This window comes from Sceloporus occidentalis, unplaced genomic scaffold (assembly GCF_023333645.1).
Source record: "Sceloporus occidentalis isolate IW3139 unplaced genomic scaffold, rSceOcc1.0.p SCAF_532, whole genome shotgun sequence".
In the NCBI taxonomy this organism is placed as follows: domain Eukaryota; kingdom Metazoa; phylum Chordata; class Lepidosauria; order Squamata; family Phrynosomatidae; genus Sceloporus; species Sceloporus occidentalis.
In genome coordinates, this window is record NW_028317512.1 from 39,930 (window position 1) to 112,018 (window position 72,089).

Sequence of the window (72,089 nt, forward strand, 5' to 3'; positions counted from 1 at the left end):
GGGTTTTCAGAGAATGGTCCGAAAAAGAATCCAGTGAGTGGCAGATGTTTGAATGAAAATGCCTTGTTGATGTCAGAGGTCACAGGAGAATGGGCAGACTGGTTCGAGATGACAGGCAACAGTAACTCAAATAACCACTCGTTACAACCAAGGTATGGAGAATACCATCCCTGAATGCACAACACATCGAACCTTGAAGCAGATGGGCTACAGCAGCAGAAGGCCACACTGGGTGCCACTCCTGTCAGATAAGAGCAGGAAACTGAGGCTACAATTCACAGAGGTTTAACAAAATTGGACAATAGAAGACTGGAAGAACGTTGCCTGGTCTGATGGGTCTCGATTTCAGGTGCGACATTCACATGGCAGGGTCAGACTTTAGCCCTGGTTTTGAAAACACCATTTTTGGAGGGGTGATAGTTTGTGGCAGAAAAAGGTTTTCTTACTTTTTTCTTACTTTTTTTTCTATTGCATGTGACATGCATTCACTGCAGCCTACTTTTTTTCTCACACAAAAAAATTCACTGCTTCTCAAGATACCTGTGAAAACATGATTAGATATTTTGCGCCTTTGTATCATTTGATGGTGCCCACCAATGGTGCCATAAAGACATTGCAGTGCTTCCATTAAACGTTGATTTAAAAAATCTATATACAATTTTTTTTGGAGAGAGAGAACTCTCTCATCCCTTATTGGTCTGATCTTCCTGCTAGCCAATCACACAAACAAACTGGTACAAAAGGAGAAGAGGACCCTGTGACGGACCTTGTAGAGACGGATGGTCTCTGCTGTCAATAGTTCCAGCGATCTATGGTCCCCTTGGTCTACTCCAGACTTCTAGTAACCAAGTAGTTACACTCCACGATGAAGTGTCCCTTGTCCCCAAATCACAAATTGTTTGTTGTGTGAGGAATGGCCAAATTCAGTAGATGTTTTTCAGATGAAGGCGGCAGAATTTTGTAAGGCACTTGATGTGAGAGTCAAGTGTGACACCTAGGCAGCAAACTTAGTCAGTTGGTTGGATGGTGGAGTTGTCGTAGAGAGATATCAGGAGTTGATGACGGAGGTGATGGCCGAATAACCATAAGCTCAGTCTTTGCTATGTTAAGCTTCAGGTAATACAACGCCATTAATTCCAGAAAGACAGTTGGTGGGGCGGGTTAGAAGAGAGGATGAAAGGTCGAGAGGGTGTCATCTGCATATAGGTGGTATTGGATATTAGTTGTCCAAGAGGTGTAGAGGGCCAAGAACTGAGTTCTGAGGAACACCAACAGATAGCAGTAGTGCAGAGGAACAAGTTCCAGTGAAGGAGATACTAAAGGTATGGTGTGAAGAACCTATGTCTGATCTTCACTGTTATTATTATTATTATATTTATTTGTACCGTTTGAATGTGGCTGCAGCTCCAGCCTTCAAAGAGACGATCCTATAATCTGGCTGGGGCTCTTAATCAGCCAGCACAGCCCTGTCTGCCCAGACGGCACCCGCACTACAGGGGGGATAACACAGGTGGGGGAACCCATTGTATCCCTTAATCCCCTCACCTGATACATCCCCTGTATACCGATGGGATTTGTGATGGGATGTGAGTGATGGGATTTGTCATGGGATGTGGCTGATAGGATTGGGGGTTGGGTTCGGTGCACATTGAATGTAGATTGTATATAAGTTCTGTGTGTTTGTAATAAAGAGAGTTCTGTTTTTAACCTCAAAGCATGAAGTCCTGTCTCATGATTGAGGGAAGTGCTGGTCTGTGACTGCTTTCTTCGGACAGCCGCAGCGTGCCCGCTTACTGGGAGAGGGAAGGAGCTGACGGGCGGATGTGTCCAGTCTGGGGCACAGGACGATCCGTCACATTGGTGGCAAGCGGTGGGATCTACTCCTTCCAGACCAGAGCGGACCAAAGCAACTAGCCGCAGAACAAAGTTATACCCTGGCGAGGAAGAGCCAAACGGATCCACAGATGGAGTGGATTGAACAGTCACCGGGATGCGGGGTGACTTGGAGGGGAGATGAGACCCTCGAATCGGAGACTCCGGTATGGGAGTTTGAGAGACGGACCCGAGCCCGGCTCGTGGGATGGAGAGCGGCCCTAGAAAAGTGGAGCGCCCACCAAGGTACACATCTGCCCACCCTAGAACAACGAATCAGGGACCAGGTGAATGGGAGGCTCTACTTGTTCGGGGGACCTGCGTCTCCAGGTGAGGTTGCAGAGCTAGAGAAGCTGGTCCGACAGGAGATTGGGCTCGAAGAGGAGTACCGAGCCATATACTGGGAAGCCCGAGGCCCACAGCGAAAATCCAGAAAGCCCCATTCTCCGGAAGGGATGGATGTTGGCGGGCCTGGCCTGTTGTGGGAGGCATTCGAGGAAAGGGATGTCTTTGGCAATGGCAACATGGACCGATGGTGGGACATTAGTGACAAGCGCCGGAGAGCCCTGCCGCCCACTGCAACAAGTGAACTCAGCCAAGACCTTGAGAGACTAGTAGACAGAGAATGGTGCCTTGAGGCAGAATACTTGGCGCTGTTCGAGGGGCGCTACGCCCTGCAGTGTGAGCCGACAGATGTCACAGAGCGAGCTCCGGAGGCCGCTCACTGTAATTGGCAAGCCTCCGGACTTGAAGGTTCAGCCACTCTGCCCCTGGTATTGCAGCCAGAGCCCAAAGAGGTGAAAGTGGGCAATCACTTTTGGGAGGAAGTCTTCCGGGCGATTATGGACCGCATGCAGTCGCCGGAATTTGAGGCAGCAGTCTATGGGTTTCCACTAGAGGCGGCAGAAGCGCCAACAACATGGCAGAGGGACGCTGTTCTCTGCCCAGCACCATGCGCCCCTCCTGCTCCGGCTGAAGCGCCGGCAGCGGGGCAGAGTGCCACTGGCCTCTGCCCCCCCCACAGTGAAAGGTCCCTGCCTGCTAGCAGGGACCCACCAGAGCAGTGCGACGCGATCCTCTGCCCAGCACCGCAAAATGCCAGACCGGCAGAAGAGCCGGCCACGGGGCAGAGTGCTGCTGGCCTCTGCTCATCCCCCAGCACAGTGTACCCGCCGGCTAACGAGGACCAACCAGAAGTGCTGGCACCCGGAGAGAGAGTCGCTGACCTCTGTCCTGCACCAGCAATCCTCGCTCTGGCTGAAACGCCAGCAACAGGGCAGAGTGCTGCTGGCCTCTGCCCGCCCCACAGCGAAGGGTCCCAACCTGCTAGCATGGAACCACCAGCGGAAGAGCTGGCCACAAGGCAGAGTGACGCTGTTCTCTGCCCAGCAACGTTCCCTGCACCAGCAGAAGCACTGGCAACTGGGCAGAGCGTCACTGACCTCTGTCCTGCACCAGCAATCCTCGCTCTGGCTGAAACGCCGGCAACAGGGCAGAGTGCTGCTGGCCTCTGCCCGCCCCACAGTGAAGGGTCCCCACCTGCTAGCAGGGAACCACCAGCGGAAGAGCTGGCCACAGGGCAGAGTGACGCTGTTCTCTGCCCAGCACCGTTCCCTGCACCAGCAGAAGCACTGGCAACCGGGCAGAGAGTCGCTGACCTCTGCCCTGCACTGCTTACACCCCCATTATCTGGCACTGGCATGGTCCAGTGGGCAAAACGAGCCCCAGCTCGGAGAGCCAGGTAGGGGTAAGTGAAACTGCTGCTGCTTTGGAGTGGGCTCTTGTTGTTTGGGTGGGGGAATGTGGAGCTGACTCGGGACAAGCCCGTAGTCAGGGTAACCATGGGAGGGTTCCATCAGGTTGGGAGGGAGCCGAGTCTGGGCTGAGTGCCCAGAGGGGAAAGGAAGCCCTGGAGAAAGGTCTCCCATGCCTGCAGAGGAGACTAAAGAGGGCTGCCCACTGGAGAGGCTTCTGGGCTGGCCTCTTACCCTTTGACTACGGGCCAGGCCTAGGAGCCCGGGTGACTGACATGGGGCTGCCAGGGTGCCCCAGAAGCCGCACGCCCGCTCTCCCTACCCCGCAGGACTAGAGACAGTAGAGGCCCGGTCATCCCCAAGCCGATCCGTTAGGGATCTGGCTGTGTCTGCCGGACGTTTGCACAAGAGGGGAGTAATGTGAAGAACCTATGTCTGATCTTCACTGTTATTATTATTATTATATTTATTTGTACCGTTTGAATGTGGCTGCAGCTCCAGCCTTCAAAGAGACGATCCTATAATCTGGCTGGGGCTCTTAATCAGCCAGCACAGCCCTGTCTGCCCAGACGGCACCCGCACTACAGGGGGGATAACACAGGTGGGGGAACCCATTGTATCCCTTAATCCCCTCACCTGATACATCCCCTGTATACCGATGGGATTTGTGATGGGATGTGAGTGATGGGATTTGTCATGGGATGTGGCTGATAGGATTGGGGGTTGGGTTCGGTGCACATTGAATGTAGATTGTATATAAGTTCTGTGTGTTTGTAATAAAGAGAGTTCTGTTTTTAACCTCAAAGCATGAAGTCCTGTCTCATGATTGAGGGAAGTGCTGGTCTGTGACTGCTTTCTTCGGACAGCCGCAGCGTGCCCGCTTACTGGGAGAGGGAAGGAGCTGACGGGCGGATGTGTCCAGTCTGGGGCACAGGACGATCCGTCACATATGGTCAGAGAGGTAGGATTTTAACCAAGAAAGGGCTGTGTCATGGATGCCATAGTAATGAATGGTTTGTAGAAGGAGGTGGTCAACTGTGCCAAGGGCTGCAGAGAAGTCCAAGAGTATAAGTAGTAAGAAGTAGTGTTTTGTTTTAGCGGTGAAGAGGTTCGTTTTAGTAAGTCCAGTCTCGCTGAAATGCTGTGGGTCGAAACCAGATTGTAGAGGGTCAAGCAGAGAATTTGTGGAGAAAAAATTACATAGGTGGCTATTCGTTAATCATTCCAGCAGTTTGGATGCCAATGGCAGGAGGTAGATTAAAGACATGTTAGGGTTGGGGTAAGGATATAGGACAGGGGTGTCCAAGTTTTTTCTGCAGTGGGCCACTTCATTAGAATTGTATACGTTAAAATGAAATAGTTCTATTTATTTTAGGGATACACCGAAATAAAAATTTTGGACCAAAACCGAAAATTCAGGGTTCACTTAGCCAAAACTGAAAATGACCCCCCCACACACCTACTTTTAATAAAAGTAAGTTGCACACCAAAATTGTACAAAAAAAATCTATATTATGATTGTTAACAGCAATCTCAGGCATACCCAGATTCCAGTATGTACTGGTTGGCTGGGCATTTTACCAGTAATTTTTGTCCAATTTTAGTGTGTAACCACACTTTTATTAAAAGTAACACACCACAATTGGACAAAAAAAAAAATCAACAATATGACTTGGCATGATAGGAGTGTGATTGCTAACAGCAAACACACTCTTTTCATACCCAGCAACCAATAAATGCTGGAACCTAGGCATGATGGGACTGTGATTGCTGTTAGCAGATTGCTGTTAGCAATCACACTCCTATCATGCCAAGTCAGCCAGTACATGCTGGTACAGGGTGGCTGTAAGTGCAGACCCCATACTGCTGGCAGCATCAATACACAAGGGGGGCAGCTAGCCAGGTTTCAGCATGTACTGGCTGACTTAGCATTATAGGAGTGTGATTGCTAACAGCAATCACAGTCCCATCATGCCTAGGTTCCAGCATTACACATCCATGCTATCACACACACACTCATTCATTCATATACTCATTCATTCCCACATTCATTCCCTCACAGGCATACTCATTCAAACAACCTCCCCCACCCCCTTACCTACTACAGCTCTCGATGCAGCTCACAGACTTCAGCAGGGGGCGCGGCCTCCCTTGTTCTCCACACAGAGGAGGCAGGACTGGAGCAGAGAATAGACCCTCCCAAAAGTAAGCAGCAGGGCTTGTGATCCTGGATGCCCATCTCACGAGGGCCGCACCTCGAGGTCACGCGGGCCGCATTTGGCCCGCGGGCCGCATGTTGGACGCCCCTGACATAGGAGATGTGAGGAGCATGAGTTTGCAATGTGTAAAGTCTTCAGGTGAGCCAGATCTCCTCCATAGACGCTCAGCAGTATGTGAACGCTTTTGGAGGAGACAGGTCGGTGTGGAATGCCCTAGCTGAGGTGGATGGCTTGAGGGTGGGGCACAGTTGCAGGAGCAACCATGTTTAGGACTAAGGTTATCTTATGGTTGTATTAAGATGTGGCAAAATCAGGACAGGAGGAGGAAGAGATGTTTGAGAGAAATAGCAGATGTGTGTTAGTAAGCTGAAGAGTGTTATGGTCATGGAGGTTCCAGTAGGTTTGTGGTGGTATCTTAGGTAGAGGAAGTGTGGGAGGTATGGCAAGGTTAAATGTTAAACCTAGCGATAGTCTGAGAAATGAGATATCGAACAAAGGTGGGAGAACACTAGGTCAATTTGTTGACTATCACGGTGCAGAGAAGAGGAGTAAAAACAAGTGGAGAGAGGGTGAGTGGGATAAAAGGAGGGTGGCCTGCTGATTGCAATGGAAGATGGTGTTGCAGTTCCTACAGTTTCCCTCTAGTGTAACTTCTATCATCTGTCCACTTATTGAGAGTCCGCTTGGGATGAGGCTACTGCAGCTACGTTTCCAAGCTTGATAAACTTCATCTGTGTATTAGCAGGGAGATCTCCTAGGCATTTAGAGACAGCTGCGCAGGTTTGTAATATTACAGTGACGGAAAAAAAATATTTGATCCCCTGCTGATTTTGTACCTTTTCCCACTGACATACATGATCAGTCTATAATTTTAATGGTAGGTTTATTTGAACAGTGAGCAAATAACAAAAAAAATCCAGAATAACACATTTCAAATAAATTATAAATTGATTTGCATTTTACTTAGTGAAATAAGTATTTGATCCCCTATCAATCAGCAAGATGTCTGGTTCCCAGTTGTCTTTTATGCAGGTAACAAGCTGAGATTAGGAGCACTGTCTTAAAGGGACACAATTGGTAACCTGCAAGTTCCCCCAGCTCAAGAAAGCACATGTACAGGCCCGTCTGAAGTTTTCCAATAAACATCTGAATGATTCAGAGGAGAACTGGGTGAAAGTGTTGTGGTCAGATGAGACCAAAATCGAGCCTTTTGGCATCAACTCAACTTGCCATGTTTGGAGGAGGAGGAATGCTGCCTAAGACCCCAAGAACACCATCCCCACCGTCAAACATGGAGGTGGAAACGTTATGCTTTGGGGGTGTTTTTCTGCTAAGTGGACAGGACAACTTCACTGCATCAAAGGGACGATGGATGGGGCCATGTACCATCAAATCTTGGGTCAGAACCTCCTTCCCTCAGCCATGGCATTTAAAATGGGTCGTGGATGGGTATTCCAGCATGACAATGACCCAAAACACACGGCCAAGGCAACAAAGGAGTGGCTCAAAAAGTAGCAAATTAAGGTTCTGGAGTGACCTAGCCAGTCTCCAGTCCTTAATCCCATAGAAAATCTGTGGAGGGATCTGAAGGTTCGAGTTCCCAAACGTCAACCTTGAAACCTTAATGACTTTGAGAAGATCTGCAAAGAGGAGTGGGACAAAATCCCTCCTGACATGTGTGCAAACCTGGTGGCCAACTACAAGAAACGTCTGGCCTCTGTGATTGCCAACAAGAGTAAAATGCAAGTCAATTTATAATTTATCTGTTGTTATTCAGTCTCTCACTGTTCAAATAAAATATAAAAATTATAGACTGAACATATCTTTGTCAGTGGGTACAAAATCAGCAGGGGGTCCCCAACCCAGTCTTCAAGGCACACTGACAGGGTAGGATTTAATAATTACCACTGTTATTGTATTGTGATTCTTAAAATCTGAACCATTGTACCTTGGGGACATGCATTGGATTACATTTGTCTATGCAAAAGCAACTTAATCATAGACTATATATCCCTACAGACACTGTACCTCTCTGTTCAAAGAGGGCAGTACATTCCGAACAGACACATATCCCCCTCTGAAGTCAATCACAGGTGACACCCGCTTGCCTCCAAAACTTGCATCCTGTATTTTAAACATTTGAGATACACTTACATTCCATTCTGGAACACTTACACAATGGAATTTCATGGGACAAAGGATGGGTACTCCCCTGGTAATATGGAACATGTCATCAGTCTAAATACTGTAGTATCACAGATATTGGTTTAATGTCATTTATAGTGAGATATGTAATCCAGACTGCACTTTTCTTACATATTACTTGGTGTGTTTATTTCCCTAGTTTGCTTCCACTTTTCCAGACTCGGTCAGACAGCTAATACTGCTGGACTCATATGGATTCTTCCCAATTGACTCGGTAAGAACATATTTTGTTTTATTTTAAGTTTTAACCACTAGCTTGGCACCCACATTTCAGGTTAAATGTTATTATATTGATATTTTATGATTTCAACATGCATGGGGTAGGCTATTTTTAATCTAAGAAACGACCAAATTCTATGTTACAGTGCTCCGTGAGTAATATACTTTTTTCAAAAACTTAAAAAACATACCTGTGGCAAAACCTGCAGCACTACAGATGCCCCTCTCCCCTTGTTCAATGATTCTTGACACTGCTTGAAGTGGCGAATGATAGGCAGGAAAGTGCTCATTGAAATAAAAGTTATAAAAATTTTTTTATGTCTTTGTTAATTTTTCTCATTTAGGTTACCCACTGTTTGTCCCCTTTGTGACAATGGCTGTTTTAACATTTCTGTGGTGCTCGTGTTTAGCTGTAATTTTCTTCTCTCTCGTTTAGTAAACAAATTATATATTGTTTTTTTCAGGACAAGAAGGGGCTTTCTTTGGATACCATTATTTATATGTATTCATAAAATATGGTAAAAATGTGAAAAAAGCACTTTTCTAAACATTGAGTTTAGAAATACTCAATGCTTTTGTGCAAGTTATAGGGCAGTAAGGACAAGCTATTTCAAAACCATTTTTTTTCAAAACTGGTCATTCTGCGCCCAGTCAGTTTAATTTACCTCCATCGAACCACATATGTTTAAAAAGTAGACACTCCAGAGTCTTTCAATTGCTAGCTCTTTTCATGCACCAATTCTACTTTCATCAAACTTTGTGGTTGTAATTTTTTGTGTTTTTTCCCCACACATTGTATTTAATGTATGAACTTACAGCCCCTGGTATATGTTACTGTCAAACAGCACCCCTATATGTGTTCAACCACATCTCCTGAGTACAACTATACCACCCATGCATAGGTTTGTTTGGGGGCTGATAGGTCACATTTGGGAGGTGCAAATTGTTATTTTTTTACAAATTTGACATCTGGTCAGTTTGCACCTATGCCCTATTTGGGACATCTTTGAAACCAGTTAATTCAGTTTACCTCATCAAACCATATATATTTTTGAAAACAACTTCTCAGTAGAGGTCATGATTTTGCCCCCTCCATCCTTTTTGATTTATTTTCTACCATATTGGATGGAAATCGTTTCATTAGTCACTTGACCTTAAAAAGACTTTGCATAATTAAAGTATACATTGAAACAATTTGATAATAAAAATTGTGATGTTACTGTCTAATTCTGTAGTAGTTGGGGCAGTCTCTACCCAGAAAGACAATGAGATGATCACTGAATTTAGTGATTTATGTGCTCTATATACTTTGGAAACATTGGCTTCTGAATCATGTCAAATTGAGAGGAATTTATCTCAGATATATAGCCAGTGCAAGTTTCACAATAGGTCCACGTTTTATCCTATACATTCAAGTGACCCTATTTTGAATCTTTTCCAAAAGACTGTAGAAAATGGAACTGTGTAAACTGACTAAGAATAACACTAAAGGCGAGATTACTGGTCTGCTCTCACTGACCTTATAAAAAAACTCGGATAATGGGGATGCAGTAGTAGTCTTGAACTTAATGCAATATCAGCAGGAGGCACTAAGACAACTATCAGACACTAATTCTTATGCTAATTTGACACATAACCCCATACCTCAATACAATGACCTAATATGGAAGTGGCCAAATTATCTAAATGTTACATTGACTAGGAATGTGCACACAGGAGATATATGCACGGATATATATGGGAAGCCCAATTCCAGGAATACTCTTTTGCATGCTAAATCTTCCCACTCGGGTCATCTAGTTAACGGTATACCCAAGGGCCAATTCATACAAGTCAAAAAGAATATGCACGTGATGAACGTACAAGCAAAGGGAAACAGAATTGTTTGTCAGATTTTTAGGGGATATTCCAAACATACAGTTCTATTAGCTAAAAGAGTAGTGGGATACACGGAATTTAAAGCCTGCATTTGGAATATAATGCAATTTGTAACATCATAAAAAAACAAACATTTAATCATGTGTTGATACTGTATTGGAGCCTGTAGTGCTAGTAAGGGTTAATTTTTCAGCATGATGAGCTAAGACATTGCTTTATTTAAAGAGATATGGAGAAGGATAAGAGGCAGGTACCATGGCTTAAAATGGTGGGGAATTATAAATGTGGTCACCGTATATGTACATGTTATTGTAAATATATGGCGGTCAATAAACATTTTACTTCATCAGGCACTGGTATACGGTATGACCTAAAATCTCTTTCTAATTGCAATGCAGAATCTGTCATATATCTGATTACGTGTAAAGTATGTCACAGTATGTAGGTCACATAAGTAGGCCCCTAAAAATTAGAATTAGGGAACATCTTGGCTCCATTAGAGAGATGGATTCAATAACACCAATGGGAAAACACTTTAAACTTCATATGGAAGGTCTAGCTGCCTTTAGTTGTTTAGTTATTTAATGTGTTGGAGATCATTTGCGACTCCTTTACCAACGGGAGACATACTGGATTTTTCACCTCAGTACACAAAATCCAAAACGTTTAAATGCAGACTGGGATGTTGGATACGTTTTTTAGTAACTTATAATAACTTTAGTAACTTATAGTAACTTTATTCTGCTTGTAATAGTGAGTCGTCATATGGAAAAGGTGGTATTGAATATTTCATCTGAATCTGCATTTTACATGTACATATGAAATATCTTATTTCCAGCAGTAAAAACCATTATGATACATCCATTAGGCTTATACCAATATTTGTTTACACACCTATGATTGTGTTCTTTTGTTATTCCTCTTTTTTTCGTTTGGATTTTAAAGTAATGGAAATGAACTATATTGTAAAAACACAGTATAATATATATAAATAAAATAATCTAGACCATATATAGACTTAGAATAAACACTATAAAGTCCACGAGAATGTAGGGATGTATTTCTTTTTATTGATATTCTTATCTTTTACTTACCGTATTTTCCGGCACATAAGACGACTTTTTAACAAAAGTCGGGGGTCATCTTATACGCCGGGTACTGAAACTTACCGAGCCGGAGAATCAAGATTCCCCACAAAGCCACGTATCTCTAGGGGAGGGACTAGCGGAGAAGCCACCTCCCCAGGGCCGGTCTTGAGGGCCGCGCAGAGGTAGGTGCAAGATCGTGATCTCCCCAACTAGCCCTGATTAGCGGGCGCCTGATGAGCAGGGCTGGTTGGGGAGATCATGACCTCTCTCTAACTAGCCCAACATTAGGGAGCTCGAGGTCTGGCATTTCAGACCTCGGCTTCCGTGCTCCCTAATCACTACGCGCCGGCTATTAATGCCGAGCGCGGGGATGACGTCATGTCCTGGCGCTCGGCATCAATTGCCGGCGCGTAGTGATGAGGGAGCAGTAAAGCAGAGGTCTGAAATGACAGACCTCACGCTCCCACAACTGGATGGAAGATAGAAGATGAGAAAGGTAAGAGATGGGGAGAAAGGGGTGAAAGTGCAGTGTATGTGTATATATGTGTATATATGTGTGTGTATGGTCAGTGTATGTGTATGGTCAGGTGTGTGTAGCAGAGCAGTGTAGGTATTTGTGTGTTTGTAAGCTGGTGTGTGTGTATGTATATATATATATATATATGTGTGTAAAGGCAGGGGTGTGTGGTGAGGGCAGTGTATAAATGTGTATGTATGGACAGGCGTATGTTAGTATGTGTAGATATATATATGTGTGTGTAAGGGCAGTGTATGTGTGTATATGTCTGTGTATGGGCAGTGTATGTGTATGGACAGGTGTGTGTAAGGGCAGTGTATGTGTATATGTGTGTTTGTAAGATGGTGTGTATGTGTATATGTGTGTAAAGGAAGAGTTGTGTGAGGGCAGTGTATGTCTATACGTGTGTGTGTGGACAGGCATATGTTAGGGAGTGCTGACCCACCCAATCCAAGCAGGCTTTGTATACAATAACCAGTCAATCACCAGTAAGGTACATCGCTTGCCGTGATTGGCTGGTTGTTGTATACTGGGTAGAGGGGTAGTCTTATACGGCGCGTATAGCCCAAACTCTATATTTTAACTGTAAAAGTTGGGGGTCGTCTTATACGCCCAGTCGTCTTATACGCCGGAAGACACGGTATTTATTTATCACCAAATAGATGGAGGCGTGTAAAGGTGTCCACACTATACGTAACTAACCGTCTACTACCATATTATTTTATTACATTTTTGCAATTAGACTGTTACTCTGTGTATAATAGGGGTCAACATGATATTGTAACAACTGTGTGTGGTGTTTTTAATTTAAATTTTGTATCAATCAATTAAGCCACAGGTGAGCATGTAATTATGAACACTGTATTTAATCATGTAGATCTAATAGAGCACCAGACCTATGAGTAAGTCAATGCTAATAGACAAAACACGTTACTTCATTGCGAGATCATGTAATATTTTGGCAATTCTTGGATTTTTAATTATGGATTAACCCTTTCAGGACCATTTTGTTTTTGCTATGTCTTTATTCAACTGTGAACTCATTTAGTGCAGCCACATGCATTATCTATTGGTTTTTTTCAGCACTGAAAATCATATTGAAATCATAATTTTATATATATATATATATATATATATATATATATATATATATATAAACCCTCATTTAGTATGAAAAATATCTAAAAATGTGGGGGGAATTAGGGGAAAAAAGGGAAAAATGTTCACAGTTTCACTATATATCCAGTACAAATGGAAAAAACCTCCAAAAGGATATTTAGGTATTTGTCCTGTTTTTGGAAACACCTCATACGTCTGGAATTTTATTTTCATTTATTTTGGCACTTACAGGGTTAAATTTGAATGATGGGCATCACTGTTTCTAAACAAGATTTTTTTTAAATGTGGTATGCTGGGAGCACCCCAATAGCAGCCAGAAAAGGAAAAGCTGCTAAACAACCCCAAAGTATTTTACTACGGGCATATTAACACTTTTGATTTAACCATTTTAGCATCAGTCTGTCCTAAACATTGCAATAATTTTTTTTCCCCATTTTTAACAAACCCATTCTATCCAAACACAAATATTTCAGTGCATTTCTTTCCCTAGGTACATAAAATGACTGAAAATACTTTGTATTCAGAAGCACAGACAGCTCAGAAAATATAGTTAGGGGCATAATGGCCTGTCCCATACAGTTTATTCCGCTCCAGCACCTTCCAAAGTTAGTCTAACAAAATAATGAAACATATTTTCACATCCACTTTGCGGTTTGTTTTGCAGTTTTTCTGAGCAGATATGTGAAAGAACAAAAAAAATGTCTTGATTTGTGTTTGGTAACACACCCCCTGAGTACAACAATACCCCACATGCATGGATAAGTAATGTTTCTCAGATGAAACTGGAACATCTGCATTTCAGTTTTCAAACTTGGAATTTTGACAGATCACTTTACTGGGCCCATGACTCATTTAAGACACAGTAAAAGGCCGAAATAACAATTTAACCCCATAAAACTATATATTCCCTGAAAGCACAAAGCCCAAGGGACCTCAAAGTCACCCCCTTACCTTTCAGTTTAGTGAAAATAGGGGTTAGCTGATAGCATAAGGGGTAACACTAGTATTGTGTTGGATGTAGTTACGGTTAGCTGTAAGGTTACAGTACTGTATAGTGTTAGGGATGATGATAATATTATGTCCCTGGCTATTGAAGTGAGATGGATCAATGATAAGTGACCAAAAAGGTCATTAATCATTGGTCACATAGCATTTTATTAGGTTAAATATAACTTATGTTAGATATATATGTTAGGTTAAATATATGTTATATATATATATAGCTATCAATGTATAACTTGTAAGTGACAAGTTTAGGCCGCTGAGATTGATCAGGGAGACCAATCAATAGTCAGTGATCAGGGAGGAGACCCTTTGATTGCTCCTGTAGGAGTGATCAAAGGGCTAGTAAGGGGCTCTATTTTTTGCTGTTGCTTGTCTGCCTGGGCTTCCGGGAAGGAAAGCAGCAGCTCTCCATACAAAATGGTTTTAACCACTAAAATGCCACAATCAGGAATGTTGTGGCAGATCCATACACATCCCAAGCAACAAACAGCCTCCTTCCCTGAATCTGCCTGTGGCATCTGGGAACGAAATCTCTGGTTTAGCAGCGATTGCATGTTGAGCCTGTAGGCTCGGGGTGGGGGGCTCAGCAGCAATGCCCCCCTGCGATCATGGCAATGTGGGAGCATTTTTCTTTTGCATGATGTACCAGGTACGTTACAGAACCAATGACCCACTTGGGCAAGCCGTACGCATCAACGATCACCTACTAAACTTCAATGGTATAGCTGAAATGCCTCGATAGCGCATTCAGCAACACCGAACACCCACCCCAGGATGCGCTGTGACAGCTCCGGAGAGCAGTGACAACGGCCACTGCAAGATTTTGCCACTTGCGAAATTATAATTATATAATTATAAAAAAAAAACTATAGTTTTACTGGGCACATTGAATTGTACCAAATAGGGCATGGGCACAGGATCACCGAATGTGAAAGCCCCAAATGTGGCCCTTTTGCCCCCAAACAGCCAGGCAATCAAAGGTATCACTGTACTCAGGAGATGTCACTGAACACATATTGGGGTGTTGTATGACAGTGACATATACCAGGACCTGTAAATTCATACCTGAAGTAAAATGTGTGTGGAAACAAATGACTACCACAAAGTTTGACAAAGACTGGTGGTATAATTAGTGCATGGAAAGAGTTAAAATACTAGCATTTGAAATACCCTGGGGTGTCTAGTCTATATGGTTTTTTTCTCCATTTTTCATCATATTTTATACTTTTTTTTATAGTATATGGTAAGATACAATCAAAATAATGACATCTAAACAAAGCCCTTCTTGTCTTGAAAAAAATATATACAACTTGTGTGGGTTCAGTAAACGGGAAAGAAGAAAATTAAACCTAAACACAAGCACCGCGGAAATGTTAAACCAGCCATTTTCATGAAGGGTACATAAATAAAATCAGCCATTGTCACAAAGGGGTTAAATGCTGTTTGGTCATAATAATCTGCTTCCCTACCAGCTCTGACCTACTTCAATTCCTAATATCTTTGCCGGAATATGTACTGCAACAATTTTTTTTAAATCCTTGAAGCAGGACTGAATTTCCACCACACTATTATAGATTTCTTAAAAAAAAAAAGCTTCACATAGAGTAAGGACGTCAAAGAGGAGCAGCAGCAGTAGTTGAGTACTGGGCCTGGGCAGGCAGACACTGGCAGATGATAGGAACATGCAGCCCGCGATATTATAGATTTTTTTAATTCTCTCCTGCTTCTTCTCCTGCAGTAGATCAGGCATGAATAATTATTTTTTCCTTATATCTCTCTCTCTAGTTAAATGCTGATTTTCAGTTACTTAACTTTTCTCCATTTCCTCAGCTAGATAAATCCTGGAATTTGTATTGCATTGCATTTCCCTCCCATACCTTTATTTTAGATGGACCTACAACCAAATTGCCCAAACATGTTTTTGTGACATTGGGTAATTGGATGGGTGTACTTGTCAAAACTGCAGAATATATGAATAATAAAATGGCTAAAATTTGGTATGTGGTTGAAAACAAAGAATTACAGAATTGAATCCTGCTCAGATATGACTTGAATAATGCACCATAGCTTAATAGTTAATGGGCCAGTAAACTAAAAGGGTTAGAATCAAGTCATTCCGCAAAAGCTTTCACACAAAAACAAAGCAGATTACACTAAGACTGGGGAAATTGTTAGATCAGTCATACAAAAACACACAAAGAAAACAAAACATGTTAAAAACAATGTAACAGATCAAGTCCTTGGTGATAATTATATTAAATGCTTGTCTGTTACAGGGCTAATAGTGGACTAGCAGATCAAATGCAGGTATTGTACCCTGATCTGGCACAGGCCTTACTGCAAGGATACAAAGAAAGGCTTAATGAGGTAAGGCTGGTTTTGTTCAGTATAATGCTAGTAGATTCCACTCGCATACAGAAATTGAAACTGCTAAAAATATATACCACGGGCATGTTCACACGGACACTTTTTTTTCATTACCACTGCTCTAATTGTGATTTAGCATATGTATGCAACAAAATATGGCACAAATATGTATGGAGTGATAGAAAGCAAAAACACTAACCACTAAATGCATTTTTTCATTATGAGGACAATTCCTTAATGTGTGTGTGTCTAATACTACTAAAGGAATTTAAGAAGTATTGGTACAGATTTAAAAAAAAAATGTATCAATAAAATATAGGTATGAGAACCAGCTTACAATGCCTCTTGCCTGATTCTCTGCATTGTTGCACATTTTTAATATTTTTCATTCAGGTAATTTTGGGGGTTGTAGAAATATATTCATGGAGTTTGAGAGAACAAGTCACACTAGCAACCAAACATTCAATTCTAGGGGACAAGTCAAGATATATAGATATCTAAGAAAATGTTTTGAATGCTCATTTAGAGTTCTACATGGAAGGGGCGGGCTAAACAAAAAGTACAAAAAGTACTTTTTTGATTGCAGTTAATGTTGCTAAAGGAGACATGGCCTTTATTTTAAGAAATATGCAAGAATCAGAAAGTAGGTCTTTTGATGCACTTTTAAAGGCTGGGTTGTCCAGCAGTTATATATTTAACATTTTATGACATTAATATTTTACATTTAATTTAGCTCCAGTTAACATTTTATCTGCAGACCAGGATGTGCTGTTCTCATGTGATATTTTTGGTAACTTTACCCTCAAAAAAACTACTAAGCTTATTATTGATGGTGCTAATAAAGTCATTTCCTTATTAGTTAGAGTGTCCATTTGTGTGATTGACTAAACCAAATTACGATAAGGAGTAAGAGTATGTGTCTAGTAGATTGGGTTAAGATAACAGATCTAGAACACATGCAAATGTGTAAATTTAGAAAACTAAAATTGTTTTAAAACCGAAAACAAAACAAAATAATTGGGATTTTCCCACACTCCCTCTCCCTTTACAAAGGCTGTCTGATTCAGCAACAAGCAACTTAATAGGGGACTGTGACGAGGTCCTGTCCATATCTGCTAGTCAAACTCTCTAATGCTGAGATTGTGGAAGGATACTGTTGCAATAGAGTCTACACTAAACAATGATACAATTGTACCCTACAGTAGAAAAGGATATACAGACGGCGCCAAGTGTTAAATCAGCAGCACCGTTGCCTCATAATTACATAGTACATAAGGTTGAAAAAAGACCTAAGTCCATCAAATTCAACCCTTCTACCTAACCTTCCTAAGCTACTTCGAATTCTGCCATCAGGGGGAAAAATCCCTTCTTGACTACAAAAGGCAATCAGATTTCTCCTTGGATCAAGAAGCTCTAAAATATGAATTCTATTTATAGCCCTGTATGTCATGCCTTTCTAAAAAAATAACCAGACCCCTTTTAAAGGCATCTAATGTCTATGATAACACCACCTCCCTTGGTAGTGAATTCCATACCTTTATTGTCCTTACTGTAAAAAAATCCCTTCCTTTGTCGTCTATGAAATCTCCGCTCTTCCAGTCTCAGAGGGTGACCTCTTGTTCTTTGTACATTTCTGTTAATGAACAGGACACTGAAGAGCTCTTTATATTGGCCCTGCATATATTTATATAATGCTATCATATCCCCTCTTAGACACCATTTTTCCAGTGTATATAATTTTAACTGTTTTAGTCTCTCTTCATAACTAGTATCTTCCAATCCCCTTATTAATTTTGTAGCCCTCCTTTGCACTTTTAAGTCCTTTTAAGGACTGGTGCCCAGAATTGTACCGCATAATCAAGGCGAGGTCTTACCATTGACCTGTAAAGAGGCAACATGATATCCTCCTCCTGTGAATCAATACCTCGTTTTATGCATGCCAAGACCTCATTGGCCATTGCAGCTGCTTGCTGGCATTTCTTTCATCAGCCAATCCCATGTTTGCTGTAATGGTTACTTAAAATTAGCCAGCAGGAGCTCCGTCAGAAGAAAAAAAAGTATTTAAGATAATAAAGGACGAACATTATCTCCATAATTTTTCCATTTACATACTTAAAACATTTCTTTGTTGGTATCTTTGTATGCCATAAATAATACTACTGATCCCTAGCTGTTATAATGCTTTAATGCCATTCATTTATTTCTTGTTTCCTGTTTTACTTTCCTGGTAAGCCACATCGGTTTTGATTTGCTTCTTTTGTATTTGTTTCCCATAGGTATATATTGAGATGTATAATTTTGCAATGTGTGCTTAAAGGTATTCCATTTGTCCCCTGTGTTTAGTCCAGAGAACAACCCATCCCAGTCTATACATTCCATAGTTGACCTTAGCCCATCAAAGTTTGCCCTTCTGAAATTAGATGTTTTGGTAGAGTACTTACCCATTTGCTTTTTTTGGAATTAGAAACATAGAAAGTGACGGCAGATAAGAACCAGTAGGCCCATCCAGTCTGCCCAACCTCTGAGTACTTTCCTTTAGTACTTTAGTACTTGCCCTTATCCTATATATATAAGGTTATATTATAAGCTTGGCCTTATGCCTATCCCATGCTTGCTTAAATGACTTTACTGTATTAACATCTACCACTTCTGCTGGAAGGCTATTCCATGCGTCCACTACCCTTTCCGTAAAGTAATATTTTCTGATGTTACCATTAAACCTTTGCCCCTCTAGTTTATGGTTATGTCCTCTTGTTGTGGTAGTATTTCTCCTTTCAAATAAACTATCTTCCTTTACCTTGTTGATTCCCTTTAAGTATTTAAATGTTTCTATCATATCCCCCCTGTCACGTCTTTTTTCCAGGCTATATAGGTTAAGATCCTTTAACCTGTCCTGGTAAGGTATATCCTGTAATCCATAAACCATTTTAGTAGCCCTTCTCTGCACTTTCTCCAACATTTCTATATCCTTCTGGAGATACTCCAAGTGAGGTCTCACCAGTGATCTGTACAACGGCATGAGCACTCCCCTCTTTCTACTGCTAATACCTCTTGCTATACAACCAAGCATTCTGCTAGCATTACCTGCTGCTCTACTGCATTATCTACCTACCTTTAAATCCTCAGAAATAATTACCCCTAAATCCCTTTCCTCACATGTTGAGGTTAGGACAGTATCAAATATTCAATACTCTGCCCTTGGGTTTTTATGCCCCAAGTGCATTACTTTGCATTTATCTACATTAAATGCCAATTGCCACAGCTCTGACCATTTTTCCAGTTTACCTAGATCGTTTGCCATTTGGCTTCTTCCTCCAGGAACATCAACCCTGTTGCAAATTTTTGTGTCGTCAGCAAATAAACTATCTTACTTTGGCATTGATCCTGACTATGCTGATCTCTACCTGACCTTGGGATTCATAAGGCTTATCCTAAACTCTGGCTTCCAGTGTTTAGGATAAACCTTGGCTCCTCAAATCATACCTCTTACTGCACAATTGTCCCCTGAGGAACAAATGCAGCTCGGTGCTACCCGACTTTCTGAATACGAAAGAGCAAGAAGGAGAGAACAGGGCCTCTATTGCGGCCTGACAGGGCATTTGGTGAAAAACACTGACACATTTGAAAACAGAATATGTCTCTAAAATACTTTTTAACCAGATTCACCTTAAATTATTTTTAGAGGGTCATTTACCCTCTGGTCCGCCGGTGGGGGAGGCCTATTCCTCTGCTCCGCCGGTGGGGACATCCAACCTCCACTGTCCCATGTAGTGTGTAGGGTCCTGCTGCAGCATTTTCTGATGACCCCTCCTCAGCTGTCCCAGCTCACTAAAGTGGGCAGTTCGTAAAATGGCCGTGCCTACACATCCTGAACAGAATTACGTCCCTTATTTTGAATCTGGCGCCCTTTCTCCTATTGACCCCTCTATAAATCCTCAGAACACACTAAACTGGGGCATAGTATGCAGGATGGATATTCTGGTTGATTGAGGATACGTATTTGATTAAATATAATCATTTTAATCCTTGTCTCTCTCCTGTCTTGTGTATCAAGAGTATTAGGTAAATATATCATTATTTGCTTATAAGGTGCAGGATCTAGCACACCGTTTTTCATTATAATTGTATCCTACAGTAACACTATAACATATTTTCAGTGTCAAAGTTGAGAAGGTTTTTCTACAAATGAAATCCATACTGGACTACTGATTATAAAATTGCACGGATTAAAAAAAAATACCCTGGTTCCCCAGAATTAACAAAACATGTCCAATTCACTATTCTCATAAAAAAGTCCTTTGATAAGGTGTGCATCTTTTAAATCCAAAACAATTCATTCAACAGAATACTATTGATATTTGTTTTCCTTTGACTCACCTGAACTTACCAGAAACCTGTCATGGTTAAATCATGAAACATTTTAACTGTTGTACAGGAATACTTTTTTCCATGTTTGTACATAACATTTTTTTTTTCTTCTAGCGATGTAGGTTATCTGTTGTGGATGGAAACCATTTTGTTCATTTGAATGAGCCAGAGAAAGTGTCTGGGATAATCACAGATATATTACTGGAAAGAACGCATATCCACTCACAGCTTTAACTTTCAAGCAGGGAATGAGATCAGTTCACTAATCAGCTTCCAAGAAGAGAAAGTCATGGTGTAATTTTGGCTTTAGTATATTAAGCAGACAATGCTTATTTTGTATCTACTTTAAATATTAAGAAATTAGAGAGTTGTGCACCCTATTTGTATATCCTTTTGTTTTTGGCCTCTGTTAGTAATACTATTTATGTGGCTTTTTTCAAAGAATAACGATCATTTATTCCTGTTTCGCATATGTACTTATCCATGATCCTTTGGTATTTGAAAAGACTTGGAAGCCTATAGGAGATCAAAACACAGCAATGATTAGCTCTCATGATGTAGGTCGTAACTGTAACATGTAAATATTTATGTTGCATATGACATCAAATGCCCTTGAACAAGTTATGCATTGTTGCCAAAATAGCAAAATTGATATAACTAATAGAAGAGATGATGATAACTTTCTTTGTATTTGAAAATTACAATATGTGCTGATCAAATGTTGGTTATAATAAAATGCTTAATAAAATTAAAATACATTTTTAATCTTCCTCTGCCAGGATGATGCAGATGAATATTGCCTCACTAAAAAAGTAATCCTATACACGATCACATATATTGCAAATGTGAATTATTATTTTTTTTTTACTAAATAATACCCCTTGAATATACAACCTTCAGTCTCTTTTCACTCAGTCATTGCCTTATATACGCACAATTGTTTTAACATCCACAAACACTGCTATTTATTTACTATGAGAGTGGCAAATGCCTTACTGAAATATATATAGTCTATACAGTGAAGGAAAAAAATATTTGATCCCTTGCTGATTTTGTACGTTTGCCCACTGAGAGACAGAATAACAACAAAAATCCAGAAAAACCCATTTCAGATAAATTATAAATTGATTTGCATTTTACTCAATGTTTTTAATGTGGTTTTTTTTGCACACTATAGGGCAATAATTAGAAGTAGAGTTTTGCAATTTCAAAATAATTTTTCCCCAAATCTGGTAATTTTTCTCCATGGGCTACTTGGGACTGTAAGGACATACCTGTCCAGCAACCGCATCCCACGTCGTCACGCTGCCTCCTACCCAGCTGGGGAGCCGAAACGAACTGATCGTGAGGGGGGGTCCCGTGATCTGAGAACTCTCGAGCTCCCCTGCACCATGTAGGTCAATGGAGCCCAGCTCACTAATCACAATGTGATTAGTAAAATGTAAAAATAATAAAAAATTAAACAATTGGTAACATGTAAAAATAATCCCCCACTCACAAAAAAGGCTATATATATATATATATATATATATATATTGTGATCCTGCACCCACACAGGGTACCAAATAGCACGGTCCTCTAGGGTATTAACGCCACATCTCAGTTAGGTAATCAACCACGATTTATTTGTAGTCCACGTATGCAGCTATATACAGAATTTCATAGTACACAAATTCCCTACAAAAGCCTAGCTCGTCTGAGCGCTTACTAACATATAGCGCCCTCACTACTCAGGGTCTAAAACTAAATAAAACGTAATCCCACCAACCTTTTTGATGGTCTCTTTTGTGCATAGCCAGCCCTGCTGCTTCCAAACAAACTCTCTCTTCTCTCCCTCTGTCCAACAGGTCAGGTTATATTGCAGTCAGTGCAGCTAACCAGTGCATTGGAGTCAGCTTAAACTCCTGGCCTGGATCCTGTGTCAGTCCAGGTGCATGTAAACTGCGGGGTGGAGCACCAGCCTGCCCTATATGTCATATAAAACCCTGCAAAATCGAGGGGGAATGTATACCCTTTCCACAACAACACCCCGCACCTTGTTACAATATATATATATATAAATTCCAAAAATAGTTGCCGGCACTCCTGGGACTTGGTTTCAATAAATCTCTCAAAGCTCTATATTACATGTCAACGTTTCAGTCTTTTATTTTCAGACTTTCAGACATTGATGTCCTGATGAAAGTCTGAAAATAAAAGACTGAAACGTTGACTTGTAATACAGAGCTTTGAGAGATTTATTGAAACCAAGTCCCAGGAGTACCGGCAACTATTTTTGGAATTTATATGCATTACTGCTTCAGTTACCAGGCACCGGGCAGAGTAATTAAGGTTGGTGTGCAATTGTGTACTTTGGATTATATATATATATATATATATATATATATATATATATATATATATATATATATATATATATATATATATATATATACATACAAAAATGTTTTCTATGAGCCTATAAGTCCTAAAATTAGCGTTACATCTTCACAAAACTTGTCACGTGGAAACAGTTAAAATATTGGCATTTTAAATGCCCATGGGGTATGATTTGATGGAGTAAATCAAATTGGCCATCTTCAAAGATGTCCCACATATGGGACATGGGCACAGGCTGACCAGATGTCCAAATGCCAAAAAATGCACATCTTACAAAGGTGGCCTTTTATCTCCCAAATAACCCAACAAACCCATGCATGGGGGGGTATCACTGTACTCAGGAGATGTTACTGAACACATATTGAGGTGGTGTTTGACAGGGACATATACCAAGAGCGGTAAATTCATACCTGAAGTAAAATGTGTGTGAAAAAAATACAAAGTTACTACCATAATGTTTGACAAAGGCTGATGGTAGAATTAGTGCATGGAAAAGATTAAAATACCAGCATACCCTCTAGTTTTCAAAAATATATGGTTTGATGGGGTAAATTGCATTGGCTGGCTTCAAAGATGTCCCAAATACCACATGAGGCAGAATGACCAGGTTTTGGGAAAAATGGTTTTGAAATAGCAAAACGCTACTTGTAATTATTGCCCAATAACCCTAAGCAACCTTAAGCAGGTTGTCTTGACTACATCTACATGCCTAAATGCATTGAGTTGCTGTCATGTGACTGGCCGATTAGCTTTTTCAGGTGTACGAGAGAGAGAGTATATTATATATATATATATATATATATACACACATACATATATACAGGGCCGGCCCAAGACAAAATGCCCCCCCCCCCCTAATCTACCCTTCCTCTCCCTCCCTCCCTTGTACTTACCTTTCAGCAGTCCTGCGGCGAGTCTCCCTGTTCGGTCTCGGTGCCGGCTTGTAATGCTGATCGCTGGAAATGAGGTAATCTTCCGGCACTCAGCATTACAAGCCGGCACCGAGACCGAACAGGGAGACTCACCACAGAGGAGAGAGGGGCGCCGAGCGGTTACCGACAGCTTGGTAAGCGAAAACCACTCGGCGGCCCTTTCTCTCTCTTTCGCTTTAAAACAAAAACAAAAAGAAAAAAAGGGCGTGGGGCTGCAAAGTGCCGCCCCTTCAAAGGTGCCGCCTGGAGCGGTTGCCCCACTCAGATCCATTGTCGGGCCGGCCAGCCGTGTGTGTGTGTGTGTGTGTGTGTGTGTGTGTATATATATATATATATATATATATATATATATATATATATATATATATATATAATGGTAGCATCAGGAATTTTTTAAATATATTTTACTAATCACATTGTGATTAGAAAGCTGGGCTCCAACAGATCAGGGGGTGGGCCAACTGCCCCACCGAGAAAGACAGTGCTCCAGTCATAAGCTTATATAAATATAGGCTTCCCTCTTATTTCCCTAAATAAAAAAATTTTATTTTACTAATCCCATTGTGATTAGAAAGCTGGGCTCCATTGGCTTGAATGCAGTACCTGTACCCAAAGTTCCCAGCAATGTCTGGAGAGACCCCCTTGGAACCCTTTGTTTGTTTTTTTTTTGTTCGTTTTTTTTTTTTTTTTTTTTTTTTAAAGGACGCCGCCATCTAGGAAAAAAGCTCTCGCAGTGGCGCTTGTGGTCACAGTGCTTGTCCGGATTCATAAAAAAATAGATTGCTTTTATTATTATGGACATAATTCACCAGCACCTGCATGTTTATAAATACACAATGCCAGACTTTGAACAGTTAAGAGAATGTAAATATATAAGCTTTCGTATGCTTTACGCTGTTGCGGATCAGTGTTGATAAATGTAAAAGAAAACACCTGAGATGCAAATATTCAAAGGGAAAATATAGAATCACGCATACTGTGCTGTTGGAAACAGAGGAGAGGGCCTTGAGGGTAAGCAATGCAACAGTGAAGGGGTGAAAACAGGGATGCCGCTTAGAGGCCATTTTGTTTTATCACTAGTATTGGCTTCACAATGACTTTTCAAAATTCATGTTTCTAGTTTTTGGATTTAATTTAAAATGTGTATAAAAATACAGGAGTACATTCCAACTTTCCTTGGCCATACACAAAAACACTCCCCATTTCACAAAGCACTAAGGATCAAAACCACAACACTATTATACAATACAATTTTAAAACATATACCAGGAGCTGTTAATTCATACCTGAAGAACAATGTGTGTGTGTGGGGGGGGGGGGGACACAAAAACATACCACCACACATTTTGACAAAGGCTGCAGAAACACAAATTTATAGTATTTTGACAAAAAAAAAACAGATTTTACAGTCGTAATGTTATTGTATATATTTTTGTGTGTGCAGTGTTTAACATAATCCCTTAATGACCAGGGCAATTTTGATGTGTTTGCTAGGTCTTTCAACCATAATTGCCCTTTTGCAATTAGTGCACCCGCATTTTTTTTTTTTTTTTTTTAAATCATATATGCAAGATATATATATACATATATATTATACACGCACACTTCTAATTTACTGAACTACTGCTTTCAGGTAGCAGGTTTGAAGCAATTCTAACAGATTTATCAGGACTTTTTTTTAAATTTATTTAAATGACATATTGGTCAAAAAAGTTAATGTTCTGTTGAATTACGCATACAATCAACTTGTACTTCAATGCCAACTTCACAAAAACTGGAAGTTACACACACACAAAAAAAGAAACATTAGCAGTATTTCAATACTGGGCGCCACAGATAGCGCTGTCAAACCAGAAACAAATACAGGTTTAAAATTTCTGCTTCTTGATTTTTTTGGTTTTTATGCACATTATAAATAGCAAGAAAGTCCAACCGGTAATATTGGTGCATGATTACTTTATTGCATTGAACTCCCTGGAAACTAATAAATCTATAAACCAGGGGAGCATATCTCTAGTGCTCGAGTGCCACACAAGACAGGAATAATCCACGCCGAAGTAATTTCATAGGTGACTGACAGGATGAAGTCTCAATAAGGACGAAACTTTCTCTGCGCCCGCATCAGTGCAATCTTCTGTTTATCTTCCTCAAATTTTTTACGGAGCTCAGCAAGGTCTAAAATCAAAAGAATAGTGAAATGATGCATTTATAGTAATCGTGATATATATATATATATATATATATTTTGTGAGAAGTGGTACAAAAAGTAACGCTCTAGGGTTGACAAAATGTGAACAAAGAGGCTCTGCAGCAGACTAAAAAGAACATACAGCACACATGCAGCAGATCAAGAAACATCAGAACACATGCAATAGAAAGTACTCCTGTTTTAGGATGATTTTGTAAAGTGTTTGGACGAGACACTGGCGGACACTCACGCTCTCTTTTGCTGTCACGATGCTGCCAGGCGTAGAAGTTGAGAAGCTCTTTTTGTTTCCTCTTTTTCTTTTCCTTCTCTGTCACCCGAATGTTTACGGCCTCTGTGCATGCCAAGCCAGGGCGACGTCCTTTTCTAGTAACCTTTACCCATCCTTCCTCATCTGGAACTCCCTCTTCTTCCTTTGCTTTTTCCTCTTCCTGTCGGGAGAAAAGCAGGATTGATAAAGCCCTTATAAGACAAACCAATGTTTGTGTGGTTTCTAGGTATTTTTATAAGAATATGTTGACCAGCAGTATATTACTATGTCTAGTTGGTCTAGATAAAATCAGTATGCAGGAACTATGCTGGCTTTCAGCGGGCAAGGCCTATAACCTTATAATTTTAGCGACAACGGTGGTATGTTAACTTTTGGTACCCTTTTCATGAAAGCCATTTAAAATATAAATAAACCTTACCTCGGACACCTTCTCGTCATATTCTTTCATAAAGTCATCTATATGAGTTTGCAGAGCTGCTGCATCAACAAGAGATGTTTCATAAACTTCTATCCACTCTAAAATGCACAATGTTTAGAAAATATATTAATGCAGTGACAAGTAAGTTTTCATGCAAGACTCATTTCACCATGAGAAACAAAGTTAATCACATTGAAGGGGACAGAGTCCTTCAATATACCTGTCATATATGCACGTCTACTCACCCAAACACCTTGCTGATGGGTATAGCAGTGAGCTCAGAAATGCTGCGTATGTGCCATTGGTGTTTTAAAAAAATATATCAAATCAATCAGTTTTTGGTTTATTACAATTCCCCCAGGATCCCACATTTTCATTAGTTCTAGTTCTTTTATCTTAGTAGCAAACTATGCATGCTTTTTTCTTATGTCTTGGAGGGCCAGAATCACCCTTTACACATTTTAATATTTTAGGTTTTGACTGGATGGATTAATAAAATTAAAAGCTTTTGGGTACTGCTTTTTATCTAAGTAGTGCAGCATGTGTTGGGGTAGATACAAAGTATGTATATTTGTAATTAATATGTGCTTGATTAAGTTTATGTGTGTGTATATATGTATGTATGATAGCTGCAAGCCACTTAGGGGGGGAAGTAACAGGAAAGACAGCTGTAAGAAGATATCACACCTACATGCTATGTAGAGAAGGAAGGAAATGCATCACCTGGAGACAGGCATGGGAAACATAGCAAGTCAATAACATCACACGGTGGGGTCTTGGGAACACAGGACAGGGACCTCATTTACACATCAATAGAGAAATCCCTTAAAAAGACATTGTAGAAACACATAGAAAGACTGGATTGGCGAGTCTCACCTTTGGCACATCACCCACACAGCATACACACTTAGCAGCAGATATTAGATAGATGGGAATGTTTGTGATTGGTATGAATGATTGTCATCTGTATATCACTGTAACTCTGGTTTTGTCTTTGCTGTAACATTAATCTGGGTAGATTCTAATTAAAGCTCTCTCTCTGGTAAGAATCTTGGGTTGGCTGTTTTATTGTAATATCAGGTAGAAAACCTTAGTAGAACTAGACATATATATTATCTGGAAAAGGGGATACGGTTATATGTTAGTTCTTGGAGGAGGTAACAAGGGTATTACATTTATCATTAATACACAACGCAGAGCGGATTATTCTCCACGTATATCAGTTGGTGGTATTGGTTTGAGAGAGGAGAAGAATATACAACAGCATGTAGGCAAGTTTAGCGAAGTCAGTATAGCAAGAAAGGGTCAGATTTAAATATCTGTTCACTATATATTAGTTATATACAGTAAAGGATTTTAAACATGCATGGGATAGGCATATGCTATCCTGACCATTGGCAAGATAGCCTACATGGGATCGCTAATTACATCCCCTACTGATGGATCATACGCATTGAGATCAGTACTGGAGAAATTATATGGAGAAGAAGGAGAGACGAAGATTCTTCCTATTCCAAAAAACCCCACAAAAACACATTGTAGCGAGCCAACTGATAAAGTTATATTACCAAGAAAAAATACTCACCTCCATCAGATCAGAGATTGAAAAAATAAAAACGATGGTAACGACATATGCACATGTGTAACGGAAACTAGATATACTTACTGTGGACTCCGGTTTTTAAGGACTGTATGTTTTCAGACAACACATATGGTTTCTGGAACTTTAGAATCTTAAACTCTCGGATTGCAGATGGATTAGTGAACACTATATAGGCAACTTTAAACCCCTAAACAAACCAGACAGGAAAAGAGTGTTTAATTAAACAAATTCTTGTTGAAATGTCAAAATGTGTTTTTTTGTTTTTATTTAAATTAAGCCTTGTAAGCAGCATAACACAATTCTATTGATAAACAGAAGGTATGGTCACTATAAATATTGGCACGACCGGTACAGGGCTTGACAAATCCCAGGTAACCATGGCATGTATAAAATGCTTCCAGGCGCCTGAGGATTCACCTGCCTCATCTATCCAGGGCCGGCCTTTGGGGTGTGCGACCTGTGCGGGGTCCGACACCACCGTAGCGTACCGCTGCCGCCAGCAGCGTAACTAAAGGGGGGGGGCGGTCCGCACCGGGTGCCGCTCATCAGGGGGGCACCCGGCACCCCTCCAGAGACGGACAGTAATGTCCGCCGCTGGAGGAGCAGACTCGCAAGGGAGCGGTATCGGAGGTCTTTAACAGACCTCCGGCTCCCTTGAGTGATTTTAAGCCGGTTCAAGGATCTCCCTTGAACCCGGCTTAAAATCACTCAAGGGAGCCGGAGGTCTGTTAAAGACCTCCGATACCGCTCCCTTGTGATCCGCGCGGCAACAGCTGCTGTGCGCCGGGGTTTGTTGTCAGATCCCGGCGCACAACACTGAAGCCGTGCCCACCGCTGTCCGTGCCCTCTGACCCGGAAGAAGACAGAAGAACTGAAGAAGAGGAGCGAAGAGAAGGAAAAGGAGCTGTAAGGAGAAAAGAGGAAAGGTAGGAAAGCATTCAGTGAGAGTGAGAGTGGATTGGTGTATGCGTGTGGATTGGTGTATACGTGAGAGTGATGGGTGTTATGCTGTACCATTTCCAATGTCTTTTTCATGATCTAATTGTGCTCTAAAAGTACATCATAACTCCCATCATTCTATACTGTTCCATACAGAGCTGGGAGGCAGAGGCCTTGCACCCCCACCGCAGGACTCCTGAAAGGTAAGTGAACGTCAAAGAGGGAAAGGGTAGATAGTTAGGAGGGGGTAGATAGGGAGAAGGGAGTGAGACAGGGGAAAGGGGGTAGATATGGAGAAGAGAGTGAGAAGGGGTAGATAGGGCAATCATACTCCTATCATGCCAAGTCTGCGAGTACATCCTGGAATCTGGTTATGCCTGGGCATGATAGGAATGTTATTGCTGTTAATCATATATATAATATTGTTATTTAATTGTTTTGTCCTATTTTGGTGTGTTACTTACTTTAAATAAAAGTGTTAGATTTTTTTTATGGTGTGGGGGGAGTCATATTCGGTTTTGGCCAGGTAAATGCTGCACTTTCGGTTTCAGTCCAGAATTCGTTTCGGTGCATCCCTACTACTAAGCCAGACAATGAAGTGGTAGGCCTACACCACATCAATGTTTGGCGTAGTATATAGTGATTGGGGTTTTGTTACAAGTTTTTATTCCTTTCTTTTTTTGGGATGGGGGGGCGCCAGAGGAGTAGTCCGCACAGGGCGCCAGAACACCTAAGGCCGGCTCTGCATCTATCTCCCAATGTAACTAGGCATGGACTGGCACTGTGGGGAGAAAAAGTCTAATGACAGTCTGGTCTCATCTCTGTTGGCAAAAGTAAGCATCCCCGACAGTGTAACGGCACTACGTGTGATGCTGTTACACTGACAGCATCTAAATAGCTTAATAAATTAAGATTTTGAAGGGTCCCTAATGACCCCATCCCTCCTCCTGAGCAGACAGATCTACCACGTCAATGTCTGGCTTGGTGTATACTGATGGGAGTAAATGTTATTTATTTAAACTTATTTAATGTATTTACAAGTTAATTTATTTATTCTGATTCCTAGTTTCTTCCAGTTGACACATTTGTGAAATAAATCTTCTTGCAACATTCATTTTGTGCGTGTGTGTGTGTGTGTGTGGGGGGGGGGGAGTATGTACAAAACAGAGGTGCATACAACTAACAAATATTAAGTGTAGCGGTTTAAGTAGTGAGGTCTTACCTTTGATACTTTCTGATTAAAGTATTTAGAAAAAAATGTTTGAATCTTCTCAGATGGTCCTGGTTTTTCCTGGAACTCCACTGACTCCACTGTGCCACAGGAACTGAATATTTTGGATAAACATATCTATAGGGACAGAAGCATAACCAACAGTCTACCAGACAATTGTAGATATCACTAAAGACACTGTGCAGAAAAGTCCAGTACTTGAAAGGAAGATCTATGTCAAACAACCAACGAGGTTGAAATACCAACACATGTACATTGCAGTGTGTTTGTACAGCAACAGCAATGGGGGGGGGGGGTTCCAATATTTTTATATTGAAATCACATCTGCCTCTTTTCCTTTATTTTATGGTTCTGTACACTGAATGGGGTTTTAATAACTAAAGGAAGAGTTGTCAACTTAAAATAAGGACAATGTATGTAGTAAAAACCCTAATTTGTGCATATAATGTATGTGGTTGAATAATCATGCAAACTCAAAGTTACGGTCTCTGTTAAGTTGCTTGATTAGAGAGGAGCGATCTTAAGACTAGCAAATTATGTCCCATAAGCATACAACAGGGGTCAACAGGGTTTTTTTTTTTTTTTTCTTTTTCTTCCCCCAATCATGTATTATTGGTCCCGGGGTTTGTCAAGCCTTGCCATAGAATAACCTACATTTAGACACAAACACCACGTTAGCATCTTCTGCTCAAACACATTACAGTAATACACACATGCTAACATTCTACACTAATACACACACATGCTAACACCATATACTAGTACACATGCTAACACCATATACTAGTACACACGCTAACCCTATATGCTGACATACAAATGCATGCTAATCCTATACTGCAACAAACACCACCATACACACTAGCACCACACTCTTATGCACATGCATGCACACATTGACTAAGACTATAGATATATAAAAAATAAACACGAAGACTACGGGCACTTACACACTGACTCTTGCACGGCAATACAGTGCACATACTGACTTCGGCTCTATACATACACACAGACTCTGGCACTAGGGTATACACACACTCACATACACTACTCCACCTCTCACCAGCTATGCCGTTGACTATCATCTGCCAAGGCCAAACTGGAACAATATGCTTTTCTGAGAGTGAGCCGGGAAGTGAGTGGCGTGAGGTCAAATAGCGTTCATTATGTGATCCCACTACAACGGATTCATGATGGCCCCAAGAAGGTTTCTAGTTGCCATGACAGCCTGGTGCCCAAGGTTTGTTGATCCCTGACATACAGTGTCTAATGCTTTCAGTACAGAAGCCTTGATATTACTAAAAACATTAACTTGTGAACAAAAAAATGGAAGTGAAATTGAATGCAAATGTATATCCCAGCCCTCATTTGCACATGAGAATACAGCATTTTCTTTTTAACTATAGCATTTTTTCAAACATGTAATAAACAGGGATCTGGGCTATTACATTTTTACAAACAGCTAAATAGAATGTCCTCACCTTTGTGCAATAAGATGGAATGTTTATAACAAAAAGGGTACGGTTTAGAGGACGGGTTTGGTCCAACTGCTCCCTCACTTTATGTTCCTTAGCATACAAGCAGTGAAAACTCTTCCTCTCCTCTGAAAACATCACTGGAATAGCTAGTGAAGAGACAAATGTTTTATTTTTATTTTTTTTATTTTTTTTTTAAAGGCAACACTATATAGCAACTCTTACGCATAAATACTCAAACAAACACAAAACAATTGTCAAACTGTGTGGTGATCATCCAGAATCTAGATAATAGCCTACGTAAAAGGGACACTGTAACCATATGTTTTTAAGGCATACAATGGCTAACTGTTCCCTTACAATTTCCATGTGTCCCAAATAGGACCAGATGTCAAAACTCCCAGTTGAAAAACTGTATTGCAGAGGGAAAAAAATTACAACCATAAAGTTTAACAAAGGCTGATGGTAGAATTAGTGCATGGAAAGGGTTAAAATACCAGCATTTGGGGTGTTTGGAGTGATATATGCCAGGAGCTGTAAATACACACCAGAAATAGTTTGTTTAAAAAAAAAAAACCATCACAAACTTTGGCAACATGAGTGCATGGAAAGAGTTAAAATACCCTGGGGTGTTGAGCTTTCAAAAATATATATTTGATGTGAGTAAATTGAACTGGCCAGCTTTAAAGATTTCCCAAATAGGACATGAGGGCAGGATTACAAGGTTTGGAATAAATGGATTTGACATAGCAACACACTACTTATTGGCCTACACAAAAAAGCACAATAACATTGGGTATTTCTAAACTCAAGACAAACAATGTATTTATCAGCTTTTGTATAAAATATTTTTCAAAAGAAAGTCAGAAATGGTGCTAACCCCCCCCCATTGTTCAGCATATTGTATGCTTTTTTTATAGTAAATTAGAGGATATGATCCAAATATTAGTATCTAAAGAAAGCCCTTCTTGTTCTAATAAAAAAAGAACAACTTGTGTGGGTACAGTAAATTAAAGAAGAAAATTAGTTAAACATAAGCACCGCAAGTGTTAAAAACGTTATTATCTGAATCTTGATTAGTCGATCGGAAGCGCTTTTTGCATAATTTATAACATAATTTGGTCAATCGAGTAACTATTTGGTGTAACACATTTACCTAACAATCATCCATGGAACCTCAGCGCAAATATGTAAGAACGTTCAATTTCACATCTCGGTTAATCGTCTGAATGCAAACGCTGTAGTATTCCTAAACAAATCAATTGACTAAAAACATACATTAACCGATTACATTTTGATAATAGATGAACATCGAGTTACAACGAACATATACTCATACCACAGAATTTATTATAATTTTACCAGAATATCCAGCAGGAGCTGCAAACGCGTGAACCTCTGTGGACGCTGCCATTTTGGATGTGACGTAAGCTTCACAAGGAAAGCTGGAAGTTGTAGTCGAACCTACTCCAGAAGTGATATCTTGATGAGCATGCGCAGTTGACATGTTAGTGAAGTAAAATGAGTGCGGATTTGATGTTAGCGCTCTGTGATGATTTTATTTTAGCAAATCGCTCTAAATCATCTGTGAGAAGCATTACGAAATAATTAAAAGTATTACACACTGAAATGTACTGTAGACGATTGGTCTTGTAGGTAGGTATAAGTTGGTATGCAGTTCACTAGAACGGTTAGCAATATTATATTTTAATGGATTGTTTTAACATATTATTTGAGCGCAATAAATACCACTGTATGGTGTAAGTAATATTGCACATATTTATTTATTCTCATGTGACCAAAGAAACCATTACCCAACTCAAGTTTAGCCAAAAGTACTCCTTGCCGAGCAGGTCTGCCATGCTTATTTGTGACAAAAAGTCTGTTATTATGGTACTTATTGATCATTCTGCCCTTTATCCTATTAGTGAAGAATGTTTTTTACACTACAGGATAGCAGCAATATTTGTGTTTTTACTAAGTCTCTGTTCAGGCCTAATGTCCCTTAGTTCTTAGATAGGGCACCCACCCAAATTCTATATTGTTTTTTCAACACAAGTAAGGTTTTCTTTTGAAACCATATACATTATTGTAAAATAAAATATATCTTGTATGATAAAAATGAAAAATAGCAGAAAAAAATGTAAACAAATGTTTCAAACAGGTTTACATGTACATACACATAAATTATACACCGCTAGATCCAATGGGGAAAAATAACCAAAATATCATTGCCCTAATTTGGAAACCACTCTATATGTCTATGAATTACATCTCTTTTTGAGCGTAATAGGGCAAATACTACAAGGTGCACATCGCTTTTTTAATAGCACATCGCTAAATAGTGGTCATCTCTATCAAAACTAACCCTTAAAACCATATGTTAATGGAAATAAAACATTTCTGCTAGGGCCATATTGACACTTTTTAGCATGCCATGTTATTACCAATCTCTTTCAAAGTTGACAGTAAGTTCTTTTTCACTTATTCTTTGTATTTCTGCTTTTTATTGACTGTTTAGAAAATAGGCAAAAATAAGGGACATACTAAACAGCATATTGGGATGATGGGATGATTGGCTGCAATGCTCAGAACTATCAATAGGTGTCAGTACACATTTTACACTCATGGTAAATCAAAGTATGTTCTTTTAGGTAGTTCTTGATACTAAATTGCCACAAATACATTGCAAAAAGAAGCTGCAAATGTTAAACTATTTACTTGCTGAAATATATACAGTTTTATAACGGAGTCATGGTAAATGCTATAGAAATAATAGAAAAATGTTATGTAATCAAAATATTGATTTAATATGGTACATGAATGTGCAAACACCATATTTTACCTGTTTTGATTGGCACAATATGGGAATATATATTTTAAACATGGGGATTATGGGTGGAATATCATGGTTACAGATGCCAAGGAACAAATTTGACCTGTTTACATGGGGATTATAGGTGGAATATTATAGTTACACATGCTAAGTAACATATTTGATCCATTTCTGATAAGAATTTGGCTATAATCTTTTTTTTACATGGGGATTATGGGTGGAATATCATGTTTACAGATGCCAAAGAACACATTTGACCTGTTTCTGATAAGAATATGGGCATTTTATTATTTTTACATGGGGATTATGGGTGGAATATTATAGTTACACATGCTAAGGAACACATATGACCTGTTTCTGATAAGAATATGGGCATTTTATTATTTTTACATGGGGATTATGGGTGGAATATTATAGTTACACATGCTAAGGAACACATTTGACCTGTTTCTGATAAGAATATGGCTTTAAATATTTTTTTACATGAGGATTATGGGTGGATTATCATGGTTACAGATGCCAAGGAACACATTGGACCTGTTTCTGATAAGAATATGGCTTTAAATATTTTTTTACATGAGGATTATGGGTGGAATCAGTAGCGTACCTAGCGGGGGGCGGCGGTCCGCACCGGGTGCCGCTCATCAGGGGGTGCCAACTTGCCGGCACCCCTCCAGAGACGGACAGTAATGTCCGCCGCTGGAGGAGAAGGCTCGCAAGGGAGCGGTATCGGAGGTCTTTAACAGACCTCCGGCTCCCTTGAGTGATTTTAAGCCGGTTCCCTTGAACCGGCTTAAAATCACTCAAGGGAGCCGGAGGTCTGTTAAAGACCTCCGATACCGCTCCCTCGCGATCCACGCGGCAACTGCTGCTGTGCGCCGGGGTTTGTTGTCAGATCCCGGCGCACAACACTGAAGCCGCGCCCACCGCCATCCGTGCCCTCTGAACCGGAAGAAGACAGAAGAAGAGGAGCGAAGAGGAAGAAAAGGAGCTGACTGCTGTAAGAAGAAAAGAGGAAAGGTAGGAAATCATTCCGTGAGAGTGGATTGGTATGTGTGGAATCTGCGGATTGGTATGTGTGGAATCTGTGGATTGGTATGTGTGGAATCTATGGATTGGTATGTGTGGATTAGTATGCGTGGAATCTGTGGATTGGTAAATGTGTGAGAGTGATGGGTGTTATGCTGTACCATTTCCAATGTCTTTTTCATTATATAATTATGCTCTAAAGTACATCATAACTCCCATCACTCTATACTGTTCCATACAGTGGCAGAGCTGGGAGACAGGCCTTGCACCCCCACCGCAGGACTCCTGAAAGGTAAGTGAACTTCAAAGGGGGGAGAGGGTAGCTAGTTAGGAGGGGGTAGATAGGGAGAAGGGAGTGAGATGGGGGGATAGGGGGTAGATAGGGATAAGGGAGTGAGAAGGGGTAGATAGGGCAGAAGGGGGTGCGAATGGGTAGATAGGGAGAAAGGAGGGTAGCAAGAATATTGAAATAAAGAGTCAGAATGAGAGAGCGAAAATGAATGGATTAATGTGTGGATGAATTGTGTGAATGAGTGAGAGAATTAATGAATTTGTGAGAATGCATCAATGAATATGTGTAAATAATTTGTGTGAAAGAATAAATGATTGTGTGAATGAATTGTGTGAATGAAAGTGAATTAGTGAGTGACTGTAAAAGTGTTTGTGTTAATCATAGGTGTATAGTTGATTTGTCAAAAAGGCAAAGATGGTATAAGCAGGGTGTTTATGGGACAAAAATGGCACAGGCAGGGTGTTTATGGGACAAAGATGGCGTACACTCGGCTGTTTTGGAACAATGCTGACTCATGCTGGGCTGTTTGGGGGCAGTGATGTCACATCCTATGTGTGTGTGTAATTTGGGTGCTGGTCAGGTTCTATGTGGGTAATGTGGACGCTGTTTTTTTGGAGGGTTATTAAAGAAAGCACTATTATATGTTCAGTAAATGTTATTTAAATGTATTTATTTTACTTATAAGTTATTAATTTATTTTTTCAGATTTCTTGTTGTTTACAGTTGACATACAGTTTACAAATTGGTGCAATTAATATTCTTAACATAATTTTGTAGATGTCTTTACAGGATCCGCCCCGGGTGCCAAATACTCTAGGTACGCCCCTGGGTGGAATATCATGGTTACAGATGCCAAGGAACACATTTGACCTGTTTCTGATAAGAATATGGGCATTTTATTATTTTTACATGGGGATTATGGGTGGAATATTATAGTTACACATGCTAAATAACATATTTGATCTGTTTCTGATAAGAATATGATAAAAAGGTTTTGTACCGTGTTAGCCGTTAGCCGAAAACAGCAGAAAAGTATAGTTAAAATGATACCATTTATTGGCTAACTGAGAGTTTGATTGCGAGCTTTCGAGACCAAGTTGTTAGCTTCATTAATGCCTGAGGAAGGGACCTAACACAGACTTTTCTAAATACAAAAGCACAATTCACACGTTAACAAAGACTTAGTCCAACTAATTTACTGCTGAACAAATTCCCCAATACCTTTGTGTTTATCTAAAGTCTTTGTTAACGTGTGAATTGTGCTTTTGTATTTAGAAAAGTCTGTGTTAGCTTCATTAATGCCTGAGGAAGGGACCTAACAACTTGGTCTCAAAAGCTCGCAATCAAACTCTCAGTTAGCCAATAAATGGTATCATTTTAACTATACTTTTCTCCTGATAAGAATATGGGTATACTCATTTTTTTACATGGGGATTATGGGTGGAATATCAAGGTTACAGATGCCAAAGAACACATTTGACCTGTTTCTGATAAGAATATGGGTATAATATTTTTTTTACATCGGGATTATGGGTGGAATATCATGGTTACAGATGCCAAGGAACATATTTGACCCATTTCTGATAATAATTTGGGTATAATTTTTTTTACATGGGGGTTATGGGTGGAATATTATAGTTACACATGCTAAGGAACATATTTGACCTGTTTCTGATAAGAATATGGGAATATTATTATTTTTACATGGGGATTATGGGTGGAATATTATAGTTACACATGCTAAGGAACACATTTGACCTGTTTCTGATAAGAATATGGGTATAATATTTTTTTTACATGGGGAATATGGGTGGAATATCATGGTTACAGATGCCAAGGAACAAATTTGACCTTTTTCTGACAGGAATATGGGAGTATTATTATTTTTACATGGGGATTATGGGTGGAATATCATGGTTACAGATGCCAAGGAACATATTTGACCTGTTTCTGATAAGAATATGGGTATAATATTTTTTTTACATGGGGAATATGGGTGGAATATCATGGTTACAGATGCCAAGGAACATATTTGACCCATTTCTGATAATAATTTGGGTATAATTTTTTTTTACATGGGGGTTATGGGTGGAATATTATAGTTACACATGCTAAGGAACATATTTGACCTGTTTCTGATAAGAATATGGGAATATTATTATTTTTACATGGGGATTATGGGTGGAATATTATAGTTACACATGCTAAGGAACACATTTGACCTGTTTCTGATAAGAATATGGGTATAATATTTTTTTTACATGGGGAATATGGGTGGAATATCATGGTTACAGATGCCAAGGAACAAATTTGACCTTTTTCTGACAGGAATATGGGAGTATTATTATTTTTACATGGGGATTATGGGTGGAATATTATAGTTACACATGCTAAGGAACATATTTGACCTGTTTCTGATAAGGATATGGGCAGTGGCATCTCCAGCTTTCATATTTAGGGGGGGCACATGGGGGGCCAGAGACTAAAGTAGGGGGCCGATTATAAAACGGTACATATACACTATATATATATATATATATATATATATATATATATATATATATATATATATATACACACACACATACACTATATATATATATAAAAATGCACGTTAGACGTACTTAGTTATTTTTCATTCTTTATTATTAGCCCGTGCTGACAATATATATATATATATATTAGACCCTGCTGCCGATATATACAAAATATTACACCCTGCTTCCGATATATATTAATATTAACCCCTGCTGCGGATATATACTTATATTATACCCTGCTGCCGATATATATAAATATTAGCCCCTGCTGCCAATATATGTTAATATTAGCTCCTGCTGCCAATATATATATAAGGGCTCGACAAATCGCGGGCGCCAGGTCGCCATGGCGACTCAGAACGGAGTGATCCTGTAGGCTGAAACCGCGATTGCAGGAAAACAAGTGTGGGAACCTGACCCAACACCCCCCTGCTGCCTGATCGCTCCATGAGAGCGACAGTGCAGCGTTAACCCCTTCAATGCCGCGATCGCAGCATTTAGGGGTTAATTCCCGTTTTGTAAGGGGCTCTGCTGCTGGTGGTCTGCCTGTAAGCCCAAGCAGACCAGCAACAGCAAAAACGAGCCCCCCACAAGCCCTTTGATGAGTCCTGTAGGCATGGAAGCCTACAGCAGTCATCAGAGACTCCCCCTGCAATGGCTGGTCTATAGACCAGCGGTTGCGTCCCAGCTGCCAGAGGCAGCTTCAGGGACAGGGGAGAGGGTTCTTTGGTCTCCACATGAGTGGAGAGCAGCCCCAACCCTCCACTGCTGCCTGATCGCTCCCTGATTGTGTATAACACATTTGTGGCATTGCAGGGGTTAACATTTGTCCCCACAAGCTTGTGGGGACTAAATATCAGTCAATGCTGTGCTCCAATGGAACATCAGCATTGAAAGAGTTAAAAAAATAAAAATTAAAAAAACAAAAAACAAAAACCAGCACTGACCTGAAAGTCCAGGGTGCTTCCAGGTCAAATGCTGTGAGTTTAGTAAGTGGGCTGATGATGATCAGATCACTCCTAACCAACTGTTAGGCTGGCGCCTAGATTCACAACAAATTTGTGAAGCCCTGATATATATATATATATATTAGCCCTTGCTGCCGATATATATTAATATCACCTGCTGCTGATATATATTAATATTAGACCCTGCTGCCAATATATAAATAAATATTAGCCCCTGCTGCCAACACACATATAAATATTTGCCCCTGCTGCCAATATACATAAATATTAGACCCTGTTGCTAATATATTTTATAGTGAAAAAATTGGACCCTACCCAAGCATTTCCTTGGGCCCCGCTCAACGCTCCCTTGCATGCAATTACTCCCTCCGCTACCACACCAAAAAAAAATATTTGCCACACTGACTGCAGGGGAAGACTGTGAGAGTCAGTCCTGCACCGAGAGGTCCTCTCCCCTGTAATCATCCCCAGAGTCCCTTTGTCCCCTCATTCACTAAACCATACCGCTCTTTTACTTACACCCTGTAGTTCAGGTATAGATCAAATAAACAACACATGGAAACAGCACATGCAACTGAATAAGATTTAAACAAAAACTTGTATTTGCAGGTATACATAAATAATGTATGGAAACATAGCATTGCAGGTATAAACCAACAGAACACACAAACCCAGCATTGCAGGTATAGATCAACTGGAAATCACATGTACACTCAGCACTGAAGGTATAGATCAAATAAACAACACATGGAAACAGAACTCCAGGTATTGATCAACTGAATAAGACATACAAATCCTATATTTGCAGGGGAAACATAAATAATCTATGGAAACATAGCCGATACAGATCAACAGAATAACACAAAACCCAGCTTTGCAGGTATATATCAATTGGAAATTACATATAAACTCTGCCTTAAAAGGTATAGATAAACCCCCCTAAATTACAGGCATAGATCACTGGTCGCACACCCCAAAGCCAACCCTGACATCCACATTGCCCACATAGAACCTGACCAGCACCCAAATTACACGTACATAGGACGTGCCATCTTTGTCGCCAAACAGCCCAGCATGAGTCAACATTGTCCCCAAACAGCTGAACGTACGCCATGTTTGTCCCATAAACACACTACCTGTGCCATCTTTGTCCCCAGTGCTTAAACACCCTGCTTATACCATCTTTGCTTTTTTGACAAATCAATAATACACCTATGATTCACACAAACACTTTTACAGTCACTCACTAATTCACTTTCATTCAATCATTTATTCTTTCACACAAATTATTTACACATATTCATTAATGCATCTACACATTAATCCATTCATTCTCTCTCCCATTCTGACTCTATTTCAATATTCTTGCCACCCTCCCTTATCCCTATCTATCCCCTCTCCCTCCCTATCTACCCCCTCTCCCTCCCTCCTTATCTACCCCCTCTCACTCCCTATCTAGGGAATTTAGAGTTTACTTCTTAGAATTTAGAGTTTGTATGACCTGCACTAAGGGCAGGAGAGGGCTGGCAGCCTATGGCCTGGGGGGCAAGTCTAGTCAACTGGCCCATTGCGCCATCAAAGCGGCTGCGAGCAACATTGAAAGCGGCCGCCGTGTGGCAGTCACTCCACCAGCGCCTAATGGAATTAAATCGGCCGGCGTGCACGTACCGCGCCGCCCAATGGCCGTGCCTCAGCTCTTCATCCCACCCCTTTTAAGACGTGGGACGTCATTGGGTCTGACTGCCGCACGTTGCAGGGGCGTACCTTGAGTATTTGGCACCTGTGGCAGATCCTGTATGTGGCACCCCCCCACACACACACACTTTAAAACTGAAAAGTTTCTATGGTTAGGCAAACATTGACAGGGGTACAGCATAATTGTCACCAAAATTAGACAAAAAAATCAGTAACAATATTAATATATATATTCATTTATATATATATAACAACAATCATAATCCTATCATGCTCAGGTTCTAGCAGTGCTGGCTGAGTTAGCATGATAGGAGTGTGATTGCTGTTTGCAATTATATATATGACAGCAATCACACTCCTATCATGCCTAGGCAGCCACTATATGCTGGAATCTGGGCATGAAAGGAATGTGATTACAGCCTCCCTATGCCATGCTATCCCCCCACACTTACACATCCATGCTATCTGAAATCCTCATTCACAAACATTCAGCATAACACCCATCACTCTCACACACTCACTAAGCCACTCTCCCTGAATCTTGTCCTACCTTTCCTCTGTCACTGTCACTTTTCCTCCTCCTCTTCGTTCTTCCTCTTCTTCTTCTTCTTCTTCTTCTGGGTCCTGTCCTTCCGGTGCAGTGAGCGCTGAAGACGGTGGGCGTGGCTTCAGTGTTGTGCGCCGGGATTTTACATCAAGTCCCGACGCACAGCCACAGTTGCCGCGTGCATCGTTTCTGGAAGCGTGCCGGCGTGGTGGCACCCCTCAGATGAGCGGCAGCCGGGGCGGACGCCCCCCCCCCTCCCACCAGGTACGCTACTGACACGACGGCAGCATTCAATCCCAATCGCAGCCGCTTAGTTTTGAACTTTGCGGCTGCGTTGACTGCTCGTCTGCCGGTCGTCCATCCGGCCCACCAGCGTTTCAACTGGGGGGCAGACGGGGGGGTACAGCATGATGTAGAGGGGGCCATGGCCCCCTCTGCCGATGCCACTGACTGGGGGGCACAGCATGATGTAGGGGGGGCCATAACTATATTATAGTTACATATTTGACCTGTTTCTGATAAGAACATGGGAATATTATTTTCACATGGGGATTATGAGTGGAATATTATAGTTGCACATGCTAAAGAACACATTTGACCTGTTTCTGATAAGAATATGGCTATAAATTTTTTTTTACATGGGGATTATGGGTGGAATATCATGATTACAGATCCCAAAGAACACATTTGACCTGTTTCTGATAAGAATATGGACATTTTATTATTTTCACATGGGGATTATGGGTGGAATATTATAGTTACACATGCTAAGTAACATATTTGACCTGTTTCTGATAAGAATATGGGTATATTTTTTTACATGGGGATTATGGGTGGAATATTATAGTTACACATGCTAAATAACACATTTGACCTGTTTCTGATAAGAATATGGCTATAAATAATTTTTATATATGGGGATTATGGGTGGAATATTATGGTTACACATGTTTAGTACCTTATTCGACAAGTTTCTGTTAAGAATATGGCTATAATTATTTTTCTACATGGGGATTATGGGTGCAATATCAAGGTTACACATGCCATGGAACACAATTGACCTCTTTCTGATAAGAATATGGGTAAAATCATTTTTCTACATGGGGATTATGGGTGGAATATTATGGTTACACATGCCTAGTAATGTATTTCACTTGTTTCTGATAAGAAAATGGGTATGATTAAATTTTTTCATAGATATTATGGATACTATGATATGATTGCATGTGCCATGTAACATATTTGATCTATTTCTGTTGAGAAAATGGTTATAACTGTTTGTCTACATGGGGATTATGGGTGAAATGTCATGGTTACACACCCCTAGTAACATATTTGACCCATTTCTGATAAGAATGTTGGTATATTTTTTCTACATAGGGATTATGGGAGGAATAGCATGGTCAAAGGGACACATTTGACCTGTTTCTGATAGAAATATAATTATAGATATTTTTTACATGGGGATTATGGGTGGAATATCATGGTTACACGTGCCCAGTAACATATTTGTCCTGCCTCTGACAAAAATGTGGGTATAATAATTTTCTACATGGGGATTATGGAAGGAAAAATAAGTGTTGGCCATATAAAAATACATTATGGACAATGATTCCATTCCAGTGATGGCTTAACCCCTTCAATCCCCTATAGACGTACCGGGACGTCCAAAAAACGCCCACAAAGAAACCCCTATGGACGTCCCGGTACGTCCAGCCCTGGCATCGCCGGCTTTCTGCTGCCCGATCTCCCGTAACAGCTTCCGGCATGAAAGCCGGTAAGCTGTTACGGTTGAAAGTGCCCGATCGGGCAGTTGCAAACGAGCGATCGGGCATTCCCTTCCGGGTTTCGTCACTGCTGATGTAACCCGGAAGGTCATCGGATGACAGGATATCCCCTGCAGGCACAGAGACGCTGCGTCCTCACAGACCTGCATAGAGATCACAGTGTGATCGGTGCAGGGGGATCGCGGGGAGGGGAGTGAGAAACCATCTCTCTCATTCCCCCTCCCGTCCTGAAAGAGAAAAGCAGAAAAAAAAAAAGTTTATTCATTTAAAAAATAATATTAAATAAATCATTAAAATAATAATATATATAATACAAAAAAAAATTATAATGTGAGCTGTGATGTCATTGTGACATCACTGGCATGTTCAGGAGGTCCCTAGGAGGACCTCTAACCATTTCTGTGTAAAAATAATATATAAAAAAAAAAAATTAAAATTAAAAAAAAATATATATAAAAAAAAAAAAAAAAATTATTAAAAAACCTTACTTCCCATTGCCCTAGCATAACATCTAGCCAGTATAACCCTTCTGCCCCCGTTCACAACCCCCAAACCCGTTAAGCCATAGGCATAAAAATTATACAAAATTGTACACCTTATAGTATGCTCCCTGGTGCTGGGAAAGTCTGGAAAATCTATATAAATTAGGTATTTCTGAAATCAGGACAGCTGAATTGATAAACTTGGAGGGGATTTTCCATCACTTTACCTAATTTTGTGAGGATTCAGAGGGAAAATGTAATAAAAATTAGTTTAATTTTCTAATCTTCTCTAGTTTTTACTAAATTTCTCATTCTAAATTTTCAGCTAATCATCCAACTATGGTATCAAACGAAAGCTCTATCTCTCCTTGAAAAAACAATATATAGTTTATATGGGTACACTATTCACAGGAAAAGAGAATCATTGCTAAACCGACATACCCCAAAAATGGCAAAATTGCTCTGGGCTTTGAGGTACCAAAAACTCCTGGGATTGAAGGGGTTAATGGCCAATTACATTGAAAAATATATCAAAACATCACAGTGCAACATCTCAAGAAAACAAAACAGTCTGCGATAAGGGTTATAGAAAATGCCCACTCGCTTTTTCATGAGTTAGCAGAGGACATCAGCTTTCTGTATGCCCCATGAAGTAATACTCAATTCCAACAAAAAAGTATAAGGAGTCCTTACATATAAAACACCAATCAATGCCCAAAATGAAGGTAACAATACATGACTGATCCTACCTTCCCTATATGAAAGCTTGGTAGTCTATCAGTGATTCCCATACATAAGAATTATACCCAACTATCCATAAAAAACAGATGTGTTATTTGGCATGTGCAACCATGCTATTTCACCATAATCCCCATGTAAAATAATAATTATAGCCATATTTCCATCAGAAAAAGGTCCACTGTGTTCCTTGCCATGATATTGCACCCATAATCCCCATGTTGAAAAATATCCTTATTCTTATCAGAAAAAGGCCAGATATATGCTTTAGCATGTGTATCCATGATATTCCATGCATAATCCCTTTATATGAAAATAATTATACCAATTTACTTATAAAAAACACATCAAATAAGTTTACTGGGCACGTGTAACCATGATATTCCACCCATAATCCCCATGTAAAAAATATCTATAATTATTTTCCTATCAGAAACAGGTCAAATGTGTCCCTTTGACCATGCTATACCTCCCATAATCCCTATGTTGAAAAAAATATACCAACATTCTTATAAGAAATGGGTCAAATATGTTACTAGGGGTGTGTAACCATGAAATTTCACCCATAATCCCCATGTAGAAATAGTATCCGTAATATCTATGAAAAAATGTAATCATACCCATTTTGTCAGGAACCACTTTTTTGCTGCCTGAACCATGGCTTTTTCATACCTGTGGCATTTAAATCTGCTACCACTAGTGGCCACCCTCTGCCCTCTGGAGCACTCAGAACTTTATTACTAGGATCAGGTGTGCCTTGTTACCTGGGTTGAGCCCTAGTCAACACATCCAGCTGGGCCTTGTTACCTGGAGTACTCTGCCTTTATGAACCTGCCCTGCCCTTCGGTCAGGGCCTTTGTATTAAAGTCTACGGGCCGTCATGCTGTGGAGCGGCACATGTACTGGTCTTGGTTTCCTGCTTTGTGTCCTGATCAAGTGGACTCCCTGCTTCGTACCCTTCCAAGTGGGCTGTGTGCCCTTCCAAGTGGGCTCCCTGCCAAAAGACTTATTGTTGGTATTTTATTTTGCTATATGTTTCTTGCTTAGACTGTATTACCCTTATTTGCTGGTCCTGTTCTATACATAAAATACACTGCATTACCTGGATTTCTGCTTGTGGTGTCTTTGTTTGCATAATCATGCACCGTGGGTTACAGACTAAACCCCAAGTATCCCCTGCGCATGGGCTTCTACCCGGCCTGATCACCTGAGTCCTGACAGAATACAAAGGCCATTACAAGGAGTCTGTGGAGTTACTTTCAGTCATCAAAGTGATAGGAGAATGTTTACTTGAACTGTGCAAATCATTAATGCAAATCTGGGACTCCAACTCAAATCACTCTCATGAAGACCATTTACCTACACCTGTTACATCACCTGAGAAATCCAACAAGCCTGTTACCAGTATGAAAAAGGAATCTCCTAGGAAACGTGAACCCCTTACCGCAACCGAATTGCAGCAATGGCGTGATGAGGAATCTTGCTTTTACTGTGGCAAAAAGGGACACTGGATCACCCAATGTCCTCTGAAACCAGCTAAACCCACACCAACAAACCCCAGGCCCAGGAACCTTCATGTGACAACAGCAAAGCATCAAAGCTGGAGCACACCCTATCTCTTCCCCAACCTGGTGATCCTGGGGTTAACCAGTCCACAGTACCTGGCACTTCTGTGCCATCTGTAGCCATGTCGGATGACCTCCAGACCATCTCTGATGAAACCGACTGGTCTGATATGGATAGCGTGTCTTCAGATGCTTCTGTTGCTGATACAACAGACACACCCGCAATTGATAACCCCACGGCTGTTTGTACAGTTGGGACCACCATTCCCATTACTCCCAGGAATAAGAATCGTAGACCCCAAACGGCAAAACACTCCTTAGGGGTTCCTGGTTACATCCTAGCATCTGACGGGACAATTGTGCATAGTAAAGAACTTAACCATTACGAGCAACAGCTGCGTGAACAGAAGTCTGTTAAGCCTGCCACTCCAGCCTTGAACCAGTGCAGTTTGGGTACTACCCCCCTGCCCCCAGAGGTGCCCTGGGTACAGGGCAGCTTCGTGACCCCTGGTGCATGGACAGCCAAGAAAGAGAGTATGGAACAGTGCCATCATGTCTATGTATCCAGCATCCAATACCACTATGTCTTACAACTGCACTGCAGATGACCTTTCCTCAGACTGCGTCATTGCCTCTAACGGAACTGTAGTAAGAAAGGAGGACCTGCGCGTATTTGAAAAAGCTCTACGTGCTAGGGCTAAGAGTTCTTACCACAGGTTTTGATACTGCCTCTCTACAGTCCCAGGAGCACCCGGAGGCCGCTCCTTGGGGAGGGGGTACTGTCAGGAACCACTTTTTCGCTGCCTGAACCATGGCTTTTTCATACCTGTGGCATTTAAATCTGCTACCACTAGTGGCCACCCTCTGCCCTCTGGAGCACTCAGAACTCTATTACTAGCATCAGGTGTGCCTTGTTACCTGGGTTGAGCCCTAGTCAACACATCCAGCTGGGCCTTGTTACCTGGAGTACTCTGCCTTTATGGCCCTGCCCTTCAGTCAGGGCCTTTGTATTAAAGTCTATGGACCTTCATGCTGTGGCTCTGCACCTGTACTGTTCCTGGTTCCCTGCTTTGTGTCCTTCCAAGTGGACTCCCTGCTTTGTGTCCTTCCAAGCGGGCTGTGTGCCTTTCGTACCCTTCCAAGCGGGCTGTGTGCCCTTCCAAGCGGGCTCCCTGCCAAAAGACTTAGACCCGACTGCTTTGTGTCCTTCCAAGCGGGCTGTGTGCCATAATATTCCACCCATAATCCCCATATATAAAAATGATTTATAGCCATATTCTTATCAGAAACAGGTCAAATGTGTTCTCTGGGATCTGTAATCATGATATTCCACCCATAATCCCTATGTAAACAAAATTATACCCATATCCTTATCAGAAACAGGTCAAATATGTTACTTAGCATGTGTAACTATAATATTCCACCCATAATCCCCATGTTTAAAATATATATTCCCATATTGTGCCAATCAAAACAGGTAAAATATGGTGTTGCACATTCATGTACCATATTAAATCAATATGTTGATAACAGAAAAATGTTATGTAATTTCTATAGAATTTACCATGATTCTGTTATAAAACTGTATATATTTCAGCAAGTAAATAGTTAAACATTTGCAGCTTCTTTTTGCAATGTATTAGTTGCAACTTAGTATCAAGAACTACCTAAAAGAACATACTTTGATTTACCATGAGTGTAAAATGTGTACTGACATCTATTGATAGTGCTGAGCATTGCAGCCAATCATCCCAATATGCTGTTTAGTACGTCCCCAGGGCCGGCCGAAGATTTAACGCCGCCTGGGGCGAAGTTTAAAATGCCGCCGACGTCGGGGGGGGCGGCATTATCTACCCCCCCACACCGGTACTTACCCTTAAACAGTCCTGCGGCGAGTCTCCCTGTGCTGCCACGGTGCCGGCTTGTAATGCTGAGCGCCGGAAATTCACGTCACTTCCGGCGCTGTGCATTACAAGCCGGCACCGAGACCGAACAGGGAAACTCGCCGCAGAGTTTCGGCGAAAGTGCCGCCCCTTCTGAAGTGCCGCCTGGGGCAATTGCCCCAGTCGGCTCCATTGTAGGGCCGGCCCTGTACGTCCCCAAAAACAAATGATTTGCACATGTTCAGCAGCCCCAGGTCTTATCTACTTTCCTCAATATAACCTCTGTAAAGGTGATAATTTGCCTTCCTGATATTTACCTACAGCATACCAAAACTGTATGTTGGTGTCGGTGGGCATTTGGTGATAACATTTCTGTTTCTTGGGTCCAGAAAACAGACCAGCCTGGACATCCTCCTGCTGCCTGATCGCTCCATGAGAGCGATGGTGCAGCATTAACCATGTGAAAAACTAAAAAGAGACACATTGTGGCAGGCCACATAGAAAGGTACACTGAATGCCTTTGAGGTCCTTGGGCCTTGTGCTTTCAGGAAAAATATGGTCTTTTGTGACCGTCCTTTAGCGCAAACATGGTAAAAAAAATCCTGTGTAATCCTGTAGCTGTTTAGAATGAGCGATCGTTGGAAATGTTTGTTCCAGATTGCATTGTGTGTCCAGGGAAAATCAGGGTCTGTGCCAGATATTGTTGCAGCACCTTAATGAAGACAGGTCTAGACTGATAAATATAATCTTTTGCTCTTTGGGAAACAAGTTGCAACTTACAACTGTTGTAAAGTAATTAAAGAGTGCTAGAAAATAGTTACCACAGTGTGCGAAAGGCAGCAGCATATCGTGTATGTATATAAAGACCTCATTGTGAGGTTGAAACGTTGTTGGTGGTGTCCTTCAATAAATCTACCTGAGCTGGAACCCTTGAGTGCCTGGAGCCTTTATTTTGTGTGTATATGAAGTCATTTCAAGGCTATTTCATATTACATAGTAACATAGTTCATAAGGTTGAAAAAAGACCAAAATCCATCAAGTTCAACCTATATACATATTGTGTCCCTACTGTGTTGATCCAGAGGAAGGCAAAAAAACCCTAATGAAGCAGATGCCGATGGCCCCATACCAGGGGGAAAATTCCTTCCCGACTCCAAATATGGCAATCAGAATAAATCCCTGGATCAACGTTCTGTCCCTATTAATCTAATATCCATAACTTGTAATATTATTGCTTTCAAGAAACACGTCCAGGCTCCTTTTGAACTCTTTTATTGAGTTTACCATTACCACTTCCTCTGGCAGAGAGTTCCATAATCTCACCGCTCTTACTGTAAAGAACCCTCGTCTGTGCTGGTGTAGAAACCTTCTTTCCTCCAACCGTAGAGGATGTCCCCTTGTTATAGATAGTCCTGGGTATAAATAGGTCCTGGGAGTGATCTCTGTACTGTCCCCTTATATATTTATACATAGTTATTAAATCCCCCCTAAACCGTCTTTTTTCCAAACTAAATAACCCTAATTCTGATAATCTTTCTGGGTACTGTAGTCCTCCCATTCCCCTTATTACTCTGGTTGCCCGTCTTTGAACCCTCTCCAGCTCCACTATATCTTTCTTGTACACTGGTGCCCAGTACTGTACACAATATTCCATGTGTGGTCTGACTAGTGACTTGTACAGTGGTAGAATTATTTCCTTGTCGTGGGCATCTATGCCCCTTTTGATGCACCCCATGATTTTATTTGCCTTAGCAGCAGCTGCCTTACACTGATCGCTACAGGTAAATTTACTGTTAACTAAAACTCCTAAGTCCTTTTCCATGTCAGTCGTCCCCAGTGTTTTCCCATTTAATACATATTCCCAGCCTGGATTTTTCTTCCCCATGTGCATAACCTTACATTTATCTGTGTTGAACCTCATCTGCCACATCCCAGCCCAAGCCTCCAACCTTTGCAGATCCATTTGTAATCATGCACTGTCCTCTATTGTGTTAACCACGTTACAGAGCTTAGTATCGTCTGCAAAGATTGATACTTTACTATACAATCCCTCTACAAGGTCATTAATAAATATATTAAAAAGAATAGGACCCAAAACTGACCCCTGTGGTACCCCACTAGCAACAGTAACCCACTCAGAGTATGTACCATTAATAACCACCCTCTGTTTCCTATCACTGAGCCAGTTACTTACCCACATACACACATTCTCCCCCAGCCCAAGCATTCTCATTTTATGTACCAGCCTTTTATGTGGCACCGTATCAAATGCTTTGGAAAAATCAAGATATACGACATCCAGCGATTCACCCCGATCCAGTCTTGAGCTCACCTCCTCATAAAAGCTGATCAGGTTAGTTTGACAGGACCGATCCCTTGTAAACCCATGCTGATATGGAGTCATACACTTATTTTCATTGAGATACTCCAAAATAGCATCTCTTAGGAAACCCTCAAACAGTTTACACACAACAGAAGTTAAACTAACAGGCCTATAATTCCCCGGGTCACTTTTTGTCCCCTTTGAATATTGGCACAACATTTGCTATGCGCCAGTCCTGGGGAACAGACCCTGTCACTATAGAGTCCTTGAATATTAGAAATAGGGGTCTGTCTATTACATTACTTAACTCCCTTAGAACGCGGGGGTGAATGCCATCTGGACCTGGTGATTTGTCTATTTTGATTTTTTTATTTTTTTTAGGCGGCACTGCACTTCTTCCTGGGTTAGACAGGCGACATGTACTGGGGCAGTTATCTCATCCTGCTGTATATTACCTGGCATTTCATTTTCCTCTGTGAATACAGCAGAGAAGAATATATTTAATAGATTAGCTTTTTCCTGATCCCCGTCTAACTTCTCCCTCATTACTTTTTAAGGGGCCAACGCTTTCATTTTTAACCTTTTTACTATTTATATAGTTAAAGAACATTTTGGGGTTCGTCTTACTCTCTTTGGCAATGAGTCTTTCTGTCTCCACTTTTGCTGCTTTTATCTGATTTTTACATATTTTTTTTTCCCCCGATAGCTTTTTAGTGCTTCCTCACTGCCTTCCTGTTTTGGTAGCTTAAATGCCTTTTTTTTTTTTTTGCCATTTATTACTGTCACGGAGCTGGCTTGTCCGACCGACTACCTCCGCTGTCTTGTGCTCCCTTAGCCTGGGACAACACACTTTCTTCGGTTCCCCAGTCACTAGCCGAGACTCAGTGTAGGGTAAAACCAAACGAAGACTGGTTTATTTCTCACACACAGGACTGGATATATCCAGCAAAACACACATTAACATAAAACAAGATATTGGGACACAAACCGCCCCTTAATCTGCCTCCCAGAGACAACAGGGGCAGTAACGGGATTAACAATACAATAGGGGGGGAGACTGATTTATGCAACATTAAACTGAAACAATGGTGGTCACTCCCTGGTGGCAGATCCTGGCTGTCTGCTGGAGATAATACCCTCAGCCACTGATGAGATGATACTGCTGGGGGTAGCCACAGAAGCCTTTACAAACGCAGGGCCCATAGTCAATAGGGAGGAGGCTGGCAGTCAGGCTTCTCCAGTAGTCCCAGTGATGGAGGCTTCCGTCACAATTCTCCCCCCTTCGAATTGGACTGACACAGGATGAGACCTCAAACGGGTTGAGTTTATTTGGCCCATCAATGCCCTCCCAAAATTGGTGCTCCTGCTGCTGCTGGGGAGATGGGCCGGCTGCGCCATCTCCTGGGTACCGCTGGGGGGGGGTGCCTCCTGCATCCCCTCCCTGGTGCTCCTGCTGCCGTTGAGGAGGGAGGTCAGGTTGATCCAGTCCCGGAATTAGGTTCTGCCGCTGGGAAGATGGACCGGCTGTTCCACCTCCCTGCTTCTGCTGGTGAGGCGGGTCGGCCGCTGTATCTCTCTGAATTCCTGCAGCTTTGGTAGGTGCTGGGCAGAGGCCAGCGATGCTCTGTCCGGTTGCCAGCACTTCAGCTGGGGTTAGGGAATCTTGTGGGTCGGCCTGCCGCTGGGGAGGGAGGACCGGTTCCTCCGCTCCCCGACATGTGAGCTGCCGTTGGGGAGATGGGCCGGCTGCCGCATCTCCCTGGATCCCTATAGCCATTGAAGGTGTGGGGCAGAAGCCAGCAGCGCTCTGCCCTGTTGCCAGCTCTTCAGCTGGGTGGGTGCTAGTGGAGACCGCAGTCCCATCCACTACCCCCAGAAAACTTTCTTCCTGTCCCTGGGAAGGAAAGCCAATTGCAAGCCGTCCCTGACCAACATCCTCAGATGTAAAACCAATTAGATCCACAATCTCTGGATCTGGTTGTGGCGTAAAGTCACATAGCTCTGGTATCGGATCTGGATTAGCTGCCCAGTATCCCTGTGACTCAGGGGTGGAGACCGCAGTCCCATCCACCCCGCCTGGGTCAACATGTTCAGATGACCACTCAATAACATCCACAAAATCCCTGGACACTGGGGCATTCTGTTGAACGCGGTCAAACAGTTTTTTTTATATGCCTTCTCCAGTTCCCACTCCTGTATAATTAAAAAGTCTAAATCACCTTTAAATCCTAGTGCATCTGGGAGGTCCCACTCCCTGAAATCCCGGATGTCCTCAATCCGCCACTCCGCTGTACTTCCGAAGTCCGGATCTTCCTGAAGACTATCCCATAATAATCCCAGGCCACCGAAGTCATAGCCCTCTGGAGAACATTCTTTCGCAGTTCCCCAATATGCTTGTTCTGTATACCACTGCAGAGCCCTATAGTGATCTTCCAGCTCTACCTCCTGTTGGACCAGCTTGGCCAATTCAGATACCCATTGTTCCTGGGGTTGTTGTCCCAGGAATGACATCCGTAGTTCCCGCTGGTCTATAATCTTTTGTTCGGAGTTTGGAAGACACTGACCCCGTCGTATAACAGCCCTCTGCCATACTGACCGTCGAACCACTTGCCTCAGTTTCTGGTATTGTTCTGTAGGCAGTGCAGTGGTGTAGCAGGAGAGGATGACCCGCAGTAGCCCCTGGAATTCTGATACCACATCCATGTCCTCGTCAAGGCGACCGAAGTGTGCCGTCCTGTCGGTTAATCCCGGTAGAAAGTAAGTGCCCCTCAGACTAAGAAGCAATCCCGCCGCTTGCCACCAATGTCACGGAGCTGGCTTGTCCGACCGACTACCTCCGCTGTCTTGTGCTCCCTTAGCCTGGGACAACACACTTTCTTCGGTTCCCCAGTCACTAGCCGAGACTCAGTGTAGGGTAAAACCAAACGAAGACTGGTTTATTTCTCACACACAGGACTGGATATATCCAGCAAAACACACATTAACATAAAACAAGATATTGGGACACAAACTGCCCCTTAATCTGCCTCCCAGAGACAACAGGGGCAGTAACGGGATTAACAATACAATAGGGGGGGGAGACTGATTTATGCAACATTAAACTGAAACAATGGTGGTCACTCCCTGGTGGCAGATCCTGGCTGTCTGCTGGAGATAATCCCCTCAGCCAGTGATGAGATGATACTGCTGGGGTTAGCCACAGAAGCCTTTACAAACCCAGGGCCCATAGTCAATAGGGAGGAGGCTGGCAGTCAGGCTTCTCCAGTGGTCCCAGTGATGGAGGCTTCCGTCACAATTACCCCTTTTACATTTTTATTTATCCACATTGGTTTTCTCTTGTTCCTGACTCTTTTATTCCCATACGGTATGTACCTTTCACAGTGAGAATTTAAGATCTCCCATTGAGTGTCTGTACTCTTGTTTTTGAGGACATTTTCCCAATTTACAGTGTTAAGGGCTTCTCTTAGTTTATCAAACTTTGCCTTCCTAAAGTTCATAGTTCTTGTGGCTCCTCTAAGAGTTCCCTTATTGAAGGACAAGTTATAATGTATCATATTGTGATCACTATTTCCTAGATGCCCCCTGACCTGCACATTAGTTACTCTGTCAGGTCTGTTGGTTAATATTAAGTCCAGTAGGGCCCCCCCTCTGGTCGGGTCCTGTACCATTTGGGACAGATAATTATCCTTACTTATAGTCAGAAACCGGTTTCCTTTATGAGATTCACAGGTCTCTGTTTCCCAGTTTATGTCGGGATAGTTAAAGTCCCCCATAATAACCACCTCATTGTGATTTGCTGCCTTGTTTATTTGCTTTAATAATTGATCTTCTGCTGCTTCCATTATATTTGGTGGCTTATAGCAAACCCCGATCAGTATTTTATTTTTCTTTCCATATATTTCTACCCATAATGACTCCACATTATCATTTCCCTCACATATATTCTCCCGCAGTGTGGCCTTTAGGCTGGACTTTACATAAAGGCAAACTCCTCCCCCTTTTCATTTTTTTCGATCCTTCCTGAATAGACTATAACCCTGTATGTTAACCGCCCAGTCATAGCTATCATCCAACCATGTCTCTGTTATACCCACTATGTCATAGTTTTCTTCAGACATTATTAACTCCAGTTCGTCAGTTTTATTGGTCAGACTTCTGGCATTAGTAAGCATACAATTGCGGAATCCTTCCTTCTCATGTGAGATTGTATTCATTTGTCAGTTTTCCTTCTGTTTATACATATTTGTACAAATCTGAGCCATCACTTTACTGTACTAGCCTATAGATTTTGTGTAGCTCAACCAATTATTTTGGTTACTGTCAGGACCCTACCGGTCGTCGGCGGGGGCTCTCGCCCGGCGGCGACACCGCCAGGCGCCCGCGTCCTCGGCCATGTGTCCGTCGGGTCCCAACCCGTCGGCGACGGAGGTCCTCACCCGGCGGAGTCCCCGCCGGGCAGCTTCATCCTCGGCCGCACGGAACGGCATCTCCGTGCCGCGGGCCGCGTCCCCGGTCTCCGTTGCGGCGGCAGCCGCACGCCAGGACTACGAGTATGGCGGGGGGCGGGTCCTGCGGTCCCAGACCGCTGCTGGCAGCCAGGGGGGCGTGTCCTGCGGTCCCAGACCGCTACTGACAGCCAGGGGAGGCGTGTCCTGCGGTCTAACCGCAGAGGGGAGGGATTAGGGACTAATTGACAGCCACAGAGAGAGGAGGGGTTAGAGGAGGAGCAACAATTAGGCGGGCTATTTAAACCTGCAACCCTGTACCTTCAGTACTTGGTTGTTCAAGTTCCCTACCGAATTCCTATACCCTGTTGCTGTTTTTGGATTATTACGGACTTTTGACCTCGGCTGGATTTCTGGACTTTGTTTTTGGATTACCCTTGTTGTACTGCGAACCTTCTGATTTGATTACACGGACTTTTGACCCTTGGCTATATTCTGGACTTTGTGTGTTGGATTACCCTTTACTTCACTCCCTTGCACCCAGTGTCTCTCTGCGCTGCGCTCCGATCCCAACTCAGCCTTGACAGTTACTAAAGTTTCATGGTAGTATTTCAAAATATCAGGAAGGCTCCATTCTCCATATTTAGATAAAGCATCCCATTTGATTCTTGGCTGCTAACTTGACCATATCAAATTAATAATTATAGACCGTAGTTTTTGGAATAATTATTTCAGTAATTAATTAATTATGGTCCTGTTCACACAAAAATAGGTAGTATCTATTCATAGTAGAGTTGTGCATTCTGATTTATACGAATTGCAATTGCAAAATACCTAATTTTGGCTAATTCTGAGATTTGTATGAAGCCACAAAACAAGGCCAGAGCCTCACAAAACAGACGAAAATGAAGCAAAAAGAAACCCCTACTTGTCCTTCATAAAGATATATAATTTGTGGTACACTAAATCGCCAAATTTGCTAAAATTCACTACATTTGTAATAAGGGCAAAATTTGTGCGCTTCCAATATGGGGGGAAATATGTCACCCAAAGGGCTTCTTAGGACAAAATCACAGCACCTCCAGTGACCTAATCTCCTCCTCCATTCGGGAGAGAGGATGTCACCAGAAGCGCCACCATTTTGGCAGAAGTTCGTGCCAGGTTATGCGGAGATTATGCAGAGATAGAAGAACAAGGAGATGTGGAAGCGGACATGGAGCCAGAAGCGGAAGTAGTCAGCAGAGAAGGCAGGGAAACATTTAGAGAGCATGTGAGAGAGATTGAATTGAGAGTTTGTGAGAGTGAATGTGGGCACGGGCAATGAATTTCGCTGTCGAATTAAAGATAATCCCCTCTGGTTTTTAGCTGAACCGAATGAATAGGGAATGTAATTTGTTCCCCAAAAATGAATGGGCCAAAAATGAACCAAAAAATAGTTTTTAGCCTATTTGCACAACATGCACTGTCTAATGGGAAGTGTCCAGGAATGAGATGAGCTTTTGTTGTAGGTGTGTTACCGCTGTTTGTATTTTCTTGGTAGGATTAATAATTACAGTGTGTCATAACTGGCACTTATTTGTACAAAAGAAATAGTGTAGGTAACAGTGCAGCAAATCTTCTTGGTGCAATAAAAACCTTTTAACCCCCTTTGTGACGATAGCAACAGAAGGAATCTGCCAAACCAGGGGGCACATCATCCCCCCAGTGTCCTGCTGCTCAGTGGGCCGGTTACAAGCGACCCTTCAACCCAGCACAGCCTCCATAGACTGCATTAGAAGGTGCTTAACATTATACACCAACACTCGGTGTCTTAAAGGCATGGCGCACCTTTTAATGTGGTGACCAAGGAGGGGACGGCTCAGGATGCTGCCCTAGGGAAGCAGGAAAGGTAACTATGTTGCTCGCTAGAGGCAAAAGAAGGAGAAAGGGGGGGATATGGCTTTGACAAGGCCAGGGACTAAGGAATGTTTTCAGAAATTGGGCAAACTACATGGGTCAAATGGTTCTTATCTGCCAACACATTCTGTTTCATACTCACTAATACACACATACACATTCTTGCTAACACACATTTACACATCCATGCTAACACACACTTACACATACACTCACATACTTATTCTAACAGAGTGGGACAGAGTTGCATATCAGGGGGGAATAAGGCATATCTGGGAATATAAGGCATATCTGGGGGGCCGAGTGGCATATAGGGGGTATAAGGTGTGACGGAGACCGGACTTGGACTGAGTAGCTCCGCCATAGATATCTTCCTTGCCACTGAAAGCTTAATTGCTCAAGGGATTAACCCTTCATATTTCCCCAAGCACTTTGCGAGACATAGTGTAGTGGTAAAACAGAACTATCTTTATTGAGGACAGCACACATATATATATATATATATATATACACAGCAATCCCTTCAACCACCACTGACGCCAGGGGGACCTCCCACTGACGTCAGTGGGACATCCCACTGATATCACTTGGAACTCCCACCAACGTCACAGGACCGCCTGCTGACGTCAGTGGGCAGCCCTGGCCGCATCCTGCAAGGGAAGGCTCCGGATAGCAGTAGCCCAGAAGTTCCCAGGTATGAGAAGTGAGGGAGAGGGGTAGATAGTGAGAAGGGAGGGAGAGGGATAGATAGTGAACATACCTGGGAACTCCCACTGACGTCAGGGAGACCTCTCACCAACATCACAGGCCCGTCCGCTGACGTCAGTGGGCAGTCCTGGCAGCGTCCCGTGAGGGAAGGCTCCGGTTAGCCAGAGCCCAGAAGTTTCCAGGTATGAACAGGGCCGGCCTTAGGGGTGTGCGGCCGCACAGGGCGCCATGGCAGCAGGGGCGCCTGCCCGGGACTTAAATTACTTTGTTTTGTTTGTTTTTAACTTTATTTAAAATGGAGGATAAATAAAGTTAAAAAAAACCTTTATTTAACATCCTCCATGTTAAAAACAAACAAACAAAAATCGATGTTGTAATTTAAGTCCCGGGCAGGGGCGCCTGCTGCTGTGGCGCCCTGTGCGGCCGCACACCCCTAAGGTCGGCCCTGTTCGTACCTAGGAACTCTCCGTGACTCCGTCGCGGTGCCGGCGTTTCATGCTGAGCGCCGGTATATGATGTCATATTGCGGTGCTCAGCTGTGAAGCGTGCACCGCGGCAGCGCGGGAAGACTGACACCTCGCGCTCCCACCGCAGGACTCCGACAACAAGGTAAGTAAGTATAATGAGAAGTAGGGAGGGGGGGGCAGTGAGAAGGGGAAGAGGGGGGGGCAGTGAGAAGGGGAGATGGGGTACATAGTGAGAAGGGGAGGGGTAGATGGGGAGAGGGGGTAGTGCGAATGCGTACGAAAATGAATTAATTAATGTGTGGATGAATTGTGTGAATGCTTATGAGAATTAATTAATTAATGTGTGGATGAATTGTTTGAATTATTTGTGAGACTGCATTGATGAATATGTGTAAATGATTCCTGTGAATGAGTGAGTAACTGTGTAAAGTGTTTGTGTCTATCATGGATGTTTAAGTGATTTGGGGAAATGCAAAGATAGCACATGTCTTACACTGGGCTGTTAGGGGACAAAATTGTCTCAGGCTGGGCTGTAATATGTATGTAATCTGGGCGCTGATCAGGTTCTATGTGGGCAATGTGGACACCAGGGCTGGCTTTGGGGTGTGCAACCTGTGATCTATGCCTGTAATTTAGGGGGTTATCTATACCTTTTAATGCTGAGTTTATATTTGAATTCCAATTGATTTATACCTGCAAAGCTGGGTGTGTGTTTTTCTGGTGATCTGTATCTGGTACGCTCAGTTTCCATACATTATTATTGTATACCTACAAATAGAGGGTTTGTATGTCTGATTCTGTTTTTGATCTATACCTTCAACGCTGGTTAACGTGATTTTCAATTGATCTATACCTGCAAAGCTTGGTTTTTGTGTTGATTCTGTTGATCTATACCTGATATGCTATGTTTCCATACATAATTTATGCATACCTGCAAATATAGGGTTTGTATGTGATCTACACATGCAAGTGCTGTTTATATGTGTTTGATCTATAGTTCACAGGGAGGAAGGAAAGGAGAGGTATGGCTTAGTGAATGAGGGACAAAGAGACCGGGAATGACTGCAGGGGTGAGGACCTCTCAAAGTCATGGTCAGGGTGAGAAGGGGGGAAGACTGCTCTGACTATCGCAGCCTTCCCCTAATTTGCAGTCAGTGTGGCAATTTTCTTTTTGGTGTGGTGGCGGAGGGAGTGATTGCATGCTAGGGAGCGTGGCCCAAGGAAATGCTTTCTGGGGTCCAATTTTTTCAATATTTAAAAAAATTATTTTGTTACAGCAGATTAGCTGTTTTTTCCTTGTATATTATATTATTGTTTCCAGTTATATATTACTGTACTTGTTTGCACTTGCACATAAACTATCTATAATGAAAGCTAGTTTTTTGTTACAAGATTATTTTCCTTTTTTGGGGGGATGGGGGGCGCCAGAAGAGTAGCTCCTACTACATATGCCTAAATCTTAAATATAAGCCAACACGCTTCAACTATGAGGGTGAAAATAAGGCTTCCATGCCAACTTCCGTTATTCTCTTTTCCAACCCACCCAATTAGTTTCATCTAGAAAATCCTCTTATGAATTACTTTCAAACTCCATTACATTTACATCATAAAAGCGGAGTTACCTGTCCATACCCCCTTCTCCTGATATATAAATTTACTAAACTACCGTTTGAAATATCATCCCATCCCACCCCTCCCATTACATTTTTCCAAAACGACCCTCAAGCTCCATTTCTTGTCAGGCCTGCCTTAACCGCCTAGTCAACCACAGACACGTTCTACGAAACAGAAGTTCGGCTTTTAGTTCTAGAGGCCAATCGTCCCGCAGCCAATAAACTCCCAAGGAATTCGCTGGGCTACGATACCGCTAATAAGTAGAGTACTACGTCACACACTAGGGGCGTTTCTTCCCATTGGTCATTCTAAGCATCCTCTGGGGGGTTAAGTTCGGTCTGGGTTGCTGGCACAATACGGGGGGTGGGGGTTTGTGGTTTTCTAAAACTATTACGGTGCAACAACTCGTCGTTACTGCATCATCTGAGAGAGGTATCCGTTTTTATATACATGTCTATTTTTTTATTTTAACTGGATTACAGTTGTGACTCCTGCCAAATGTTTGCAACGGGACTCCAGATTTGCAAGAGCTGTTTGAGAGAACAAAAACATAAGCATTATGTTGCTATCGGAGCTACGGGTAGTGTGTACTTTAGGAAAGCAGAGGACTGAATTTCAGGACTAATTCACCGCCATTTGTATCATCCACTGAAAAGGACCCGTTGAGTTCTTTACCATGCCATCTTTCTTTCAGTGACTAGTAACTCACAAATTATCTTCTGAAGGACCTTCCTTCCGCCTGTTTTGGATTCGCTGTTAACATTTAGTAATATCGCTAATGCAGAATCAACGAATTACCCCTTCTGCGGTCCTTTGTTTCGAGTACTTTGGTGAGTTTTGTGTCTATCTCCCTTCGACCTCCATTGCTATAGGAAGGGAATGGATTGTTTAAATTAAGCTATAGAAATGTGGGGAAACGCAATAATGTTTACCTTTTTCAAAATGATTGATGTCTGCAAGTTGTTTAATTTGTGTTATCTGTGCCTCTAAATGTATACAAATACACAATTATCATACAAACTCTCTCTCTCTCTCTTTATATATATATATATATATATATATAATGTGTGTGTGTGTCCATGTACTATATATATATATATATATATATATATATATATATATATATATATATATACTTTATTTACATCTAGGAAAAAATGTGGGAGCCAGTTTTTCTTCCAAATCATGTGTTTATTTTTTATATACTTAAAGTTTTGGTCATAGCCCCAGCAGCAGGATTTTTTGAGGGACTGGATGTGAGGAATGAAGGAGAGAGCAGAGTGAAGTGTTACACTAAGGCAGCGGACTTGGAAGATATGAAGATGTGTAGATAGAGAAGAGTAGAATCCCAAGAATTGAGCCTTGAGGAACAAAACAGATAACGGTAGTGCGGAGGAGCAAGTTCCAATGAAGGAGACACTAAAGGTATGGACAGAGAGGTACAATTTGAACTGGAAAAGAGCTGTGTCATGGATGCTGTGGGCATGAAGGAATTGTAGAAGGAGGATGTGGTCAGCTGTGTCAAATGCTACAAAGAGGTCCAATAGTAAAAGTAGTGAGAAGTGGCCTTTTGTTTTACTGCTGAGGAGGTTGTTGGTAATATTAATGTTAAGGCAGTCTTTGTGGAATGCTGTGGATAGAAATCAGATTGAAGGGGGTGAAGCAGGGAGTTTGCGGTGAAGAACTTGATTATAAGTTGTTTCAGCAGTTTGGATGCCATCGGGAGAAGAGAAAATGGATGGTACTTTGGGGATGTGGGATTAAGGGAAGGATTCTTTATGATGGGAGAAATGGTAGCATGTTTAAATAAGGTTGGGATGTACCAGAGGAAAGAGGGAGATTAAAGATATTGGTTGGGGTAAGGACATTAGAATGGGATGATAGGAGATGTGAGAGTATAGAGTTGAAGGAGCAGATGATGAGATGGGAGGAGAAGAGAAGGTCAGTAGGGGTAACTCGACTGGATCAGCTGAGGGTGGCTAGTGGCAAGGAGGGTGGTTAGGGTACCATATGATTTTTTTAAATTAAAAGTAGGTGGCAAGCTCTTGGGTGGAGTTGGAAGGAGAGGACGGTGCTGTGGAGCAGAAAAGGGGGATTAATGGGGGAAAAAAAGTTTGGAAAGATGAAGGGCAGACACACACACACATATAAATACTGACGCTAACACTATACACACACACAAACTATACACACACTAACCCTAGCACTATACATATATACCAATCAGCCATAACATTATGACCACCTGCCTAATGTTGTGTAGGTCCCTGTTTTGTCAGCAAAACAGTCCTGATCCGTCGAGGCATGGACTCCACTAGGCCTCTGATGATGTGCTGTGGTGTTTTGCACCAAGACATTAGCAGCAGGTCCTGTAAATTGTGAGGTGGGGCGTCCATGGATGCATCCTGGTGCCATGTGTTCTATAGGTAAGCAACGCACACGTCCCTGGCCATCTATGTGATGTAAAAGAAAACATAATGTATCAGTCCAGGCCACCACCTTCTATTGTCCAGTTCTTATGCTCACGTGCCCATGGTAGGTGCCTTCGGCAGTGGACAGGGGTTAGCATAGGCACCCTGACTTGTCTGTGGCTACACTGCCCCTTATACAGAAAAATGAGATGCACAGTGTGTTCTGACACCTTTCTATCAGAACCAGCATTAGTCTTTTCAGCAATATGAGCTATATTAGCTTGTCTGTTGGATTGGACCACACAGGCCAGCCTTCGCTCCCCACATGCATAAATTAACATTGGCCGCCCCTAACCCTGTCACTGGTTTACTGCTTTTTCTTCCTTGGTAGGTACTGACCACTGCAGACCAGGAACACCCCACAAGAGCTGCAGTTTTGGAGATGCTCTGATCCAGTTGTCTAGCCATCGCAATTTGGCTTTTGTCAAAGTCGGTCAGATCCTTACACTTGCCCATTTTTCCTGCTTCTAACACATCAACTTTGAGGACCAACTGTTCACTTTCTGCCTAAGATATCTCACCCATTGAAAGGTGCCATTATAAGTTGATTATCAGTGTTATTCACTTCAGCTGTCAGTGGTCATAATCAGTGTATATACAGTTGTGTGGAAAAAATAAGTACACCCTCTGTGGATTTACATATCAGGATATACTAACAACCATCAGTTCCTTAGCAGGTCTAAAAATTCAACATCAAATGAACAACAAGACATATTATGCCGGGTCATGATTTATGCAACAGAAATAAAGCCAAAATGGAGAAGCCATGTGTAAAAAAAGAAAAAAAAAAACTAAGTACTAAGAATCTTATGATTCAACAGGTTGTAGAACCACCTTTAGCAGCAAGAACGTGAAGTAATTGTTTTCTGTATAACGTATTTGCTCAATTATAAGATGACCATAATTATAAGACGACCCACCAAAATTTGAATATTAATTTAGGAAAAAAGAAAAAGCCTACCCTATAAGAAATTTTTGTTACTAGTACATATTAATTCACATGTAAACTATTTTTTTCATATTTAATAAAAACTATGATTGAGCAAAATGCATTTTTTGTTTTTACTTGCCAACCTGCCCCCAGTTATGCACATCTGCCTCCAGATATGCCTTATACCCCCTTATATGTCACTCTGCCCCCCAGAAATGCCTTATACCACCCTGTATGGCACTCTGCATCCCAAATATGCCTTCTAACCCTCCTATATGACACTCTGTCCCCCAGAAATGCCTTATACCACTCTGCCTCCCTGATATTCATTTTAACCCCTATATGCCACTGCCTCCCTGTCACTGCTTCTTTAGACTTCCCCCCGTGCTCCAGATTCCTTGGTGTCTAGTCCGGTAGCAGCAGCTCAGGTCCTCCACCGGCTCCCCCACTAGACAGCACTGGTCAGTTGGGGGAGGGTAAGAGTGGCATATGGGGGGCTTTAAAGGGCTTTCTGGAGGCAGAGTAGCATAATGGGATTGAAAAGAATATCAGGGAGGCTGAGTGTCATAAAGGGGGTGTGACGGAACCCTCCATCACTGGGACCACTGGAGAGGCCCGACTGCCAGCCTCCTCCCTATTGACTATGGGCCCTGGGTTTGTAAAGGCTTCTGTGGCTAACCCCAGCAGTATCATCTCATCACTGGCTGAGGGGATTATCTCCAGCAGACAGCCAGGATCTGCAACCAGGGAGTGACCACCATTCTTTCAGTTTAATGTTATATAAATCAATCTCCCCCCACCTATTGTATTGTTAATCCCGTTACTGCCCCTGTTGTCTCTGGGAGGCAGATTAAGGGGGCGGTTTGTGTCCCAATATCTTGTTTTATGTAAATGTGTTTTGCTGGATATATCCAGCCCTGTGTGTCCAAAATAAATCAGTCTTTGTTTGGTTTTACCCTACACTGAGTCTCGGCTAGTGACTGGGGAACCGGGGAAAGTGTGTTGTCCCAGGCTAAGGGAGCGCAAGACAGCGGAGGTAGTCGGTCAGACTAGCCAGCTCCGTTACAGGGGGTTACAAGGAATATCAGGGAGGCAGAGTAGCATATAGGGGGGGTTAAAAGGATATCAGGAAGGCATAGTGGCAAATAGAGGGTTAAGAGGAATATCAGGGAGGCAGTGGCATATAGGGGGTTAAAACGAATATCAGGGAACTTCTATGAATGAGCACCAGAAGGTCATGTGATGTCATAGAAGCCCTGGCAGAAGCGGAGGTTGCAGATGCCCTACCGGCTGCTGGAGAAGAGGATCCAGGTCCCCTGCAGTGCTGCGGGGGATCTGGATCTTAGTCTTGTAGTCAGACCTCTATTTATTAGGTACACCTGTTCAATTGCTTGTTAACACAAATAGCTAATCAGCCAATCAAATGGCAGCAACTCAATGCTTTTAAGCATGTAGAATGGCGATTTCAGTGACTTTGAACATGGCATGGTTGTTGGTGCCAGACGGGCTCATCTGAGTATTTCAGAAATTGCTGATCTACTGGGATTTTCACACACAACCATCTCTAGGGTTTACAGAGAATAGCCAGAAAAAGAGAAAATATCCAGTGAGCAGCAGTTTTGTGGATGAAAATGCCTTGTTGATGTCAGCAGTCACAGGAGAATGGGCAGACTGGTTTGAGATGACAGAAAGGCAGCAGTAACTCAAATAACCACTTGTTACAACCAAAGTATGCAGAATACCATCTCTGAATGCACAACATGTCGAACCTTGAAGCAGATGGGGTACAGCACCATAATACCATACCGGGTGGCACTCCTGTCAGCTAAGAACAGGAAACTGAGGCTACAATTCGCACAGGCTTACCAAAATTGTACAATGGATAACTGAAAGAAGGTTGCCTTGTCTGATGAATCTCGATTCTGGCTGCTGGTGTAATGGTGTAGGGGACATTTTCTTGGCAAACTTTGGGCCCTTAGTAAGAATTGAGCATCATTTAAACGCAACAGCCTACCTGAGTGTTGTTGCTGACCATGTCCATCCCTTTATGACCACAGTGTACCCATATTCTTATGGCTACTTCCAGCAGGATAATACAACATGTCACAACGCTCACATCATCTCAAACGGGTTTCTTGAACATGACAATGAGTTCACTGATAGAGCACCTTTGGGATGTGGTAGAGCGGGAGATTCGCATCATGGATGTGCAGCAACTGCTAGATGCCATCATGTCCATATGGACCAAAATCTCTGAGGAATGTTACCAGCACCTTGTAGAAAGTATGCCACGAACAATTAAGGCAAACGGGGGTCTAACCCGGTACTAGCAAGGTGTACCTAATAAAGTGACCAGTGAGTGTATACTGGGGTGTGTGTGTATATATATTCCATCATACCTTTATTGTTTTTACTGTAAAGAATCCCTTCCTTTGTCGTCTATGAAATCTCCGCTCTTCCAGTCTCAGAGGGTGACCTTTCGTTCTTTGTAGGGCTGCAACTAACGATTATTTTCATAATCAATTAGTTGGCCGATTATTTTTTCGATTAATCGGATAAAAAAAATGAATGTACATTTTTAATTTATTTAAAATAATTTAATAAACAAATTATGTTAAATACAAACAGCAGAATAAAAAAAACTTTGATAAAATTTATGCACATTTGAGCCCAGGCTTGCCACGCTGCCTCCCCGACATGCCACGCTGCCTCCCACATATGTCACTCCACTCTACCCCCACATATGCCACTGTGCCTGATACGCCTTATACCCCCTGATACACCACTCCATCCTCCCCAGACATGTCACGCTGCCCTCCCCACATATGCCTTATATACCGTATATTCCTTATACCCCCAGATATGTCACTCCATCCTCCCCAGATATACCTTATACCCCCCAGATATCTCATAGTCCCCTCATAGAGTCACAGACCTGTTCACAGCACACTGACACCATACTTTTATAAATAAGTACTGGGTTAATCTTCACTGCCCCCAGGATTTAGATTCCCCTTAGTCTGCCCCCCCCTTTACCTCTAACTGCACCTTAAGTTAACTTTATTAAATTAATTAAATTAACCCTCAGTCCTCATCATTAAATTATCCCTAAACACCCCATTAACCATAACTACCCCTAAATTAACCCTAAACACCCCATTAACCACAGCTGCTGCTATATTAACCCTAAACACCCCATTAACCATAGCTGCCCCTAAATTAACCCTAAACACCCCATTAACCATAGCTGCCCCTAAACACCCCATTAACCATAACTGCCCCTAAATTAACCATAAACACCCCATTAACCATAACTGCCCCTAAATTAACCCCCACCTCCCCTAACTTTCAGCAGCCCAAATATTAATTTTATACTTACAGTTAGATGAGTCTCACAGCCATGTGGTTCTGGCCTTCTGGGAGAAGGAAGGGGGCGGGGCCAGTTGTCACAGTGATTACAGGGAGGGACTGGTAAGTAGGAGCTGCTACTGTGAGTCAGACTAAGCGGATTATATAACGAGGGGTATTTTTCAGAGCGTTTGCTCTGAAAAAACCCTCATTTTATAATCGATAAAAATCGATTCAACTAATCGATAATGAAATTCGTTGGCAACGATTTTCATTATCGATTTTATCGATCACTGGAGAGCTCTTTATATTGGCCCTGCATATATTTATATAATGTTATCATATCCCCTGTAAGATGACATTTTTCCAGTGTATATAATTTTAACTTTTTTATTCTCTCTTCATAACTAGTATCTCCCAATCCCCTTATTAATTTTGTAGCCCTCCTTTGTACTTTTTCTAGTTCCATAATGTCCTTTTTAAGGACTCGTGCCCAGAATTGTACCGCATACTCAAGGTGAGGTCTTACCATTGACCTGTAAAGTCCCGTTAATCAATACCTCTTTTTATGCATGCCAAGACCTTATTGGCCCTTGCAGCTGCTTGCTGGCATTGCGCACTGTTAAGTCTATTGTCTACCATTATTCCTAAATCCTTCTCAATGGTAGTTTTTCCCCAAGGATATTACATTTATTTAGTATAGTTTGCATTTTTATTATTTTTACCATAATGCATAACTTTGCATTTATCGATGTAGAACCTCATCTGCCACTTGTAAGCCCAGTCCCCAACTCTGTCTAAATCCTCCTGGAAAGAAGAAACCTCAAGATTAGTCTGAATTACCCTGCCTAATTTTGTGTCATCAGCAAAAACTGTGACATGGCTACCATTTGGATTATGGATCAAGATATGTTCTTGTGTGTATACACACATTGATTCTATCCTTATCCACACACACACACACACACACTGACTCTGGTACTATACATACATACACATGACACTACAGTACAATCCGTACTCACACTAACTCTAGCACTATACATAGAGTCAGTATGTATGTAAATGCATAGTGCAAAAGTCAGTGTGTATTTATGATACTACAATATACACACTACTCACCCTCACATGCTCAAACACTATACATATATAGTACTATACATGTATACACACACTAACACCATATACACATTCACGAACTCATTGACTCTAGCGCTATACATATACACACACACTAACTAGCACTAAACATATATGTGCTCTAACATTATAGTCCAAACACAAATGCTCCCTTTTTACCTGTTCAGACTTGTCTGCGCTGCATGTGAGCTGCCTGCTGCCTCTGTCTTGCGGGGTCATGAAACGCTGCCTGGGTGCAATGTGCCATTCCAAGTATACCTCCCGAGTGCCAGGAAGTGATCTCTAGTAGTCATGTGTGACATGGCCCCTGAGGTTTGTTGAGCCTTGTGTATGTGTGTGTATATATACCGTATTTTCTCAATTATAAGACAAGGTTTTTTCAGAGCAAATGCTTTGGAAAATACCCCTCGTCTTATATTCTAGGTCGTCTTCTAATGAGACCTCAAATAGAGGTCTGACTACAAGACTATGATCCAGATCTCCGCAGCGATGCAGGGGACCTGGATCCTCCTCTCTGGCAGCCTCTGCTGCTGCCAGCACTTCCTCTGGGGGTTTCTATGACGGAGCGCCGGCATCACATGACCTTTCGGTGCTCCACCATAGAAGTGCTGGTAGCAGCAGAGGTTGTCTGTGCGCATCCCGCAGCCGGTGAACGTTTGCGGGATGCGCACAGACAACCTCCGCTGCTGCCAGCACTTTCACCGGGGCTTCTATGGTGGAGCCACAAGTAAAGGGATGCACTGGTAAAACGGGGAAGCGGGGGGGGGTTAATGGTTTTCTGGAGGTAGAGTGACATATATGGGGTTTAAAGCCATATCAGGGAGTCAGAGTGGCATATAGGGGGTGGGGGAGTGTCAAATAGGGGATTAAAAGCCAGTTTAAAAACTGAGCACTGACTTCCATTCAGTGCTTGGTTGTTGTATTGGCTGGGCTCACTACTCTTGCAGTAGTTTATCCACAATCTGTTGCTGATATTTGCATGTTTGACTACGTTGTTTTCTCCATTCCTGACCCGGCTTGCTTGACCATTCTAGTGAACTGTTGCTTATCTACTTGTGACCCTCATTCTAATCAATGCATACTGGGTTCCTCATCTGATTCTCACGTTACAACCTGTCAGTCATTGATATGTACAGTCCCTCCCTCTTTACCTCATCAGTGAGCACCAAAACAGGCTTGTAATGGTGCCAAAATGACTTTTAATCGCTGCGGCTACGCTTGGCGACGAATCATGTTGATTTTTCGGAGATCACCTTAGTTTTTGTGGATTCCTACGAATGCACGAAACAGGCAATTTTCATTAAAAATAAAGTTTGGGTGAAAATACACATATATATATATATTATAAAAGGAGATTGCATATTATGGACCAAACCAAGTTTAGCAAATAAATGGCTTCATGTGGCCCATTTAGACACTGAGGCTTGGTTAATTGTTTCTGAACCTAATTTAGAAGAGGAATGCAAATTAGAGTACTTTAATCTGTTTCAGTCAAAAGAAGGCATAACAAATCTAGCCAGAGACATAAACTGCACTTTTGCAGCAAATGCATATGTGGAGATTCTGTAAATCCCCAATACATTTGCAAAGGGGATGCCACAAAATGTTACGGGGACCGCTTAGATATCAAATGCCTTAAAGTGCTGCAGTGTCCCTTTAAATGCAAAGTTAATGTAAAAGTATCCTAGTTCATGTCAATATTTTACAGTACATTCATAGAATGGTTGGAAAAAAATCACCTGTCACACATCTTTACACTATGTGCACAATTATTAGGCAAATTGTATTTTTGAGGATCAATTTTATTATTAAACTACTGTACTCTGTCAATCCAAAATGTTAAGAAACCTTATATAATGTGTGCACAATTATTGGGCAACTATTAGTTTGCAGAATTATTACGCAACTAAATGAAAAACGATAATTTTCCCATCTTACTGGTTTATTTTCATCTGTTAGAGTGAGAATACTAAACAAAAACTCAATACTTACAAATAAACTTTTTTTTGTAATGTATTTATTTGATTTTAAAGATTAGAACAAAATGAGAGACAAAGACACGTCTGCATAGTTGAATATAAACTCATATAAAACAACATTTAGTTACAGAACAGGTAAATCGGTCATCTGGCTGGGGCTCATTCAACCATGAGTCCCAGTAGGAATATTACTTTGCAGAATTAAAGTAGGATTTACGTAATTGTCTTTCCACTTTTTTTTTTTTGGAATTTCAACATTCGTGATATTTCCAAAAAAATCAGTGACCAATATAGCCACCTGTCATAAGCTTTCAATTCATGGAGTCTGTCAGTTTCTTGATCTGTTGACGATCAACTTTTTGTGCAGCAGGAACCGCAGTTTCCCAGACACTGTTCAGAGGTGTACTGTTTTCCTTCAGCATAAAGCCATTTAAGAAGTGCATCTGGGAGGTCCAACTCCCTGAAATCCCAGATGTCCTCAATCCGCCACTCCGCTGTACTGCCGAAGTCCGGATCCTCCTGAAGACTATCCCATAATAATCCCGGGCCACCAAAGTCATAGCCCTCTGGAGAACATTATTTTGCAGTCCCCCAATATACTTGCTCTGCCAGAGATAATCCCCTCAGCAAGTGATGAGATGATATACTGCTGGGGGTAGCCACAGAAGTCTTTATAAAGTCAGGGCTCATAGTCAATAGGGAGGAGGCTGGCAGTGATGCAGGGTTCCGTCACAATGTATAACCCCTTCGTGACAAAGGCTGATTTTACTTTTTGTACCCTTCGTGACAATGGCCTTTTTAACATTTCAGCGCTGCTCGTGTTTAGCTGTAATTTTCTTCTTTCCCGTTTACTGAACCCACACACATTAGATATTGTTTTTTTCAGGACAAGAAGGGCTTTCTTTAGATGACATTGTTTTGATTGTATCTTATTATTTACTACTAAAAAAAGTATAAAATATGGTGAAAAACTTAGAAAAAAATGACTGTTTCTAACTTTTAGTTGAAAAATCTTTTACTCATCTATAAAAGGTAATGAAAAAACCTGCTAAATAGATTCTACTATTTGTCCTGAGTTTAGAAATACCCAATGTTTTTATGTTTTTTTGCTTTTTTCTACCCATTATGGGGCAATAAGTACAGGTAGCGTTTTGCTATTTCAAAGCCATTTTTTCCAAATCTGGTAATTCTTCCCCCCATGTGCCATTTCGGGTATCTTTGAACCCGGCCAATGCAATTTACCCCATCAAGTCATATATTTTTGAAAACTAGACACCCCAGGGTATTTCAAATGCTAGTATTTTAACTCTTTCCATGCACCATATCTACCACCAGTCTTTGTCAAACTTTGTGGTAGTCATTTTTTTGCATTTGTTTTGCCACACACATTTTACTTCAGGTATGAATTAAAATGTTCTCGTTTATGTCACTATCACAAAACACCCCAATATGTGTTCAGCAACATCTCCTGAGCGCAGTGATACCCCACATGAATGATTTTGCCTGGCTGTTTGGGGGCAAAAGGGCCACATTTGGGGCATGCGCATTTTTCAATGTTGAACTTTGGCATTTGGGGATCCACTGCCCATGCCCTATTTGGTACATCTTTGAGCCGGGCCATTTCAGTGTGCCCAATAAACCCATATATTTTTGAAAACTAGACACCCCAGGGTATTTCAAATGCTAGTATTTTAACTCTTTCCATGCACCATATCTACCACCAGTCTTTGTCAAACTTTGTGGTAGTCATTTTTTTGCATTTGTTTTGCCACACACATTTTACTTCAGGTATGAATTAAAATGTTCTCGTTTATGTCACTATCACAAAACACCCCAATATGTGTTCAGCAACATCTCCTGAGCGCAGTGATACCCCACATGAATGATTTTGCCTGGCTGTTTGGGGGCAAAAGCGCCACATTTGGGGCATGCGCATTTTTCAATGTTGAACTTTGGCATTTGGGGATCCACTGCCCATGCCCTATTTGGTACATCTTTGAGCCGGGCCATTTCAGTGTGCCCAACAAAACCATATATTTTTGAAAACTAGACACCCCAGGGTATTTTAAATGCTGGTATTTTAACTCTTTGCATGCACACATTTTACCACCAGCATTGTTTCAAAGTTTGCAGTAGTATTTTTGTGTGTGTATTTTTCCCACACACACCTACTTTATGTATGAATTTACAGCTCCTGGTATATGCCGCTGTCACACGACACCCCAATATGTGTTCAGCAACATCTCCTGAGTACAGTGATACCCCACATGCATGAATTTGTCATTTTTGGGGGGAACTAAAAGGCCACATTTGGTACGTGTGCATTTTTCTAATTGGAAA

At 41.7% G+C, this 72,089-nt stretch overlaps 1 protein-coding gene across 1 annotated transcript; it reads right to left on the minus strand.

The window, feature by feature from the left end:
• Positions 1–26,011: 26,011 nt before the first annotated feature.
• LOC149271357 (ribosomal RNA-processing protein 7 homolog A-like) lies at positions 26,012–33,479 on the minus strand. Its single transcript, XM_089507521.1, has 7 exons — positions 33,428–33,479; positions 32,072–32,214; positions 30,582–30,707; positions 28,484–28,607; positions 26,818–26,915; positions 26,361–26,559; positions 26,012–26,097 (listed from the first exon to the last, which is right to left on the minus strand). Exons 1-7 carry the CDS (start codon positions 33,477–33,479, stop codon positions 26,012–26,014), a joined length of 828 nt encoding a protein of 275 aa, XP_089363647.1.
• Positions 33,480–72,089: the final 38,610 nt, after the last annotated feature.

Excerpts from the sequence above, each read along its gene's own strand:
- LOC149271357 (XM_089507521.1), bottom strand. The coding sequence starts at position 33,479 with ATGGCAGCGTCCACAGAGGTTCACGCGTTTGCAGCTCCTGCTGGATAT. Across the intron at positions 28,608-30,581 it reads TTAATCAGAAAGTATCAAAG|GGGTTTAAAGTTGCCTATAT; the intron begins GTAAGACCTCAC and ends TGGTTTGTTTAG. Across the intron at positions 26,560-26,817 it reads ATGACGAGAAGGTGTCCGAG|GAAGAGGAAAAAGCAAAGGA; the intron begins GTAAGGTTTATT and ends TTCTCCCGACAG.